The 72,089-nt window shown below is 40.7% G+C and overlaps 1 protein-coding gene and 1 long non-coding RNA gene across 7 annotated transcripts; one reads left to right on the top strand and one right to left on the bottom strand.

The window, feature by feature from the left end:
• Positions 1 to 26,952: 26,952 nt before the first annotated feature.
• TENT5D (terminal nucleotidyltransferase 5D) lies at positions 26,953 to 48,783 on the bottom strand. 5 transcript variants are annotated; one of them, XM_045029113.1, is made up of 4 exons: positions 44,552 to 44,841; positions 35,274 to 35,396; positions 32,088 to 32,128; positions 26,953 to 28,419 (listed from the first exon to the last, which is right to left on the bottom strand). In XM_045029113.1, exon 4 carries the CDS (start codon positions 28,398 to 28,400, stop codon positions 27,225 to 27,227), a length of 1,176 nt encoding a protein of 391 aa, XP_044885048.1. In that variant the 5' UTR covers positions 28,401 to 28,419; positions 32,088 to 32,128; positions 35,274 to 35,396; positions 44,552 to 44,841; the 3' UTR covers positions 26,953 to 27,224. The 5 variants fall into 5 exon arrangements, with proteins under 5 accessions (XP_044885048.1, XP_044885045.1, XP_044885044.1 ...); XM_045029110.1 differs by lacking the exons at positions 32,088 to 32,128; positions 44,552 to 44,841 and adding an exon at positions 48,598 to 48,783 and having other exon boundaries at positions 26,960 to 28,419; XM_045029109.1 differs by lacking the exon at positions 32,088 to 32,128 and having other exon boundaries at positions 26,960 to 28,419; positions 44,552 to 44,840.
• Positions 48,784 to 52,824: 4,041 nt separating this feature from the next.
• LOC123377739 lies at positions 52,825 to 63,645 on the top strand. 2 transcript variants are annotated; one of them, XR_006582304.1, is made up of 3 exons: positions 52,825 to 53,188; positions 61,641 to 61,792; positions 61,956 to 63,645. It is a non-coding gene; the product is annotated as an uncharacterized LOC123377739 (long non-coding RNA). The 2 variants fall into 2 exon arrangements; XR_006582303.1 differs by lacking the exon at positions 52,825 to 53,188 and adding an exon at positions 60,021 to 60,460 and having other exon boundaries at positions 61,956 to 63,643.
• The last annotated feature ends 8,444 nt before the right edge of the window (positions 63,646 to 72,089 follow it).

The following is a 72,089-nucleotide window of genomic DNA, read 5'->3' as shown; positions in this document are numbered from 1 at the left end:
TTTGTTACATAACTGCACTAAAAAAACAAAACAATGTAAAACTTTAAAACCTACAAGTCCATTCAGTCCTACTTCTTGTTCAGCCAATCACTAAGACAAATAGTTTGTTTACATATACGGGACATAATGCTGCCCACTTCTTATTTACGTCACCTGAAAGTGAGAACAGGCGTTTGCATGGTACTTTTATAGCCAGCATTGCAAGGTATTTATATGCCAGATATGCTAAACATTCGTATGCCCCTTCATGCTTCGGCCACTGTTCCATAGGACATGCTTCCATGCTGATGATGCTTGTTAAAAAAAATGTTAATTAAATTAGTGACTGAACTCCTTGAGGGAGAATTGTATGTCTCCTGCTCTGCCTTACCCGCATTCTGCCATATATTTCATGTTATAGCAGCCTTGGATGATGACCCAGCACACGTTGTTCATTTTAAGAACATTTTCGCTGCAGATTTGACAAAATGCAAAGAAGGTACGAATGTGAGATTTCTAAAGATAGCTGCAGTACTCAACCCAAGGTTTAAGAATCTGAAGTGCCTTCCAAAATCAGAGTGGGACAAGGTATGGAGCATGCTTTCAGAAGTCTTAAAAGAGCAACAATCTTATGCGGAAACTACAGAACTGAACCACCAAAAAATAAAATCAACCTTCTGCCGGTGGCATCTGACTCTCATGATGAAAATGAATATTCGTTGGTCCGTACTTCTTTGGATCGTTATTGAGCAGAGCCTGTCATCAGCATGGAGCATGTCCCCTGGAATAGTGGTTGAAGCATGAAGGGACATATGAATCTTTAGTGCATCTGGCACATAAATATTTTGCGACTCCGGCTACCACAGTGCCATGCAAACACCTGTTCTCACTTTCAGGTGACATTGTAAACAAGAAGTGGGGAGCATTATCTCCTACAAATGTAAACAAACTTGTTTGAGCGATTAGCTGAACAAGAAGTAGGACTGAATGGACATGTAGGCTTTAAAGTTTTACATTGTTTAATTTTTGAATGCAGGGGTTTTTTGTACGTAATACTACATTTGTAAGTTCAACTTTCATGATAAAGAGATTACATTACATTATTTGTATTAGATGAATTGAAAAATACTATTTCTTTTGTTTTTTACTGTGCAAATATTTGTAATAAAAAATATAAAGTGAGCACTGTACATTTTATATTCAGTGTTGTAACTGAGATCAATATATTTAAAAATGTAGAAAACATCCAAAAATATATAAATAAATGGTATTCTATTATTAACAGTGTGATTAGTCGCAATTCATTTTTTTAATCGCTTGACATCCCTAATTCAAGCATTAAAAACCAGATTGTGCCTGGCTTTTGGGTAACTGTGAGAAGAAGGGACGACAAAAGGCAACTTCTCTACTTCTTGTCCCCCTGTATAAAGGTCAGCTGCAACTGCAGTCCCTGTAATCTCCTGACCTTCAAAAGGAAGTTAGGATCCCAAGAAAGGACCTGGGAGAAGATGGGATCATGACCATGCTCTTCCTCCATGCTGGCCAGTTAAAGAAAGGGAAACATGAAGTGGTTTTCTCAGGGCTGCATGCTCTCCCTGCATGCCTGTGAGCCCTTCTCAGACTGTGGGACTAGCTACACTAAGTTCCCGTTGTTGCTACCACCAGTGCTCCACCAGCAGACTGGTCATGGGCATTTTTAGCACCCAGTAGGTGTGTCCAACATCCTGCTGTGGTGGCCACCCATGTCTAGTCTACACTCCCACTGTTGTCCCCACTGAGTGGAGCTGAACTAGGGGTAGCAATGGAGGGCATTTTGGGGACAAAAGAGCCTTTTGTAGGCAAGAGCAATGAGACAAAAACAACTGTCTCCCCCCTTGGTGCAGTGCGATTCCATATCACACCCAGCTCAGCAGGCCTGTGATGGATCAGCTAGCTAGCAAAAAAGCATCTTGGATTTCATTTTTTTTAAAAACATTTCCAGTTTATATTTTGTTGATATTTAGGCAGAAGTGTGAAATCTCTCCAAAACTGGCCTGTCATTGCTATTGACTGTTGTTGGCCTTTCTCAGGCATATATTTCCCTAGAATCTGCTAGTGTGGCCAACTGTCTTCTGTTAGGAAAGAAACAAGTACTGTGTGAAAGGCCTGAGAGCAGATGTGAAATAAAGGAGAGATCATCTTGTCTAGTAGAAAGGTAATGTTTTTATTCTTCACTGCAGTGCCCCAAATGTTACATGTACTATACAGATTTAGAAGACATTGTACAAGAGTTCACCGGGGCTCGACCCTCTCCGGGGCGGAGGGGAGCCACACCAGCTCACTACACACGGATGGGTCTGGGGAAATAGTCCGACCAGGGGGTCTCCCTCGGTAGCCTTTGTGGTAGTCGGTTGCAATGTGGTTACGTCTGGCCTCGGCTCCGGTGTGGCAACAATCACTGAGTCAGAAGGCTCAGGCCCTCAGGCACGGCTGAGCCGTAACAACAGTTATGAGCCCGGCCCTAGGTCAGGGCAGGGCAATAACCACTGAGTCAGAAGACTTAGGCATTTAGGCAGGGCTGAGCAGTAATGATAGTTTCAAGCCTGGCCCTAGGTCAGGTTGGGGCAACAAACGCCGAGTCAGGGGTGCTCAGGCCCTCAGGCAGGGCTGAGCAGGGATAATAGACTTCGGCCTCCTCAGGCCAGGGAGAGGGGGAGTCTGCCACCCAGGAGTTGGGTGGCAGGGGGGATGCAGGCCCTCCCACTCCACTGCGTCCCAGCCCGGGGCCCTAGCAGTGGCTGAAGATCCGCTGCTTAGTCAGTGGGGATCCTGGCCGCAACACACTGACATAGGCTCTGGTAATGCTGCAGCCAGACTGGGGTCGGCTGCCCCCGGGCCACTTCCACACTCCCCCTTGGGCCCTACCTGGGTCCTGGCATCAGCCTCTGCAGGGTCCAGGAGCATGGGTTCGTCGGGGCCAGGGTTGGTTGGCAGGTCCGGCAGCTCCTCTGGGTAGCGGGCGCGGGATAGCTCCGGCAGCTCCTCCGGGTAGCGGGCACAGGATATCTCCGGCCAGGCGGGGCAGCTGCCTTGGGCCGCAGGAGCTTCCCAGTCATGGGCTCCCCTAGGGACGTCTGCTCTCTCCAGCGGCTGGGCTCCTACTGAGCCCTGAGGGCCGGCCTTTATAGTTCCGGGTCGCCGCCTGACCCTTTGAGGGGCGGGCTCAGAGCTCCCTAGCTCCGCCCACTCTGGCCTCCGGCTGGGCTCTTCCTCCTCCCGGGCGGAGGGGAGCCACACCGGCTCACTACAGACATATTCTCTACACAGTATGGCTGGGCACTTCACTTCCTTCATGGGATTTTCAATGCTGTATATCCGGTTGTGACAGTCCCTTCAGTGTAGACAGCTTCTCCTTTTGAAAAAAAAAGGGAAATAATGGTTTTAAGGTAACTGAATGAAGATGTCAAGGTGACCACAGATCTACTCCGGCTATTGGTCATCCAGACAAGATACCTGATTGATCTATGCTGTGAAACTTGCTTATGAGGATTGCTGTGGCAGTCCTTCCTTTTATAATTCTATCTGACTGATATCCATATGGCAGGTGGCAATTTCCTGCAATATCCTGGACAAACCTTACTGAATCAAGTTTTAAATATGTTAAAAGTGCAAATATGTATCTACTAATGTAGAATTGTATGGAACTTCTTTAGGAGAAAGACCAGATTAATGCAATATCTGGGAGGTACTGTGAACTTCAAAAGACTATGTTCAACAATGTAATAGATACAACTGATCTTTTGGGACAATACATGTGGCGTGAAATTCCTAGTAAGTACTAGGGGAAGGGTATTGCAAACCCCCATCAATGGAATCCACTTTTGAAGTTTTGTTCGTGGTGAGGGTGTGGTGTCGGGGGGGCTTTTGTCTGCTGATCACTTGTTACATGACAGTTCAAAGACCCAAACTAGATTCTCCAGAGACCAACAGACAAAGAAAGAACTTTTGAATAAATAGCCTAAGCTGACTCAGGGCCTCCTTTCTGATCCAGAAAAGGGACAGGAACTCCAAGCTACAGAGGGTCGCAATCTTTAGGGGAGGATTAGAATGACTTTGTCCCACTGAGGCCCCATAAGACTGGTTTTCTGTTCTGAGCAAAGGGTCTGATGAACCTGAAAGCACAGGAAAAGCTGGGTGGTGGTTGAAGGACTGCTCCTGCAAGAGCACTTGTTGGAGTGAGGTGGGTGATCTCTGGAAAGCTTGTTAGCATGTGTGTAGGTTCTTTTATTGTTTGTAATATGTGTTCTTTGTAGTGCTTTTACCTTAAGAATAAAATATGCTTGCTTAGAAACATCTGGGTGATAACTTATAACTGCAGCAATTACACCATGTATCGTCTCTGAGAGGAGAAAAGCAAAGCAGATCTGTGTAGGGAGCCTGTCATTTGCTGGGAATCACACAGTGAAGGCTGGGAACTGGTCAGCCTGGAAATACTGATCAGAAAGGAGAGAGAGACAGGTTTCCATCCAAGAAAGGCAATGGCTGAGAAGCCGGAAGCCTTAGAGTGGATACCCTTGCTGGACCATTCAGGGGAAATACAGGCACAGCTACCCTGAACTGTAACAATGAGTCCACGTGCAAATTTTTAACAGGGGGCATCATATATCAGAAGTATATGTGCAAGCAAAATCTCCATCTTGCAAGAGCAAGACAGAGCAAGAACCAAGAGTCATTTTAAATTGACATGGCCAGTACGATTGTGAGGGCAATTCAATCACATTATGATTAGTGCTAATAAGCAGCCTTGCAAACTATTAAATTATCTCCCAGCAGCCAAATCTCACTAAGTTTTTTTTATTTAAATTCTCTCTGGCCTATGCAAATATCAAGTAAAATCTTTGAGTTTTATCCCTGCAACCAAAGCTGATGCATATTTTCAATTTAAGAGTCACAGATTTTCAATATAAATGCTTTTAGCATGCTAGATGATATAATGTTCATAAACAATAACTCAAAAGACAGGCAAGGTGTCAAGCTGCATCTAAGTTTTGGCAGAAAATAGGTGTAAAGGGAGTAGATTAGATTATTTTATATTATTAGTTTTCCCAAAATATATAAAGCAGAAGTTTCAGAGCTTTCTGCTGTGTCCATGTAATTCAAACAAGACTTTCTTGTTGAATTAACCCTTAAAAGACACTGCTTTCTGAGGCAGGCTCTTGCTTATGGGAAACTGGAAAAAAATGAAAACACCAATCTCTTACTTTCAAATGTTCTTGCTATGAGTGCTGCTGTCTCTTGAATTGTGCAGCCAGGCAGGGAAATAAGCCTCCCACTCAGCTCTGCATGGCCTCCCTCGACCTTGGGTCTGGGTTTGCAGAAGTGAGAAGATTCTGTGCACCTGTTACTCCTTCCCTGAGCAGATTGCCAGGGCTGGATGAACAATGGGTGGAGCCTGGGCGCCTGTGCTGGCTGAGACAGAGAGGGTAGTAATCTTCCATTTGTATGCTCCAGCAGCAAGTGACTCCCCACTATGGAACAAGAAGGGAGCAGGAGCGAACCAAGTGCCAGTGAGATAGGATTCCTTCCTAGTACTGCTGCTGGGGCAGTACACCTACACAATGTGCCTTATGCAGGGATAAAAGTCAAAGCTAGCCTAATGAGCACATGCTTTGTGTGCCTCAGGACGTTCCTGAGGATTTTTTCCCTAGTCTTAGTGTGAACATGGTTCAGATAAATTGATGGATCAAACCATAACAACTACAAAGGAGGCCTCAGCAGAATTAACATCTATTACCCACCATAGAAGAGGGATTGAAATGACTGACTTCAATAGTTCCATTACAGTCAAACTGGTTTTAATATGCATTTTTAAAGGTCTATAAATATCTACACTTGAATGGTTCTGTTTTCCTAACTACGCAGCTACATAAGCTATGTTGGTAAAAGATCACAGATACCTGTGTGCGGGCAGGCATCTTCTTCTTTTTGAGTTTGTTTGTTTGTTTTACCCAACCTAATTTTAAAAGCCCATTATGTCACTGGTTAAAAACACTACTAGGACTGGACATTTAAAACAGCAATAATAGTAATAATAAAGCCCCAATCCTGAAGGCTGAGTGCCGTGCCTGCATGCAGAACCATTGAAGTCAAGGGGCACTGTGTGGATGCAGTATTCTGTTTGCATTGATCACAGTGCAAGATTGGGGCCTATATTTGTGATTTAAAAATGCACACCATGTATGTATGACATTGGCTTTGGATGGCTTTGTTTTCATTGCACTTCCTAATTTTGCATGTTTGTTTTGATTTCTTGGGTGTGCCTGTTCACTCACACACAACACTCAGGAACAAGTTATTTCTGAATAACCTTTTTTTAAATTGACTTTTACTGGCAGAATTCTCAGGGACCTATCTCAGTAGTTTCTGTAAATGTGATTTTGTGGGTCCAAGAATTCATCTACCCAAAAGATTAGATATTATTATTATTTATTATTGAGGTAATGCCCAAAGACCCTGTTGTGCTAGGTGCTGCACATGCACACAACAAAAAAATCAGTCCTTGACCCAAAGAGCATATGATTTGCACAAGTAAGCAGCATTTGCATGCTCAGGACATTTGAGTATTACGCTATTTGTGCTCCCAAATCTAACCATTTGGCTGGGCAGATCTGACCATGTAACTGGCCAAATGGCTTTTAACAGTTTTGACCCTGAATGTCAACACTGGCCAAATCAAGCCTGGGTATGTTCAGAGAAAGGAGCCTTCCCCCTACTTTGCCCAGCCAGCCACAATAGCAGTCCCTGCATTCAGGGAAACACTGGGACTGTTCCCTCCCCATTCCCCCAGGATACCCCAAAGGGGACAGGGAAGGGCAGGGAATTCCATCCCCAGGCCCTGACTAGTGAGCTGGCCTGTCACACAGGGGGAGATAGCTGTGCCCCTGAAGGAATGCAGCAGCAGGTGCACTGCCTGCCTTTATTGTCCCAGGACGTCTATTGGACTGGTGTGACTCTACACTGTCCCTGTGGAGGGCTGTGCCTTATACACACACCTGAAGCCCGATTGTTGAAAGGATTTGACTCCCCCCCCCAAATTATCATTAAAATGTATTTTGGAGCTGAGTGAAAGCTTCACTCCAATGAGTATTTATAGGATTTAGAGTTTTATAATACTGCAAAGGCTGGCCAACCCCCGCCCCAAACATTCTTTAGAGTAAATTGGCACTGAGGAGAAATAGATTTTGATCAGGGGGGTTTGTTGTGCATGTTGCTCTTATACAGCTTAATCCTTTACAAAGTCTCTTTTTCTTCCTCACATTAATGGTAAAAGTTCATTGTACTGAACGAGCTTCGAAACGACAAGAAAATATGGAAATATATGTGCGCAGTAGCAAGCTGCTACAGAGAAGCAGACTTCGACTCCCTCAGGGATCTGATGGGCAAGGTCCCCTGGGAGAATAACATGACGGGGAAAGGAGTCGAGGAAAGCTGGCTGTATTTCAAAGAAACCTTATTGAGGTTGCAGGAACAAACCATCCGATGTGTAGGAAGAAAAGTAAATATGGCAGGCGACCAGCTTGGCTTAACAGTGAAATCCTTGCTCGTCTTAAACACAAAAGAACAGCTTACAAGAAGTGGAAGATTGGACAAATAACCAGGGAGGAGTATAAAAGTATTGTTCAGGCATGCAGGTGTGAAATCAGGAAGGCCAAATCACACTTGGAGTTGCAGCTAGCCGGAGATGTTAGGAGTAACAAGAAGGGTTTCTTTAGGTATGTTAGCAACAGGAAGAAAGTCAAGGAAAGTGTGGGCCCCTTGCTGAATGAGGGAGGGAACCTAGTGACAGAGGATGTGGAGAAAGCTAGTGTACTCAATGCTTTTTTTGCCTCTGTCTTCACAGACAAGGTCAGCTCCCAGACAGCTGCACTCTGCAGCACGGTATGGGGAGGAGGTGACCAGCTCTCTGTGGAGAAAGAAGTAGTTCGGGACTATTTAGAAAAGCTGGACGAGCACAAGTCCATGGGGCTGGATGCGCTGCATCCGAGGGTGCTAAAGGAGTTGGCCGATGAGATTGCAGAGCCATTGGCCATTATCTTTGAAAAATCATGGCGATGCGGGGAGGTCCCGGATGACTGGAAAAAAGCTAATGTAGTGCCCATCTTTAAAAAAGGGAAGAAGGAAGATCCAGGGAACTACAGGCAAGTCAGTCTCACCTCAGTCCCTGGAAAAATCATGGAACAGGTCCTCAAGGAATCAATCCTGAACCACTTAAAGGAGGGGAAAGTGATCAGGAACAGTCAGCATGGATTCACCAAGGGCAAGTCATGCCTGACTAACCTAATTGCCTTCTATGACGAGATAACCGGCTCTGTGGATGAGGGGAAAGCAGTGGATGTACTATTTCTGGACTTTAGCAAAGCTTTTGATACAGTCTCCCATAGTATTCTTGCCAGCAAGTTAAAGAAGTATGGGCTGGATGAATGGACGGTAAGGTGGATAGAAAACTGGCTAGATGGTCGGGCTCAACGGGTAGTGATCAATGGTTCCATGTCTAGTTGGCAGCCGGTATCAAGTGGAGTGCCCCAAGGGTCGGTGCTGGGGCCGGTTTTGTGCAATATCCTCATTAACGATCTGGAGAATGGTGTGGACTGCACCCTTAGCAAGTTTGCAGATGACACTAAACTGGGAGGAGTGGTTGATACGCTGGAGGGTAGGGCTAGGATACAGAGGGACCTAGACAAATTAGAGGATTGGGCCAAAAGAAATATGATGAGGTTCAACAAGGACAAGTGCAGAGTCCTGCACTTAGGACGGAAGAATCCCATGCACTGCTACAGACTAGGGACCGAATGGCTGGGCAGCAGTTCTGCAGAAAAGGACCTAGGGGTTACGGTGGACGAAAAGCTGAATATGAGTCAACAGTGTGCCCTTGTTGCCAAGAAGGCTAATGGCATTTTGGGTTGTATAAGTAGGGGCATTTCCAGCAGATCGAGGGATGTGATCATTCCCCTCTACTCAGCACTGGTGAGGCCTCATTTGGAGTACTGTGTCCAGTTTTGGGCCCCACATTACAAAAAGGATGTGGATAAATTGGAGAGAGTCCAGCGGAGGGCAACAAAAATGATTAGGGGGCTGGAGCACATGACTTATGAGGAGAGGCTGAGGGAACTGGGATTGTTTAGTCTGCAGAAGAGAAGAATGAGGGGGGATTTGATAGCTGCTTTCAACTACCTGAAAGGGGGTTCCAAAGAGGATGGATCTAGACTGTTCTCAGTGGTAGAAGATGACAGAACAAGGAGTAATGGTCTCAAGTTGCAGAGGGGGAGGTTTAGGCTGGATATTAGGAAAAACTATTTCACTAGTAGGGTGGTGAAGAACTGGAATGGGTTACCTAGGGAGGTAGTGGAATCTCCTTCCTTAGAGGTTTTTAAGGTCAGGCTTGACAAAGCCCTGGCTGGGATGATTTAGTTGGGTTTGGTCCTGCTTTGAGCAGGGGGTTGGACTAGATGACCTCCTGAGGTCCCTTCCAACCCTGAGATTCTATGATTCTATGATTCTATGAAGTGCCGGAGCTGGGTCCCCCTCATGTAGGGTGACCAGATGTCCGGATTTTATAGGGACAGTCCTGATATTTGGGGCTTTTTTTTATATGGGCTTCTATTACCCTCCACCCCCTGTGCCGATTTTTCACACTTGCTATCTGGTCAACCTACCCTCATGGTAAGAGGCAGGGGCTGCTGACAGGGCATTCTCTGTGTGGGCTCCAGGGGCGGCTCCAGGCCCCAGCACGCCAAGCGCGTGCTTGGAGCGGCAAGCCACTGAGGGCACTCTGTCGGTCGCCACGAGGGCGGCAGGCAGGCTGCCTTCGGCGGCTTGCCTGCAGAGGGTCCGCCGAAGCCGCGGGACCAGTGGACCCTCCGCAGCAAGCCGCCGAAGGCAGCCTGCCGTGCTTGGGGCGGCAAAATGCCTAGCCCCTAGTGGGCTCCTGGACTCTTGCTCCCAAACTTGGTCTGAAACAGCCCCAACTTGATGACCTCCTCCTGAGATGTTGAAAAAGCCACTTAATGGACATGGTCTGGGAGGAAGGTACGTTCCTGTGAGTTTTAAAGGGGTTGTCTTGCTACTTTAGTTTCCTGGCTGGGCATTCACCAAAGATCCCTTGTTATCAGAATATTCCACTAAGATATTTACTTTAGCCAAATAAAGGTGTAATACACAGAGAGCAAACACACAGGTAGCCCAAAGCAGGATCTAAGATATTAGTACCCATGTTTTACAAAGATATTACTGGCATCTCTGTCCAGGAGCATGTATAATACGGGTGGAGTCTGATTTTGGGGAAGCTATCACTAGAATACAATATGGAAAAGCTCAAATGTACAGGTGGGACATTGAGAAACATACTATAAAATGCTACAGTAATTCTGCTGTTATTTACAGAGGCTTGTTTCTGCAGTAATAGATGCTTATGGAACAGTGGGAGATTTTAGCTATATTTGATGAAAATGCCCAATCCTTAATTCTGGGTGAATAATTTTTAAATATATGATCTTTGAGAACAAGAAGATTTCACCTGAACTATGTACTTTGTTACAGGGACAGAATGTCTCCATGCAAGAGACATTCATAAAGGTCACTTATTGCTGACAGCTTGATTAACTATAGCTACAAATGCTAGACATCCCTCCTTACATACTACACAGCTGTGGGTTAACAAGGTTTGGCACATTCTAACTATGGAAAAAGCAAAGCACCTCTAAGTGAGACAAAACACTAATATTCTATCATCATCACTATCATCAAGGAGTATCCCGAAGGGATGTAGCGTCTTTGCAGATTGAGCACCACCCGTATCGATCTCTAGCTAGGTTCTTTGGATGGTCTGGCTAGATTTTCAGTTTATGTCCATCACTGGTAATCTCATGGCATCAACCAAGCTTTTGGCTCTCATGTGATCACCAGCCATGTAACAGCATCCTTTGATAAAAGCACTTTGTAATTCATTGGTCTTCCATCCTAATATGTCTGTACCAAGAAAGCTGACAAAACTGAACCAGAGATGACCAGTGCAGTTGGTGGGTTTAGCTATGAATATCCTCAGTACTTATCTTGTTCCATATGATGGTTCTCAGGGTGTCCAAGATGGAGAGTCACTTTGTTACTCTCTGCCTCCTGCATCAGAGAGACTTGCTTGTGTTTAGCTAGATGTCAGCTCCCTAACATCAACAGCCTGTTTACCACCCACACACTCTCCTTTGGGCTATGTCAGCCCTTACTTTGCCTTGCAGGTTAAAAAAAGATGCACCCCAATCCCCGGGACCTTTGAAGTTCTCCCTCATAGTGTCCAGCCCCTTCTCCACTGAACACTCACAGAAATACCAGGTCTGTTGTCCCCAAGGGCACAGTGTACACACCAGTTTGTGTGAATTAACTCAGGATCTGCTCCTTGCTTAACACCACAGCACTGAGATATATTTATAGTGAAAACCAAAATAAGTTTATTATCAAAGATTCAAGAGATATTGAATAAGGATAAAGAAAACAAAAGATTATGTATAAAATCATAACACATTATCTAGAGACTTAATAGGTTAACCTCCTGTCTAAAGAAGTTAATCTTACACCAATGTCCTCTTCAGTGTTTCAGCTGAGGCTGGTTGTGATACCATTTTCATGAGTATAAATGTACTGTCAGTTTACTTCCTAAGTGCAGAATGACTGGGTGTTTTCTTTGTTCCCCAAGTATAGTCCAGCAAACTTTTGAAGTGTATGCTGAGATAAGGGTCTCTTCCCCTGATGTGTGCTCTTCCTTGTAGACTTCATCTCTCTCTATTGACTTTGTATGTAAATGTGCCTCCACTGTGTTAGCTTACAATGCTTAAACTATTTGCCAACAGAGAGACAAGTCAATTAATGTCTTTTGTCTGACAGGAAACATGGTTCTCCATCTTGTTGTGATACAGAATCTAAGAACATATTTTCAGTGTACGTACATAGTATCTGTACATACATTTCACAATAGTGTTGATGACCAGTGTAACCCTGGTTTTCATTTAAGACCTCGCGTGACATTGTTTGGTGAACCAGAATGTACATAACAAAAACAGGATATCCTTGTAATCCACTTGCCAGTTAGCACTGAGGGGGTTTGGGGTTACGTTCTCTCACTTAATATGGAGCAGCTGACAAAGACAATGAAAAGCAGAAATGTCAATCCACCACTTTTCAGCCTTCCCCTGTGCCCACATTTCACTGCCATACAATAAAGGTGGTAAAATCATGATTCTATGGATCTGCAACTTTTGTAGCAAGCTTGATGTCTCTATGGCACCAATATTCTGTGGTGCCTGGCAAACCTTTTCTCTCTCCTACTGAGGCTATCCAAGGAGCCAAAAACAAAGCACAACCCAACTCTTTCTCCTGCTTTCTTCCATGATGGGATGGGGCATTTGCTTACCTTCTCCATCTGTTGAACCAACTCCTTTTAAAGCTGACACTCAGCTGCTCAGAACCTCATAGAGACCATGCAGTAATATAGGAATGGTGCTGGCAGCCAGTAGGGTTAGTCCCATAAGGGCCTAATATCTCCCCACCCCACAGGGACAGGTGGAACAGCACGGCATCCTTCCTAACCACCTCCCTCCCATCAGGGGAGCACTTTGTCTCAACTATCCCTGTCTCCTTTGACATAGCTCTGTGGGTGTTAGTTTCTGCAGCTCTGGTGCTAGAATATCGCAGGCCCTGCTCATGGAAGAGACCAGGGAAGGGTCCATAATGGAATGATTGAGATGTTAGGAGCAACTTCTTCCTTTAGCAGCTGCTTAGGTCCTGCCTGTGGCGCTGCCCCATGCTCCCTTCCACACCGGGATCAGTCAGGTGGATATAGAGCCAAGAGGTTTGTTATTCCTGTGTATCAGAAGGTCAAGGTATGGTCCATGATGTGGTCTCAACTCTGTCTTTCTCTCATGGAAGGAGAACTAATAAAAATTAAGTTCTGTTTTTTAAAGTACTGTAAAACCAGTGATCAATCAAAACGTGAATAAAAAGGATGAGGTCTCGGTAATAGCACTGCTGATTACAAACTTGACTTGTTTAATTTCAAATTTTACTCTGTGCCGTCTAAAAAAAATTTCATCTGAGCTAAAATTCTATTCAATGGTGACAGTAAATCAACATGCATTCAACCCCCAATCAGTAAAAATGTCAGAAGCGCTTTTGTGTCTCACTACATTATATCAGAGTGACAGAAGACTCTTTGGTGAAGTTAGTATATATTAATAATAATAATGTCAATAATGTCTTACATTACACTATATCCTTTTATCACAAAGAATCTCAATGTGCTTAGTGGACAGAAATCCCTAGTGTTAGAAGCAACAATTCAAAATATTCTCAGCATTTATTAAACTGGTTAGTTTTTATTTAGCAATGGGTGAAACTCAGTGTTGGAGTTGGCTTCCAGTCATGGGACTTAAGCAAATGCTACCCTGAATTGGGCCTAAACTTGCTGAATAAATTAATCATTGGAAATTATTCCTTCAGCTCTAATGTACTGCCTAGATCACAAATAAAACTGAACTTCCACATACAATTCTTATTCTTAGTTTATAAAATGTTCCATATCCCTACCCAGCCAGTGGAATGATTTACAGAAAAAGCTGAAGAGTAGCTGTGTTAATGTGACTGAAATCTGTAATCCACGGCTCACTCTGATACAAATGCATTACAACCCACCCATCAGCGTAAAAGTCTGTAAACTATTATGCAGTTGATTGCATTGAAATTAATGTATTCATTTATTTGACATGTCTTCAGAAATGCCACATAAAGGACACGAATAAAACAACAATAGTCCTGCTGCTTATTTATCATTGGTCTAAATGTAGCTTTGTTGTGATCACTGCCAAGTTCTTCATGCTGGTTATTAAAAATGTAATGGAAATAGTCCTGGAGGGAGACCTAAAATGTTTTGTTAAACTCTTACAAAGCACATCTGAGCTCTTTAATTTAACTTGCTTAGACTGTTTTGAATGTCAGCTGGTATCTGAGCAAGCCAGCTGATTTGACCACAAGCTGTATGTCACACTGAGTGAATTACCCATCCTTTCAATTCCTGCAAGGAAATTACTGCTGCTTAGAATTCTGCCCTCAGCTTTCATGTTCACTCCTAGTTTGACTTCAGTGGGAGTTGAGGGTACTCATCACCATGTAGGATATGGCCTCAAAAGCTCAATCAGATTAGCCTTCCATTGCATGCAATTAAGAGAGCATCATGGCTCAACAACCAGCAGCACCCTGTGTTGCTTGTCCTGGAAGCCCAGAGTTCTATCCTTGCTTGTCTTCAACTGGCCAATCAGGTTTGCTTAAATGTGTTATTTTGTCAGGGTTGTTGCTGCTCACCTCTAGTCATCTATCTGCACCAGGGTCCAGGATTTACACTTTATTTCCCCTAAAGGACCTTGTGTCCTATTGTGTCTTTCTGCACAAATGTACACCAAACCTCCACCTAGATGGGGGCGCAGAAACTGTGCCACATGCTTCTGCTGTATGAGATAGTAGCAGCGGGAGGCACAATGCAAGAGGGATGTCCTCTTGACAGTGTCAAGTCCTCTTGACAGTGCAGATTCAAGGATCAACAGGGAATCCCAGCCCCACATCCATGGATTTTGGTACAGTCACACAGAGGGCCTGCACTCCTGCAACCACCCTGTTTGCCCCTCCCAGAACTAATCTGGCTGTGGTAGCTGCGGAGATGTTGGCTTCTACAGACAATGGGTGTACATTACTGCCCACTCCAGAAGCAGAGAATGAAGAGAATAGAAGCCAGTCAAAGCACAGCACCAATTTTATAGCAATTTGCCTTATAAGGTAATAAATGTTGCTGAAGCATTATGCCTTGCTGATTGCTGATCTCTATCTGCCTTGTTTCTGGACATCAAGTCCCACACAAATCCACATAATGTCACGTAGACAATAATGCTGTGGACGGGATGATGCTGGCTCTGCCGAGCTTACTCCCTAGGAACATTGGAATTGCTATGGTCTATCTAGACCAGTAGCCAATTGTCCAATAATGCCAGATGGTTTGGAGGAAGGTATGAGAAACCCAACATGGACAATTATGGAATAACTGCCTTCTGATGACGGGTCACTGATTCAGAGCGATCTGGAATTCTTGGTAAACTGAGCTCAAGCAAACAATATGCATTTTAATATGACCGCATGGAAATGTATACATCTCAGAACAAAGAATGTCGGCCCTACTTACACGATGGGGGCTCTATTTTGGGAAGCAGTGACTATGAAAAAGATTTGGTGGTCATGGTGGATAATCAGCAGAACATGAGCTCCCAGTGTGACTCTGTGACCAAAAGAGCCAATGCAATCGTGGGATGCATAAACAGTGGAATCTTAAATAAGAGTAAAAAGATTATTTCACCTCTATATTTGCCACTGTTACAACTGTTACTGGAATACTGTGGCCGGTTCTGATGCCCACAATGTAAAAAGGATGCTGATTCTCTGAGGGTTCAGAGAAGAGCCATGGGAATGATTAAAAGAATAGAAAACGTGCCTTACGGTGACAGACTCAAAGAGTCCAGTCTATTTAGCTTAACAGAGAAGAGGTGAAGGGGTGACTTGATCATAGTCTATATGTATCTACACAGGGAACAAATATTTGATAACGGGCTCTTCAGTCTAGCAGAGAAATATATAACACGTTCCAAAGGACTGAAGTTAAAGCTTGACAAATTCAGACTGGCAATAAGGCATAATTTTTTAACAGTGAGAATAATTAACCCACTGGAACAATTTACCAAAGGTTGTGGTGGATTCTGACCATTTTAAAACCAAGACTGGATGTTTTTCTAAAAGATCTGTCTAGGGCCTGTGTTTACACAGGAGGTCAGACTAGATGATCACAGGCATTGGAATCTAGGAATGGAGTTGTGCCTTGAAGTTGAAGGTGAGGATCAGGAATTGGAACTAGACATGGAGGATGAAGAGCAGCCATCAAATTGATTGGTAAAAGGAAATGACATGGTCAGAGTCGCATGAGAGAAAGGTATGTACAGGGCCTGCAAATCCTTAGTCACATACATAGCTCTTACTCCTGGAATTAACTGAGGTGAATGAGTCTATTCATGTGAGTGGGAATGTACAGGTTGGTGCCAAGAGATTAGTGAGACCTATCAACTGTTAGCCAACTATGTATCCTCAGACTGAAAATGAATAAGAGACAATGCATGGAAGTCTCCAATTTACTGTTTAAAACAATAAGTCTCCTGACTCCTTTTGTTTTAGTCTGTTTTGCTCATCTTTGTGTGGTAGTATGTAGAGAGAAGATTTTTTTTATATGCACCCCCAGAGAGGCTGTGGTCTCATCTGCAGGTGCACTATCATTATTATTATATTTGTATTACCATAGTACTCATTTATTATTATTATTTATTTGTTTATGCACAATCACCGCAAAATGGACTGAAAAAAACAGCAACAGTGACAGCTGCAATGGAATCTGAAAAGTAAATAAATGAACATATGGGCAACATAATGTTCTTGTCTTCTCCAGAAAGCAAAACAAATCTAATGAGGAGTGGATCTGCATCAATACTGGATGTTCATTTACAGGAAAACAATTATATAAGACTGAAAGAGGATCCCACATTTGAAGGTTAGAAAAAAACATAGCTGCAGCCAGAACTCGCAAAATATTTTTTTTTCTTTACACCTTGTCTGCCCCTCATCAAACATTATCTATGAAGGCACCTGTAGTGTTGTACTTTGATTTTAATGATCAAAAATCCCAACTCAGTGTTATATTTTAGACTACCTCTCTGCCATCCATATAAAGTGTTAAAGCTTTCCTAGTTAATAGGGCCTCCTTGTGGAAGCCATTCCTGCAAACTCTTTTCAAGCAGAACATCAAGAGGAGTTCCATGCCTGGAGCTTAATAAAGAAGGCCTCAGATCTCATATTTATAGGAAGAAGTTCAGTAAGGTTTGGACTCAGGATGATCCTAAATAAAATACAGTTCAAGGGCCAAATTCTGAGATGGAAACAGCTTTCAGTGTAACCTAAAATAGCCTTAATTGCTTTGGGACCTGATTACCTGAGCGACATTTCTCTCTGTGCCGTGTTACTGCAGTTGAGATTATGTGAGTTGCAGGAGTTTGTTATAAATGGAAGGGAGCAGCTGGCAGGGCATTCTCTGTGTAGGCATCTTGGCTTTGAAATTCTCTGCCTGCAAATTGGCCCACCAGAGCCTGGATTTGTAAACCTCTGAGGTTGGAGCTTTGCCTCCCCAGGCATGTGGGGAATGGATGGATTAAAGAATTGGTTTATATAATGAGAAAGCGGATAATTACCTGAGGACTGAGTGGCAAGCTTGTAGTAAAGCAGTGATGGTAGTTCACTAATTATTGTCTTGAATATTGTCACTTTAATGTATCAGTATATATGTGAATGATGTGGACCCAGTTCCGCTGAGTTTCTTTATAATACATAGTTGAATGTCCAGCTTCAAAATCTATTATGATGGTGCACTGCTGTCCCTGGCAACTAGTTGTGATTTCATAAGCACGGCTTCTGTAATGATACAAGATGTAATGGAACTGAATATGAAAGCAAGTGATAAGGTGATGAAGAATGATGGAAATGAAAAAAATCAGCCCAAACCCCTCTCTTAGTCATCTTTCTTCTAATACCATTTGCTGAGATTCTATATGTTGGATTCATTGGGAATTTATTTGGTGGGATTTTAAAGGAAAACCTCCCCACTTCCCTGGGTTGCTTTTCATTTCCCCCACTTCTGCTCCAAATACTGTTTATCTGAGGTATAGGGTAGGAAACTAAACACTAATGGCTGCTGTAATTATACTTGTTGGACCTGTTGGTTAATGTAGTATAAACAAAACTGGCTTAATAACTGGGGAGAAATGTTCATTATGTTTCCCTATATTTGGTTGAAATATTTTACAGTCACTTGGTCAGAAAATGAGAGGGGAAGAATTTGCACAAGTTTTCCAATTTCTCATTGAAAAATATGTTGAATTTTTTTTACCATCTCTGATTATAAATGTAAAAATGATTTATTCTGACTCTGAGAGACATTCTTCCCTCATTTCACACATACAGATGATTAAAGAGGCCACTAGATGATCTGGTGGTCCCTTCTGGTCTTAAACTCTATGACTATGACTCTATGAAAGTCATTGGAGTTTTGTGCAAAAATTAGGGGTAGAGTATGACCCATTTGTTTGGAAGTATTTTCTCTCTATTACAACCAGGCATTCAGTAGTGGAAATTGCATGAACTCAGTTATGTGGCTGGCACGTATCTGTATAGTTCCCAGTAATTTTATTTGAAAATTCCTTCCATCCAACAAAGTAATAGTTATAGCACTTGTTCAATACAGTGCACAAAATGCTTGAAATAAGTCTAATAAAAAAGATTGTGGGTGGGTGACTCTGCAAGAGGTAATGAGTACCTACGTCATGTTTAAAATAAATTGTTATCACAAAATGGACCCTTCAACTGTTTGTATGATGGTTACACATTATCTGCTAACCGTAAAATTGAACTTTCCAAAAATTATACGCAGGTCTGAGCTATCTAGGACTAATCAAAATGAGCAGTGAGCATCAATAACAAAATGTTAAGGAGCATTTTGATTCAAAACTTAGAAGCAACATTAAAGCAGAGAGGAGAATTACCTAATTTCCCAAATGGAGGAATTTCATTTCACTTTTCATCTGTTCCATCTCCAGTTTGCTCAAGGTTCATTTAATCTCATTACACATTTGGTAGTAGAGGGGGCTTTCTTAGAATTATTCAAAATTTCTATAGCAAAGGTAACATGGTGTCTGTGTATTCTCAGATTAGAAAGAAACATGAAAATGCATCTGCTCTACACTTGACACCTGTTTCCAAAAAGAGCATTGTCTGGGATGTAACATGGGCCACAATCATGGGCTAGGCCACAAAATAAACAAAGACACGTGACAGACCACATCTTTTATTAAATAGCCAGTTGAACTGGATCAACCAGACCTAAAGTAGGCAGGAAGCCCCTGCAGTATGTGAATGAGTTCAGTGTGTGTTGTAGTAGACAGCAAACAATGCAAAAATCAAATAAAATAATCCACCCTGGAGTTTCTGAGCTCTGACACTAGGGCTATCACTTCATGTCATGTTAATTCCATTTTACTGTGAGCCCACAGGAAGCAGAGGAAAAGTAAACAGTGTGTTGCCCGTCTGTTGATCCAGAGCTCCTGCAAGCTCAGGGAGGCTTCTTTTCTAAAACCAGATGGTTTATAAAATTACCCATACGGAGTTCCTGCTCATTACTCCAGCCCTGCTTTAGTCCTCTGCAGGAAGGTGGGCTAAGTAGACAAAATAGCTGGGAAGCACCTCTACCCCTCTCTGCGCTGTGGTGCGGTCCAGTGTTGACCCAATGAGAGCAGCTGTGGAGAGGTGTTTGAGGTATCCCAGGGAAGGGCCTATTTGATCTGCACTTAAAGCATCTAGTGGTCACACAACTCATTGCTGAGGATGTAGAGATTATTCCAGCCACAGGCCGAGATAACTGTTATAGAAGGGCTTTCAGGTTGGGAGTATGACTTTCATCTCTGCTCCTACAAAATTCCCCATAAAAAGCCTAATTTCTCAGTTGAATTTCAACCTATATCAGATCATTTAAGGTTAGATTGTGCAAGTTTTATGTAACAATATCCCTGATAGGGTAGTGAGTGGGGCCTGAACCCAGGACCTCTGGATCTAAAAGCATCAGCTTCTACTACTGGAATGAAAATAATCAGGCCTGGTAGCTTGAAGGCAGTAAAACTCTTTACATGGTTTAGCCAGTAGATGGAGACAAAGTCACACTTGGGTAGTGTGTTTCATGCTGTCACACCGATGAGTGCTCTGTCAGAGCAGCCCCACTGTTTGCACACGTGAGTAAGTGCTTACCAACATAAGAGTTGTGCAGTTGGACTCTTGATACTCAGAAATATCTGGCATTATTCTTAGTGCAACATTCGTCCTGTCTGAGGGCTCTGAGCATAATTTCTGAACACCATCATCTGACAAAATACCCAAGTTTGCCTGATCCTGGCATGAGAATGAAACACAGCAATGCTTCTTGAATGTGCTGACAGTAGAAACTGGCTTTTCAAGTGTTGTTCTGGAAAGCTATGTTGTGCAATATGAATCTGGATCAATTTATTTAAATGAATAAGCCAATAATACTAAAGATATTAGAGTTGGCAGAAATCAGTATTGTATAATCATTTTTAATTGAGTATTGTAATACATATAATCTTCTTTTCAGTTGACAGATCAAAACCAACCAGAGATCTTAAGTACTATTCCATGTGCTTTCTATAATTTGATTTATTATTTTGATTATTTCTAATAATTCTTGGTGACTAAAAATCTAAGTTTCTGCTTTGTAGCTTTAGAGGTTTCATGTATATCAGGTGGCAATTTCAAACAGTGTTCAGTATTGGCTTAACTTTTCCCCCAGTGAAATCAATGGGACTTTTTTCTATTAGCCTTGATAGGAACAGAGTTAGGCCACTGCTAAATGTCTTTGAAAATTACAATAGCCATGTACAATATATACAATATATACAATATAAATCTGTGTCCTGAAACAATTTCTTATTATAGTGCTTTTGGCCAATTCTTGCAAGGAAAATAATAGTGCAACTGTATACTAGAGTAACTAACAAGACTAGAGGAAGCATTTAAACCACTTGCTTCCTCAGATAAATCCGGTTTAAATAGCATCCCCCAAATTAATCCCTGCTTGTCTTGTACTCCCTATTTAACTTCACAGAGGATCGCAGCTTCTCTTTATTTAAAAAGTGATATGAAGTACATGGGCAAGATTCCACACTGGTGAATATCAGTGTATCTCCGTTGACCCCTCCAGGCTACCCCTCTCAAACTGATTATTTTATTGATGTACATTTTTAAATGATTTCCTGTGCTCTAGGCACAAGTACAAATATTATAAAATGAAAACAAATCAGCCCAAGATTTAAAAAAAAATAAACCCTTTGCCAAACCCTACTGGATCTCCCACAGAGTTCTCCCACTGCCTTCTTAGAACCATATGGCCACTAAGTCTCCTCCCCTTCTGCCTAGAAAAAGCCTCGGATATTTGATAAACCTTGCAACATGACTTCAAGAGGAAGTGAAGATAAAATTCTCCCTCTCAAGTAGTGATGTTCACTGGAATGCCTCAGTGATCTAAGCTGCCATGGTATCACAAAGGGAGAGATGAGGACCCTGCTAGCAATTGTATTGTCCTTCTATACTACTCAGGGAGATGACCTTGAAAAATCTGGGAGGGGAAACTAAATTCATCACTAAAACATGGAGGACAGGAAGGTACCCATCTACACTAAATTAGAACAGGAGCGAAGGACAGTATGCCTGTATTTCATACATTCATTTATATTGATGGCGTTTGTATGACCAGATGGCCTATTGACCCAAAAGAATGTATGTTTATTATTGCCCAGGTTTGTTATAAGGTACGATCAGAATGAATTAATTTTATTCATAGTAAATAATGAATAATGGTCCAAAATCCTGCTCACCTATCAAATCTTAATGGTGTAATTTTGCTAAGAGTCCTACATCTGTTGTAGGCTGCTCAAAACTGGACAGTGGGAGACAGAGAGCATAGGTGCTGGAACTCCTGCACCCCCTGGCTTGAAGTGGTTTACAATTTGGTTCAATGGCTCTCAGCACCCCACTATACAAATTGTTCCAGCACTCCTGAGATACAGGCCCAATCCTGCAGGCCTTGCTCAGGTAAAACTACCATCTAAGTCTCTCCCTTGACCTCAAAAAGGAGTTTTACTTGAGTAAGGAATGCAGGCTGAGGACAGAGGAGGAATAATTAAATGCAATACAAATTAAATTCAGTAAAATGTGTTTGCTTTTTGGAAAGTGCAGGATTTACACAAGTAACTTAGGGCCTGATCCAAAGTCAGTAGGTGTTAGATAAGGCCCTTAGTTCCTTCAGAGCCATTCTAGTGTCTTGGATAAATATGTACTTAGGCTTACATTAATATGTATTCACACTAGGTTAAAATATGTATTTAAGCATATGTAATGTCAAATTGCCCAGTGAAATATGTATTTTGATGCATATATTATTTGCCCCCTAGACAATCATGGCTTTTTTATGTATTTAGGCACTTAAAAATGTGAATTTGTGACATAAAATGCTTTAATGACGGCTATAAAGCTGTTATAATTTATGAAAAATATTGTACTTGAGGGGCTGTTAGTCTGTACATGCAACTCATTTAAATCAATGGTAATTTTGAGTGTGGATCAATGGCAAAATTGGGTTTGTGGGTTTATTGACTTAAGTAACCATAATGACATTTTTAGTTGTAACATGTCAATCTCGCTACCATGCATCCACTCCACACTGAGGTGTCTTCATGCTAAAAGTGGTATTTTTGTACAAAATAATGAATCACTATTTACAAGCAAACCATGCATCTAGAATAAACAGAAGGTTGTTTTTAATGCTCTTTCCCCTGATACCCAAAGGCACTCATCAACACTGTGGACTCATCACCTACAAATTTGTGTGATTAGTACCAATTTTTAGTATTACAATATTTTTTCAACAACTTCAGATGGCACATTACATGAAATACATCCTCACTGTCATAGTTTTGTTTCTGGATACTAATCTATTAGTAGAAAAACACACTGACCAAACAAGAAATCATCTGTAGGAATTCTGGTTGCATTGAACTGCCTAAACTGTTTTTGCTGTTCTTTTCCCAGGAATATTTCTAAATACAAACATGCCTGATTCACCAGTGTGCTACTCCAGTTATGTGTTGGTGTAACTCCATTCAGCGGGAGCAGGAGCTTCCTATAAATGGAGGGGGTGTGTGGGGAGGTACTGAGGATGGTGGGGGAGGGAAGATTGGACCAGGCTGGGAATGACAATCCCATTCCAGCCCCTCTGGGTCCGATTCCCTGCTCCCTAGCACAATTGCAGGCACAGTGGCAGCTGCTCCAGCCCCTCTGGGGTGCTGCTGTGTCGCCTCTGCTCACCACCTCCCCGGGTAGGTATGAGTTTATGTGGGAGCTAGTCCCCTTTCCCCCTGGTTCTGCCACCCCATCTCCATTGATGTCAGTAGAATTACACAGGTGTGAACCTGGAATAATTCAGTGGCAAATCAGGCCTATTAGTTTTACTTTTTACACATCTGTAGGATCAGTGTAACACAACAGACAACATAACATAGAACAATTTCACACCTTTTTATCCATCACAAAAAACCTTGTAATGTGTTGAGTATAAAGCTCACAAATTACAATTTAAACAAAATACCAGAACATATATGCTTCAAATGGACCTTTTACAATTTAACACAAAATTCAAATGACATATTTTTTAAGAAAGCACTTAAAACCTTTACACTTATGTGCTGACATTAGGTTACTTTAAGCTGTAAACTTTGAGAAGTTTTTAGTATGATTAAATAAAATCAGCATTACAATTTCCAGTCATTATTAAAATTATTAAACAGATTGCAACATTGTAACAAGAAATAATGTAAACATGTAGCTCAGGATACTGGAACTGAAAAAAGTCTCTTAGAATTAACTCTGTAGAGATTTTTATGTGCACACTGTAAAATAGATAAGAACTGAAGAAGAGGTTACAGAATAGTATCTTTCAGGCTGATGTCAATGTTTTGCAAGCAGCAGTCTAAAAATATCACATCCCTGCTTTAATATTAATTTACAGAATCAGTACTACCTTTACAAAAATCTCCAGGTTCATACTGCTGCTAAATATCAATGTAATTTATTCAACGAAATGTTAAAAAAGTTACATTTCGTAATTGTGTGCATGTGTGTATATCAAATTTTTACCCTCCAATAACCTCCAAAATTGAAAGACTACCTCTAGGTAAGAAATACAAGACCTTTTCAATAAATTTAAAGGGTTTAATTATACCTGAGACATTTTTGCATATTGGTGTCTTTGTACATTTACCTGTATGTACTATAGTATGTCCTTTATGTTCTCTTGGAGCCTGAAACAAAGCCCACTGAAGTCAATTGAACTAATTCCATTAACTTCAATAGGCTTTGGTTCAGGAACTCACTGTATAATCTGGATGAATTTATAAACAGAAATGTGTCAGAATTAAAAAAAAATCAATCTGAGCCATTGTTATATGATTGCTTTATGCATACCCTCAGCTATTTCATTATAGGCTGTACTTTTCACAATGAGATCTTCACTACTCAAATAAGTATCATAATCCTACTAGACATAGACATCACATTTAAGATGTGTCTGCTTGTTAGTAAAAACTGCTAACATTCTGAAATGTCTCTCCAGTTAATGGTGGTTGGGTATGCACAGGCTGTAAGAAACCTCTCCTTCTTGGCAGACCTGTTTTTTGGTTCTTCAGAAGGTCATAACATTTCTCCACAAAATTCTAGTAACAGTCAATGAGGTTTGGGGGTTTCTTGGTAAATTAGTGTAACATTATCATGTTAAGACCCCCAGTCCTGCAAACACCTATGCGTGTGGACCGATATTTTCAGAAGAACCCAAGGAAAGGAGTCCAACTCCCATTTAAACTCCATGTGATTTACATGGCTAACTCCTTTAGACTTCTTTGAAAATCCCAGCTGTGCCTAACTTTACCCTTGTGAGTAGTGACATTGAAGTCAATGATACTATACATATGCTGAAAGTTAAAGCATGAGCATATGTATGATCAGGGTCATGTCTAAATGAGTTTACATGGGGTTATAGGGTGCTGTTTATTTTTGTGAAAAGCAGAATAAAATTACAGATTCAATTTTTTATCTAGAGGAATCAATAAAAATTTACTACACCAGGTATGTGGATTATCTGGTGTTTTACTAAGGAAAATTTTCTGGAAATGCTTAAGTGCCATATAGCCTTACCAAATACAATAAGATAGAAATTTAAGTTGCCAGTTTTATTAAGTACAATTTACACAAGTGACAGGGTAAGAAATCCATGAGCATAGTGGGGGAAGTGAAATGAAATGTGTCCTGAGACAAGCAATTGGGTATATTTGATAAATCAAGAAAAGAAACAGATAATAAATAATGTATTCATAATGGACATCACATGATTCATTTGCCGCTAAGTGGATTATTGCACCCTTCTTCCTTTGCACAATCATTTCACATGCATCATTCCATATTATTGAGTAGTTTTTATATTGCTCTACATTATACAGAAAAGGGATAGCCCAAGTGCTGAGATTCAACATAATCTTCTTTAAAAACCAGCTGTTTATGTTCTACTCTACAGACACTTTAGTGTCGGTACGCAGAGTTACATTTCATTGGCAAGCAAATGATCATAGATCTTAGAAAATATAAACTTGGAAATGTTTGAGTTAACATACCAATATGTAGCATATTTCTATGTAAAATAAATCAAACATTTTGCACACAGGTGATATTTTTCTAAGACCTGGGAGTCTGTATACAGGTAAAATATAGTCAACACTTCATAATATAATGGTCAGCTAACGTGGCATGATGTGAAATGATGCTACATCCTGTAACATCATGAGCTCTTTATACGGCAGAGTGACACATGAAGCATCAGAAATTAAAAAAAAACAACAGATGTTGACTAACAGCTTTAACTTTGTAACAGTATCCACTCTAAATGTTTTTGTCATTAGTGATTTTTTTTTCAATCCCTGCTCCTGCTTCTACTTGAGTCATTGGTAAAACTCAGTCGGTTTCACTGGGAACAGGATCAGGTTAGTTGGCCCCAATCCTGCACACAATGAAGTGAATGGCAAAACTCCCATTTACCTCACTGGTGCAGGATCAGACCCATTGTAAGTACAGGATACATTAGATAATCCACGAGTGGAATTCCAACAGCATATATTTCAGCTTTCCATATATCCAGCATGACCAATTCTAGAATGCATTACAGCTTTCATGGAACAATTGGCACTAGGAGGCACTTAAGTGACATGTTTAAAAACTTATCTTTGGTAAACACACACAAAAAAACTTGCAACTAATGTTCTATTTCCTGATCATGAGCGAGATTTTAATTTGCTACTAGTATATGTGCACACACATCTAAATGTATACAGGACATTTCTAGTATAAAATGTCATATCAAATGCAACTAAGAACATTTTTTTAAAATCACTTCAAAATGACACAGTACTGTTCTGGTGGGGTTTTGTTTCTTTGTTTTCATTATTACCATATGCTCTACCTTTAAGCTTACTTTTTTTCCCCTGGTCAGTATCAAATATGTATAGGAAAAAAGTTTCCACATGCTGAATGTTCACTTTCTCCCTCATACTTTTAATATACTTTTCATAAATAATTGTGCAGAATAATTAAATCACCTGCTTATACAATCTTCAGTATCAGTAATTCAGACTCAGGGCCCAATGCTGCATTCCATGCACACTCAAATTTCCTACTGAAATCAATGGGTGCACAAGAAATATAGGATAGGGCTTCAGTACAGATTGATCCTGCAAGATGATGAGCATCTTCGTGAATGACCTCAACTGCTAATGTCCTTAATGAGAGGTGAGAAATGTTTGACATCTTGCAGGATGAAGTCCATAGAGAAACACTTAACCTATGAGGGTATTTCATAATTTCAGTCAATCAATGCAAATTCCAAAAATGATTTTACAGTCTGCATTGCAAAATGAACTTTAGCAGAGTTATATGAGTGAAACTGAGGAACAAATTTGGCCTCGTAGATTCAATCTATCCACAATATCAATGTTTTCTAAATCTATCATCTTTAAATCAGGTGTTTCTACTGAACAACTTTAAGTATCTTAGTGGCATATATTTTCCAGATGCACTATTTAAGTTATGTTAATGAATGGTTTAGAACCTAGAACAATTGTGTATGGCACTTTGTACAATTAGAATTGTTAATATCTTTCTCTTTTTGGCCAAAAAGGATGGACAGTTCAGTCACAGAGTATGTCTGCTTTAAGAACATATGACAGTCATCGTGAACTTGTTAAATAATGGCCAGTGATTTTACATAAACAAAATTTCATGATATGCTTACTGATGTTTTCAGCCCTGACTGATCAAAGGCCATTGGCAATCTGCACAAAAAATGAAATTGAGTGATGTAACACTTGCTGTAATGAGGCCTTTATTTTGGACAACTAGGGTAGCGGGGTGGGCAGTGAGGAGGCTAACTTTTACTAAACCATTCCACTTTGCATTTGTATATGAAATGGATATGGCTGGTAGATGACAGGTGGCTGTCCATGAGCAACATAGTAATTGCTGAAGTTCCTGTCACTGATATATGGAGCGGGCTGATAGTAGCATGTTACGTTGGCTGCATTTGGGATGATGTTTTGTTCTCCAAGTACTTTTAAAGCAAGAATTGTAATCATGTTCAGTGTTTGTCGTCGTTCATGTCCCATAAGACACACTGTGCTCTCATTCACAACTCCGCGCAGAGTCATCAGGTAGTCATACTTGCTCTTTTCTTCCCCAATGAAATGGTTGCGCAAATATGACTCAACTTTCCTTTGCTGCTCAGCCACATCAGGAAAATCAATGAAGAATCTGGAACACATATAACGTTCTAAAGATTTAATTTCAGCCTCATCTGCTGGCTTAAAGTCACGAACCAGAAGGTTGCTGTATTTCAGAAGGCCTCCACCTCTGATTTCTTCAGGGTTCCTTGTGGAAATAAGTTTGTATTTTAAATGGTCCATTGCCTCATTGAAGTCTCCATACATGCTCTCTGCAATAATGGTGGGATGTAAGTCTTCTGTCAATTCACATTCTGTATCACTGTAAACATTTAACATGGAGTCCAGTATTATTTGAAAGGAGTCAACGCTAAATTCAAACTGTCGTCTGAGTGAGTTTACAAATTTTAGTTCTACATTCTTCCCACTGTTGTTTGACAATGAGATGAGGCTCCAGCGGTCGTGATCAGTGGAGACTTTGACCATCTTTTGCACATATGCATCTTTCATAGTCTGAGCAGTGATCTTTTCTTTATTGACACATTTTGGTAAAAAGTCCAGTAGGCAATTCAGCACTGCCTCCTTAACAACCTGAAATTCTTGTTCACTTGGTAGTTCAACACCAAAAATGATGTCCAGGTCTTTGTAGCTAGTTCCATTCTGTTTCACAAGGATGTGACTAGCTGTTGAACCATTCAGGCGGATGTCTCTAACAGTGATTTGCTTCTCAATAAGCTGCTCCTTTACAACATGAATGATATCCTTTGGCTTTACCTCGAGTGTTGGAAAATTTCCTCTTCCATGAATAGGTATTACCTCAGTTAATACTTGATCCAGTATTTTTATCTGATCCCAAGTGAGACAACTGAATCTGTGATCTAAATCCTCAGTCATTGTGAAGTCAGTTGGTTAACTAGGAAAAACAACACAAATATTAAGAGGAAAATATTAGGATCCACCCAAACATACAAAAGCCTGTCATATGCCATGACAAACACACATCTTACCTGTTAGGCACAATAAGAAAGTAATACATTTTGCATTGAGCTATATCATGAGTTGGATGTCTGACTAAACCATTGCATTTTCATTGGCCATAGTTGAATTTGGATTTTCTCGAGGTTTAACTCTATCAAATAACATTACATTATTGTTTAGTCCAGTGACTAAAATACTCTGAAGTAAATTTAGGAAACAGTATATGATTCAGTGCAAAACCACTCACAGATTAACAATCTGAGCTTCCTGGTTGTTACAATTAAATTCAGTATAGTTTTCAACCTCCAGAATTAAATGGGCAAGTTCAGTTCAGTTCTGAATGAAAAGCATCCATTGTTTTCAATGGTTGTTACATACATGGAACTGCTGAAATGAATTATTTAACAAAAATAGAAATAATGAAAAATATTGATCTTCATGTATCTACCTCAGTATTTCTAATGCATTTGTTGCTGGAGTCTGCTAAATGTAGAGGTGCACAGCATCTCATATTTTTTCTTTTCTTTCATTATGGTTTAAGAGCTGGATGCTGAGGAACCTGTAAAATTGTTCTCATAGAATCTCTGGGCAAGTCTATCTGACCTATCCAATTAACTGCCTGGCAGTACTGTGCAGACCTTGCAAGTTCTGGTTCGCAGATAATGAACCCACCTCTTGTTTGCATTGAGGTTTGGGTTCCATTAAGTAGAACCTTTCTGGAAGCCTCTCACCTCACTCTCCAATATTTGTGACTGGAAATCAGTACAAAAGACACTGGGTGAAATCATGGCTTTAGCAAACTTAATTATTTTATTTTTTGCTTTTATATCATTATATTAAGATAAGCAGGCAGCTAGACCAGTCTGTGGATTAATTGGTTTAGGATTATAATTAGAAAAAGTTGAAAAAAACAAAACAAAATATTGTGCTTAAGATATTGCTAACTGAACATGTCCAAAACATTATTTTCATGAAGTTTCATAATGGGTTTTATGTAATTTAATACTCTCATTTTGAGATTATAAGTATGTACACTACAAACGTAATTAAACACAATTATACAATTAGATAATTAGGTGTAATTATAGTAATTATATAAGTAGTGAAGAACTGCATTCAAAAAACAACACAGTGAAGAAAATTCACAGTTGAGTGTTAGACCTCCAATATGTAAGGAGAGAAGCACTATCTTAACATTACCAATTACTAACCTAAATATTATTATTATTGAGTGGAAAATACTCTCCACATTTCTAACCTTTCCCCCAGAATCTATTACTCCATTACTAAATAAATAACTAATGCCATTTTGTTATGATTCCCCCGTTGACTGCCTAAGCCTCCTCAACTCCTCTGCAGCAGTTAACCACCAAATACGTACTTAGTGAAGGAGTTTTATTGCTGAAATGCTATCAAGCTTCTCCCTTAAAGGTCATACAATTTTTCATCACACTTCCATAAGTCCCATCATAACTCATGGATTGATACTGTGATTTGTTGATAACTTTTCAATTAAACTCAATGTTTGGTTGCTCTGACTCAGAGTGTTGAGTTTGAAGCTGCCTTGTGAGGCAGTGTTTGCTCTGACTCACTGGGTGATGGAAAGAGTGATTTATGAAAATGGTTGGACCCTCCTGCCCAGCCCAAGAGAGGGTGCAATCTTTAGTTAATATGCTCACTCCTGAGACTATCCAAATACTCAGGAGTGAGCACTAGAAATTCCCCACCATATGAGAGCTTGTTGCTCAGACATCTTATGGACATAGGTTTAGATAAGTGCTAAAAATTGGCTTTGGTTAATGGGAGCTATTGTATTTTCCTGTACATGCAATATAATTTTTACTCCTATATTGCACAAGTAGTTGAAGTGTTGTTTTTAGAATACACTGCCCTTGGTTTTGATTGATTAGCTTGTAGAGGTTTGTGTTAAACTGAAGATATTCATATTTTGAAATTTGTTCCTTAAATTGTGTCAGCTGTTTATAATTATAAACAGTAATAAATGAGTTTAATGTGACTACTTTCAAAACACATTACTATAACACAATAGAAAGATAAGGAAGACAACCCTTACAATATACCTGAGCACTGTATATAAACAAAATGGGTGTTTCTTGGCGCCAGTGTAATTAATTGAATTTCTTCTAAAAGTAAAATATCAAATTCCTTCATTACAATGACTTTTGGATTAGTAGGAGTCAGGGGCGGCTCTAGGTATTTTGCCGCCCCAAGCACGGCAGGCAGGCTGCCTTCGGCGGCTTGCCTGTGGGAGGTCCCCGATCCCGTGGATTCGGCAGCAGCCTGCGGGAGGTCCGCCGAAGCCATGAGACCAGCGGACCCTCCACAGGCATGCCGCCGAAGGCAGCCTGCCTGCCGGCCTCGCGGCAACCGGCAGAGCACCCCCCGTGGCTTACCGCCCCAGGCACGCACTTAGCGTGCTGGTGCCTGGAGCCACCCCTGGTAGGAGTTCCTTGTAACATGGATATTTTATTAAGTTGATACATTAAATTGTTGGAGACTTAGAACCAAAAGGTCACTATTAAATAACAGACAGAAAGGCTTTAAAGTGTAACTATAAAGTTTTTGTAAAAGAAAAAGAATGTTTTACCATTATACTGGTCAGAACAACATATTAATTTTTTTTAACATACAGTATTCCAGCTCATCCAGGTATAACAGCCGCCAATGTTCTGTGGGTAACAATTAACCTCCAAACCTTCCCCAAAAGAGGAAAACTTAACTTACATGAAAGCAGTGAGTAATCCTATTGACTTCAGTGGAGCTACGCACATATTGGAAGTTAAGCATGTGTGTAAATGTTTGCTGGATTAGGTCCTTATAGAAGAAAGCACATAGCGCTTTTGCTTAGAGAACTTTGTTTCTTAAATTCCATTTAAGGTGAGGTAAAGGACTTGACTGACTTTAAAAAATGGACTGGTTATTTGAAGCTCATCATGTGGGTGCATATGAAATCTGAGCTGTTTGACTAGCTGGGAAGCAGTAGTTTTATTGAGGATGTCTGATAATTGAATAAGCACACCACTGATGGATCAAGCGATAAGCCCCTCAAGTGATAAGGAAAATCCTCCCATTTTCTTTTGGCAAAACAAAGTATCAGCAAATTGTAATGATGTTATTGTAACATTTCCGGCCTTCATTTTATTTTATAATCCACAGTGACAACACATGTATACTGATGTGTATTTTCTTCCCTTCTCTCTTCAGTTATATACACTCTATATATTTGAAAAATTTCAGGTAACTTGTGAACTTAGGAACAGTTTTGGGTGGTTGCTAAACCATTTTATATTTATTTTTAATATTGCTTGTAAGGGGCCCCAATTCAGCAAGCTATTTAAGCACATACATAACTTTAAGTGTGTGATCAGTCCTACTTAAATCAATGGAACTAGTCATATGTTTGATGTTTTAAGCATTTGCTTAAATACCTTGCTGAATCAGGGCCTAAATAGGTTAGTATTTAGTTTGTTTTCTTAAACTGCTGCTGAAAAGACTTTTTCATGTGTTAGACTCAATCCCATAGCCCTCACACAGCACGAACTTCCCCTTATTTTAGTGTGACATATATAGATTCATAGATACCAAGGCCAGAAGGGATCATTCTGATCATCTTGTCTGAACTCCTGTGTAGATAAACATTGTAGACCTGTATGAGTTTAGGGTAGACAGTATTCAACATGAAAACTAAAGCAATTGCCTGTTCATTCCCTATGCAGCTATCATTGCACATTTATAATATTTACTAAAATCTGTTATAATGAAAACTGTGATCCTCCCTCCACAATCCTTTTCAAATCCCAGTACCCTGGGCTGGATTTCAATTGGATGACACCATAATTTCTTACATTCCCATGGGAAATATTTTAGATAGAAAATCTTATTCCAGGAATATAAAAGGTCTTGTGAAATACTGTCATGGATGATAATTTCCAATTCTAATATTTTTTACCCAGTTTGTAACTTTGAGGGAAGAGAAATACTTAGCCATCAGATTTCCACAGCCCTACATCTCTAGCTATGCTTCCTGCACCATGACAAAGAATTTAACTTTGCAAAATTTTTCTGAATGTGAAAGTATCTCATATGTTTTACATTCAATACATTCCCCTCTTAAAAACCTCTAGGTAAACAATGGAGGGCTACATGCTGACTAGAAGCATTACAGTGAAAGAATAGAGTAGTCTTTGAATATTTGTTTTGGAGAGGTTTAATTTTTCTCCCAAGTAACTGATACTACAACTTGTTAAACATAATTTCCTAGTGAGATTTCTTAGAGTTCATTTGTGCCTTTTCTTGTAACTCCTACATTTTTATGGGATTTAGGATGTTATAATATCATAGAAATTTATATAATAGAAAGGGACCTAGAGAGGGTATCATATCCAGCCTTATGTGCTGAGGCAGAATTCCCTCAGGAATAACCCAGCAGGTTATTAGACATTGCTGTGGACACAGATTCCTGAACTTAGCATTATCAGATAAATGAGGGAAGAACTGGTTTTCAGGGTTTTCTTTTAAATGTACTTGCTAGAGCAGCAAAGCATAGGTTGGACAGGATATGTTAAAGTTTATACCACATATTGAACTTCTTACAATGTAACAAATTACCTCCCTGATTATTCATGTTCTGGGCTATCTTTGAGTAGACAGCATAAATCATGCCAAGTGATGTGGAAAAATATTTACAGGTGTGAGTATGAGACCTTCAAACACATTTCCGCTAAGTGTATATTAAAGGCCTGATCTAAAGTCATTGACTTAAATGGATAAACTTCCATTGATTTCAATGAGCTTTGAATCAGGCTCCTGTTACAGAATTTGAATATAGTTCTACAGTGGCAAATGGTTAGTTCACCAACTCTGTGCACTACGTAGTCCTCAGGTACAGGCAAGTTCCACCAAAAAAATAGGTATGGGATTTTATATCTGGAAAAGAAAACCTTACTGACAAGCGGTGTCTACTTCATAAACTTCCAAAGAAATCTTGCATCTGACGAAGTGGATATTCACCCATGAAAGCTCATGCTCCAATATGTTTATTAGTCTATAAGGTGCCACAGAACTTTTTGCCGCTTTTACAGATCCAGACTAACATGGCTACCCCTCTGATACAAAGAAATCTAGATAGTTAAGATCTGGAGGACATTCTCTTCCAATTTTGGCCATGTTTTGACTATAAACTTTTTAACATCCTCTTTTTATATGCTCTATCTTACTGTTTCAAAGCATTTTCAGGGGGTTTATAATATGCTAACATTTTCAAACAGAACACATTTTTGTAAAGATATGCTTGCTCTATTCTGATCTGCTAGCTTTTATCAACGCTAAGTATACAAACAAGCACACTGAATATTTTGATGCTCCATTTATCTTTACTTTTTGTCTGTACTTGACACAAGTCACTGTGAGACCTGTCAGAGATTACATTAAAATGTCTCATCAGCTACATTAATTAGCCTTGCTCTATTCTATAATATTGTGATTTTTTTTCTAGTTCTGTGTTTTGGTTCACTATACATTGGTTATCTGTATAGCTAATTAAAAAACACATTTCTCCATTAGGTAGGACCCTTTCTTGAAGCAATCTGCATTGACTTCAGGAACTACAGCCAGCATTGATTGGCAAGTATGCATTTCTATTCACAGCACAAGTGTGCATGAGCGAAGTTTAAACAGTAGTGGAGATGAGGCACTCCAAGTAGGGAAATCTTCTGACCAGCCCCAATTTAATCTTGGTTTTCAAGATCTTTTCCAGGAAACTAATGTTAATGGATACAGTGAGGAGATTTTTTGCCCTGCTATTCTGAGATTATGCACAAGTTGCAATAAAGCAGTACAGTTACCATCTAGTTACTCTGAAATAACAAATGTAACTCCAGGCCACTTGCTCTTCTCCTGTGAGAAAAGGTTGCATGGCACTGCAAGTAAACCTTAACAGGAACCAAGCACTTCAGGCTGTACTGCAGCATATCACCTTCAAGGACAGAATAAGTGAGTATTCAAAAGAGGAACAGGAGCATAACTAAATAAAATGTGCCTCATCTTTCTCCCAACCAGATCAAAGCTATTGGAAAAGCAGCACTGTCATGCACACGTGCACCTGCCCAAGTACATCAGTTTGCAGAACTGTGAATCATAGGAGCAGTGATAATATATCCTGGCACAAAGCTGTGGATTTGGGAAAGGGAATCCCACAGCATAAGGTGAACAAAATCGTACAAAACGCAGTCCAAAGGGCTGAACTGGTGGTTGGCAGGCAGGGTTAACAAATGAGTAATGAGGAGCTTGCTTTGTGCATGCAGCACTAACTTGTAATTCATGTTGCTGGTTTCACACAGATTATTTCTTTTTCCCCCTGAATCTTTCTATCATGTCTCAGAACACCCTTTTTTAGCTGCATGTGGATCCACTTTCAGGTTAGATATTGTATGCCATTATACCTAAGTAATATGTATATAATGTAATATAGTCGTTTTTTCATTTATCTTCTTCCCTACACAGCATGCAAGGTACACCAACATATATGACTCCTGATAAATAATGTGGCCTGTAGCACAACTTTCTCTTGTAATGTAACATCTACTGCTAAGTTAAAAACTAAGGTAGAATGCACAACATTAGATCTACTTTTGGCTATGATCATTTCTATTAACTTATAATGACACTATATTATGTAAAGAAAAATACTTTTACTCTTCAATGCATACTACAGTCTCACTAAATTATGGAACCACGTTTCCAGGAGAATGGAAACAAATAGAGACTTACTGTGGTAGGAATATTGCTAATCATGTACTTCAGTAGAGTTAATAAGATGACTCACTGGGTCCTTTGGTAAAAATATGAATCGTCATCTTGTCACCAATAAAATCATGAACCACCCAGGGAAAGCTGCAGGAAAAAACAAACAATAACAGTCTTTTTGAGATTAAATGTTAACTACCAGTCACCTGCTGTACATAATAAATCATGCATTATAGCTTGACAGTGCTGCAATTATGACAATAGCCTTTTAAGTCATAAATGATAAGGTAAGAGCTATGAATGGGAAAACAGAGCAGCACTTAGAAAGAATATGAGCTTCAGGACATTCTTAATCCTCTGCCAGTGTATTTACTCAGGCAGTAACTTGCAAGGCATTAATATTTTACTATTTCTCCAAGGGATTAAAGAATTATTACTTATAAGCAAATTAACAGAGACACTGTGGAATTATACAAGCAAAGAATTAGAACCAATAACGACCCCAGCAAAATTAAATATTTTTCTTTCACAAATGCAGATCAGGTCTTGCACATTTTCCAAAGATGTCTGTGAATCACAGAGGGCTCTCATTCCCTTGGCAAGCCAGGCAGCAACCAATTCATTTAAGACAAGCATAAATGGCACAAGTGGGAACTCCATGCAACTGAGTGTGTTGCATGGATTTATGACCAGCTCTGCATAAATTATAAAGAATTTTTATTAACACTAGATATGTGTGATCACAAAAATCCTTTTTATATACAATATTCACTTATTATTTAACATTTGTATTACTGCACTACTTAGAAGCCCCAGTCACAGACCAAGACCTCAGTGTCCTAGGTGGTGTATGTACACAGAACAAAACGATAGTGTATGTACACAGAACAAAAGAGCTTATTTCAAGAAACACTGACAATCTGATCATTTTTTATCTTTCCTCCAACACTTGGTTATTCCAGCTATATATGCCCCAATGTGTATAAACTCTAAGAAACAGCCAGGACCCACAATCCATCACAAGGGCTCTAGGGAGTTTGTGATCCTTCAACCACAAAATGTATTCCTTGCCACCGAAGTATGCGCCACAATCTCCGCTTTTATTTTAAAAAATATTTGTTTCTTATCTTTATGATTGCAGAGAGAATCTTGAAAACATGAACTGAGTGTAAACTGAGGCAGCGACGTCTACCTGAGTTTGCAAAGAGCCCAAAATAATTGCTCTGAGGTGTGAGCTGCCTTATTAATTTCAATCAGATGCCAAATTTCAAAAAGATGCCACAGAATTCAGATTTTGGCTGCAGAATATGCCAGTTAGCTGCAGTCAGGAGCCTGACATTTTGTTTTCTGTCTCCTTTCCCTGGATCTGTCCACAGCTACCTTTTGCTCTCCAGCTCTTCACAATGGTCAGCTAATTAAAGTGCACGCTCCCTGCATTATTCCATGGAGCCTGGCAGCACAGAAAAGGAGCCAGAGCAGGAATCCAGTTTGCAGGCAGATAGTGAAAGGAGGCAGAAGTATAGGCTGGCAGCTGCAGAACAACACAGCAGCTGAGGCCCAGGGAGCCTAGGAGATGAACTGCTGGTTACAAGATCTCGCTATCCCTGGGAAACATTGTCCAGGAGTCCTGCTCAGAACGTCCTTTCCCTGCCAACTTTGAGAGAGCAGAGTCGGTCAGGTCAACTGGAGAGCATAGCAAAATACCCATCCTCAAAAATAATCACTATACAAAATAAATGGAGGAATTTCACATCAATGAGTATTTTCAACAGTTAGGTATGGATGTGTGTTTGTGCGGGGATGAGAGATGATGGATATTTCATGATGATAGAACTGATATTGCACTAGAATTTAGAGGTTGTTATTGTGGCATTTAGGGAATATTCACAAGGAAGGACAGAGTTTTGCTATGAAACATACAAAATTTCTTATTCTGTAGTATGCTCATAAAGGAAACATTTGCGGCTAAATGTGTAAGCTGTTCTTTGCATATTAATCTCAGTAGTGGTCTATTGCTGATTCATATGCTGCAGAGAAAGATAGTGTATCCCTTAACTATTCTACACTCAGATTGTTCCCAATATTTTTCAAAATGAATAAATATTCAAAAGCTGTCATAGACAAAGTTCGGTTTTGTTATCTCAAAAAGAATACTTTTGATTCTTGAATACAAAATTTGGGCTGTGATTATGATGAAGTAGAGACAGATGCATTTTAGACCTAATTCCGAACTCATGTATACATAATGATTGATAGAACATAGTGACAATGAGAATGGCCCAGTAGGTAAAACATGGGATTGGGTTTCTACTGTTCTGTTCCCTGATCTACAATGTGGCAGGTCACATGCAGGCAGTTTGTTAAAATGCTTATTCTCCATGCCTGGATATCCACTTTGAGACACTGTGGCACTGATTTTTAGAACTGTTAAGCACCTGCAGCTCCTATTAACTTCAGCTGGAGTCATGGCTGCTCATTCCTTCTGTCTCAAACTGAGTACCCAGAAATTGAGGCATTCAAAATCAGTGGCTTGTTTCAAAAAGTCTGGCCTTTATCTTTCTGCGTTCCGGTTTCTAAGTGCAACGATTGTATTTATTTCTTTAGATTAATAAAAAGTAAAACCTATTCTTTCTCTCTAGCACCATGACTCAACTTAAAATTCACATATCAAAAATGCCTGTCAATATGACTAACCTCCAGCAAAAGCAGGCAAGTTACAGACTGAAACAATCCTCCTTTTCCATCTATTAACCATCCTCATAATTCTCTCTCCTTTTCAAGTGATTGGGGGTGGGGGGAACGTAAGCTTTGCAGTGTGCCCTGAATGTTATCAAATTTGGACTATTGAAGACAAAGGAGGGAGGAGGGTACAAAGCCAAGGGGCTTTGGATGAGATGTAAAACTAAGGACACAGCCACTTGGGGTCCATAAAGATCTCCTAATTCTAATTTAGGCAGGTGCATTCTGCCTATCTAATTTCTCTTCACTTCCTATTCTAAAATCCACCCCAGAATTAGCTGCACTTCATGACAGAAAAAATAATCCCTATGTGTATAGTCTATGTATCAGTTTATTAAGCATTCTGGGATCCTTTGTGATGAAAGATGTAGTTTTTTTAAAAGTTAGTTCATTATCATTATTGCAGCAACAAAACCACTGCTGTATAAAAGCATAACAACAACTGTTGTGTCTAATAATCAGAAATTTATTTTATTCACCTTTAAAATATCTGTTCACATTGTGATGATTTCTCCTAGTGATAAAAAATATTTTATAAAATGTCGATGCTATTTAAATATATAAGAAAAGCATATGAATGCTAAAGTAAAACCACTTCATACCACAGTGGGACATTAACATATCTTTATTAAACAGAGATTTTTTAATTTGGCCATTACTGCTGTAACAAGCTTTTAATTTAAGTATTTTTGAAGATAATTTCAGAGCCCTAGAATAATGTAGTCCTGGTACCTATAACAGGGTACATCTTGCATAACTGATTACACATAAAATTAGTTTCCTGTTCATGGGTGAATTTGCCTTCAATTGTTTTGGATTTTTATAGATTATAATTACATACATACATATATATATTTATATATAAATTATATATAATTAGTAGAGCTATTAATAAATTATGAATTCATGTTTATATTTTCCGAAGTACAAAAACTATTCCATGACTACAAAATGTAATATTGGACTTTCCTTTTAATGCTACATTTACTTTATAAGCTACATCATTAAGAGGAGCTAATACATGAAATATTTTACTAATTTAAGTACCTGCTGTACAAGAGTTTATTCTTAATTTTGCATCAGTAAGACTTGGGGTTCCCCTACAGCACTTCACATAACATAGCTCTTTTATTATTAAAGAAGTCTCATTCAGAAATAGAACAAGGTTTTTTTTACAATTCTATAATAAAGTAAACTGCATCATTTCGCTCAAATCACATCAGGAAGAAGGAACAATGCTGCAACCACAAGATCATAGTAATGCTATTTTTCCATGCTGAAAGAAGGATGAAATGTCACTGATGACGTTATTGCCACAATGCTGAAAGACAGTAAAACTGATGAACCAAGGAAAAGTGTGAAGCCTAGCACAGATGTGTGTGTTCATCAGTTTCATGCTGCCATCAACAATGGATGTTGAATGCCAGGCAGTTGATGACATCAACTTCTAAGATAGAAAGCTTGAATACCACTATCACCCAAATTTGTAAAAAGAGGAATCACCATGGCATTTGGATGTCCAAAAGCCAGGCCCTGTATGCCAGATGCAGATGTAGAGAAAGAGAACAACGTAGAAAAAGAGTGACAATGTTAGCTGATAACACACACCTTTTCTGGGGCTCTGTAGTATTATATAGAAAAAACACATCCTTTTGTTGATATTCAAAAGAAGAAACCGTGTCTGCTGCCAGATAAATACTTTGAATAAAAACAACAATAATACTACTAAATTCTATTTTATCAGTGGAATTCTATTTATTGATATTCAATATTTATAAATGCTACTTTTACAAATATTTTATATGCTACATTCTAGTTTTGTAAATCAGTGGCCTGTAAGTAAACTGCTGATATCCTGTGAGAACTGATGTAAATAAACCTGTTTTTTCTTGAAAGGTCCCTGAATTTTTGTCTCCTACCCCCTGCACTGATGCTTGCAATAGACTTTTGTGTAGTTACAAACCCATTCTGGCTAATGGAAAGGAGTCAGATTAAATACTGAGTAAAATATATGAAACATGAGAAAAAACAATAGACACAGCAAGAGGGGGGACAAACTCTGTTCTAACACCCATGCTGCTCCTTGGAAATCAGTGGGATTACATGGGTCCTAAGAGCAGAATTTGGCCCAAATGTGTTCATACCAAACATTTTCCCATAATGCGACAAATTCTGCTGTCCCCTAGATCCTGTTCAACACCACCGAACCATGCATACATTTAGTTTGCCCATGGTGTAAGAGCCAAATTTGGCCCAATATTTGGTTCCAAATTCTATAAAGTCTCCACGGGCTTGATCCTGCACCATTAATCCAATGGAAGGAATATCATTGACTTCAATGGGAGCAGCAGCAAATCCCATATGCAGAACTCTTACTGAAGTCAATGGGAGTTCCACACACAGAAAGATAAAGCAAATCAAATGAGAGAGTGTTTTATTTTTGTTTTCCTTATATACTGCCTTTCATTTACCATTAGTCAAATTGTACAGTCCTAATACAGGCAACACTTGTACAGGAGTTTTATTCTGAGTAAGAACTAGAAAACAGATCCTCTTTCTTTTTTGTTTTCTTTATCATGTATTGTGATAACATGCTTGAAATGCATGTTTTCCATAGAAGTTGTAGATGATGAACTGTTTGGTTTCCATATACTGTACAATATATTTAAATGGCAAATTCTTAATCAACACTGGACATACAATAGATCATGTCACCTTTACACATGCTGACTATTGCTTCTCTCCACAAGTAGTCCCAATGGATTCAATGGGATCCACAGAATAAAGTAGTACTCAGCATGAGTGAGGGTGGCAGGGTATTACACAAAGTGTCTATTGATAACTTTCACTGTACATCAGCCCATTATGCCCAAGGACTGAAAAACCTGTGGGCTCAAGTTCATTCTATTGGTACATCCAGGCAACTTCATTTATTTCAAAGGAGTTCCATGAGTATAGCTGAGAGCAGAATATGACCATCTTTCTGCCCTACTGAAAATCTGAAGTAATGTCTTTGAAACCAACAGAGCTATTCTGGATTTACACCAGTGTAACTGAGGGCAGAATTTGCCCCCAGAACACAGATGATGGAGGAAATAAGCACAAAGAATACTGAATGTCACTGTTGTGTGTAGGAACTAGAATTTTAATATCTTTTGAATATATTGGTACAAATCCTGCTTGCCTTACAAACAAATAAGTCAACTTTAATGTAACTTTAATATAATTAATCATGTGATTTGCTCCATTTTTGAAATCTGTAACACTACTTGGTATGTTACTTGTCCCACTCTAACGGTTGGTCAATAGTAGACCTGAGTCTACTCTAGATACTAGCTATAGGAGTTCCTTCTTAACTGAAGTAGTAGTCTTACTTTTAGCTTTGGAAGTTCTAGGTTCATTCCTCTACCCATGAGGACAGTCATTACATTACTTTCATTTGTGTCATTTGAATAATTGCTCTCCATACAATATATAACACTGTATAATTTATGCCACTATGAGGCAACAATGCCCAGGAAAAAATTGCCTTTAGGCACAGACCAGAGCAAGGATGGTGTGTAAGCTGCACCTGTGAGGCTTCATGCCTCAGAGACACCCCTCTGAGGCACAATTCCGTCTCTGTGTCAAGGGATAGTAATCTGATGCTGATATAGACCAACAGGAAATTAGAGAACTCCCCCACCATCATTCATGCTGTTTCAGATGTGCTGGCCAGAAAATTGTGGGAAAGTGTTGCCCAGGCTCCACCCATTAACCCCTCCATACTGCTCAGCATCCACTTAAGGCTTGGCTTGGTTTAGTTCAAAATGCCCTGAATTCAATGGAAAGACTCCCAGTGACTTCAATGGGCTTTGTATCAGGCCCTAACTTCTGTGTGCTAGCTCGGTGCAGAGTTTGGACAGCAACGCAAGAGTGTAAGAGGTGGGGTTCTTACCCATCTGTGTGGCATGTAGCCCAAATCACAATATGGCTCTAAAGTTCAAGAACACATAGTTTAAATCTTAATCAGGGAGTCTGCACCATCAATTCACTTTGATTTCTCATTCATTTTCTGAGTTAACAGTGATCCATGTCACTACTGACAACTACATTGTGTTTTTTTTAAATCAGTCCTGAAAAACCTGTTCTTTGGAATAAAGCACAGAATACAAAGCATATACCTGTTTAATAAACCATCTTCCTTATGATGGAATAATAAGCATGTTTAGTTTTAAGAGTTACAAATGTACCATAAAGAGATGTATTGGCAGGGCTAGGCAGAAGGAGATAAGGAGTCCCAGTTCATTTTTTTTTAGAAGAAGAAATTATGTAACAAATCTATAGCCCCCCCCCTTTTTTTTTTCATCACAGGTTGTTTGTGAGCCAATCTTGATTTCTGCAAATGCATTCCTTATTTGGAAGTCATCACCAAATAGTTTCTGTAAACAAATTGCAACCCATTGTCTGTCTGTCCAACGACAGACCCTGAGCATCTTGGGGTAGGGACTGTCCCTTTCTGAAATGGCTTAACACATCATGAATGCTAAATAATTAATAACAACATTGGTTGCTATTTAAACTATCTGCAATTTCTTTGTGCTGTGTAATTTATCACAAGTCACATGATATGATTTCTACTTCCTATTTGGATGGATAATGAATAGTAAACAGCACATGTCCAGTATGATTTTTTGGGGAAATTATCATTTGTGCCAAAATTCATAAAACTTTTGGGATTCATCCAACTGTCCAGAAATAAGCCACTACTACTGTGCAGTGAATGATAAATCCCAACAAATTATAGCAGAGCAAATCTGCCACATTCATTCACAAAAATATTCATAATTCACTTTTTGTATTATTTAATCTGCTCTAGTGACAAACACTAGACCCCAAAGTCATGTAGTTATTCTGGATTTTACACCAGTGTAACTGAGATCTGAATCTGGTTCATAGTTTATAAACTAGTTTATCAGTTAAATTCACATCTACTACAGGATTATTTTTAAATCTGAGTTCTTAAATGTTACTATAAACTCAACTAGTATTCTATTCCTATTTAGAGGCACTGAGATAATAAAAGGTGGGTGAGGTAATATCTTTGATTACACCAACTTCTCTTGGTAGAACAGACAAGCTTTGGAGCTCCACAGAGCTCTTCACAAGTAGCTTTTGTCTCTTAAACTAACTGAAGTTGTTCCAATCAAAGATATTACCTCACCCACCTTGTCTCTCTCCTATCCTGGGACCAACACTAGATTACAGATGAATGAGTTCTGGGAAAGTGATAATTCCTCTGGGCAAACTGATGGATCTAGTTTTCAGTTAAAAACCAAAACCAGGAGACTGTACACACTATCCTCCGGTAAGATCTAAATATAGTGTAAATATCTGGGAGGGTGTTTGCACCCTCCTATCCAAAGGGGGGTATCATTTCCTATTGTTTATGCCAGGTGCCAGCTTCAACTGGTTATGATTAAAAATAAAACCGGATCAACAGATCCCTTGCTTTCCGGTGAGGAAAATAATTTTAACCAGTGATTTATTTGTGAAATTCTTAATACAGGAGGGGTAGGAGAGAAGTTATACAATGTTCTTGAAAGTAGAGACCAAAGCGAATAGCCTGTTGTAATATTTAAGCAAATGATAATATACATCACTACAATACAGAGCACGGAGGAAACATACTTCCTTGGGGCAGCGAAGTTATCGAACAATTAGAGCTACAGAACAGTTTATATTGAGCGGAGTGGGGGAGGGGGAGAAATTTCACTTGCTGCTTCACTCCAAATAAACCAGTGGGCTCCCCATCGAGCCCTATTTCTAACCCCCCCTCCCCCCCAAAATGGAGAGTAAAGAGCAATGAACCCAAACCAGCGGTGCAGACTATGTCTCCAGCTTGTGCAGGCAGGGGCTGGGGTGAGCAGCAGCCGCCACGAAGAACCGCTCTGCTTTTCCTGCGTGCGATCGGCCCACAACCCCGCCCACTCTTGCGAGAGAAGTAACAGCCCAAGGGTCCCTACGACCCCAGAAGGCGCCTGTAGCACAAAGTACGACTCGGGAATGCCGGCATTACATCAAAGGTAAAGGGACCCTACAACAGCCAGGGAGCCTAGTGCACCCAGAGACCCTATAGCGCCAGAGAGAGCCTATAGCGCTCAGGATCCCGTAGCACCCAGAGACCCTATAGCGCCAGAGAGAGCCTATAGAGCTCAGGATCCCGTAGCACCCAGAGACCCTATAGCGCCAGAGAGAGCCTATAGAGCTCAGGATCCCTCAGCACCCAAGGACCCTATAGCGCCAGAGAGAGCCTATAGAGCTCAGGATCCCTCAGCACCCAAGGACCCTGTAGCACCAGACAGAGCCTATAGAGCTCAGGATCCCTCAGCACTCACGGACCCTATAGCGCCAGAGCCTATAGAGCTCAGGATCCCTTAGCACTCACGGACCCTATAGCGCCAGACAGAGCCTATAGAGCTCAGCATCCCTTAGCACCCAGAGACCCCACGAGCACGCCGGGACCCTGTGAGATCAGGGGCCCTACGGCACCGACACGCACGCGGCGTGCAGCCGGGACTCACCGGGCTGGAAGCTGCGCCCCCTTCTCGCTCCGTCCTCTCTCCCCCTTCCGCCCCACAGACAGTCTCCGGGCGAGGGAGGCGCGCCCCTCACCGCCCCGTCCGCGCCGCTCGGGGCTGGCTCAGCCTGCGCCGCGGAGGGCGCCCGGGGGGGAGAGACACGCACAGGGGCAGGGACCCGCCGGCCCCCCAGCGCCGAAGCGGAGCCCGCAGGGGGAGAAGCGGAGAGTCGCCGAGCCTGAGCCGCCGCCGCCGCCGCTGCTGTCCGCGGCCAGCCTGGTGCTGAAATGAGCCGCCGCCCCCTCCCCCGGATCAGCCCTTGTAGCGTAAACCCGTGGCCATGGCAACCCGGCGTCACACAATTTAAGGTGGCGGGGCCCTGCGCGTGCCAGGGCAGCCCCCGCTCGGCTGCCGCGCCCCGTCCCGCCCAGCGCGAGCCCTCCCCCCCCGCCCGCCCGGCTCGGGGAGTCCCGCGCGCCCGGCTCTCGCGCGCCAGGGCGGGGGCTGAGCTCCTGCGGGCTGCAGCGCTGAGCCCCTCCCGGCCAGGGGCCGCAGGGACCCGGCAGCCCCTTCTCCCCAGCGCTGCCGTGACTAGCTCCGCGGCGGGCGGGCGGGCGGCTATCGCGGGCATACTACGGGGCTGTTACTCCTGCAGGAGCCTGAGTTCCCGCCGGCTGGGGGGGGGGTTGTCTCCTACCCAGAATAAACAGCAGCAGAACCGCCCCCCCCCCCCCCAAGTTCTCTTCCCCATAGTTATTCTCGCTCTCCTGCCTCTATTACCAGCATTGGCTTTCGTGTGCAAAGGCTCCCGTGTGCCGTATGCATTCACATTGCCCGAGCCAGGATCTGGCCCAGGGGAAAACCGAGCAAGGCTTAAGGCGGAAGCAGCTTGGAAAATAATGAATGAAAAACACAAATCGCGCAGTCCTGCCTCAGCCCACATTTCCTTGTCAGGCAACGTGAGTAAAGGAGGACTGCCCGAGTTACTGTGCTTTGTGACCCTCAGCGGGACACGGGTGTTTACCAGTTCATGGTAATACATTTCTTAATCGGGAATGATTTGTAATTATTTAGCTTCTGTCCTGGTCCAGAAAGGGTGCTTGGAGAAAGCTGTGAACAACAAAGACAAGTCTGCTTGGTGTGCTTGCTCCTTTTACCTAAAACCAGGACTCAGCACCGCTTCCAAAAAAAGATCAATAGAGAGATGAGAAAGGAACTTCAGACTGGGCAAGTTGCCATTGACAGATCTTGCTGCATTGATAACCACAAAACTTTCTTAAGCCCCAATCTACTCTATCTTTAGCTAATGTATCTCTTTCAAACTTAATTTTAAAATGTAAACATTTTTTCCCTTGGCTGCTGAGGGTGAAATTCCTCACAGGGGGCCGAGGGCCTTTTCATAGAATCATAGATGTGTAGGACTGGAAGAGACCTCAATAGTCCTCTAGCCCACTGCACTAGTCATTGTACACATAAGAGACAATCCCTGTCCCAAAGAATTTACAATCTAAATAGACAAGACCGAGAGAGAGCAGGAGAAAGGCAATATCATTATCCCAATTTTACAGAAGGCGGATTAAGGCCTAGAGAGACCCAGTGACTTGACCAAACTCACACAAGAAATCTGTGTCATAGCCAGGAGCTGAACACAAGTATCCCAAGTCCCTTGCACCCTATGTCCTAGTGGATCTTGCCCCACATTGGCTTTGATGTAAGAGGGCCCCTCTATACGTGAAGGATATGCCCCCTTTTGGTGTAATATGAAATTTGACTTGTTGGTTTCAGTTGCAAATGGCAGATTATAAAAATCAGTCTTCCAGCAGTGAGCTTTTATATTTTATTATCTTTGATCAATTACTTAATTGACTGGAATAAAATCTACACTGAATAAGGTTACAGTGTTTGTGATTTTTTTAATCATCTGTATCTTATTGTAATATTAAATGTCTTAATTTTGTTCTTGTACATCTCCTTAGTTGAACCACAGGCAACTAAAATGGCTAAGACTTATGTCGTGACTGATTTTGAAAAAAAGACAGATTTAGTACTGCAATGACTCATACCAATGGACATACTTGGGGAAAAGGTTTCAGCAATATATTAAACCATATTTTATTATAACTACTTAAATAATATATAGGAGTACTACTCATTGGTAGACACTTTACTCTTTGGCTGGCTCTTGGGCATAGTACAGACTCATCATTTTCATCTTATATCTCAGGAGCTGTACAGTCCTTTGCAATGAAATCTGGCACATTTAAATATAAAACCTCCAGATCAGCTGCTACTTTTTAGGGCCCTTAACAAACAAAATCAGTATCTCCTTCCCTTTCAAAAACAGTTTTGCTCATCCAGTGATAAGTGCTGTTACAGTAAAACTCCATAATTGTACAGGAATTTTAAAATATTTCTTGGGAATGGCCTTCTTTAAATCTTTAAGCTGTTGCAAATAAACAATATGTACCTCTCATTACTTTATGTTTGGAGTTTTTCCCATGAAAATAAATTAAAATTAGATGTTTTATTGCTTCCAGGTGCTCTTAAAACTGAAATTTAAAGCAATTCTTGGTTTTAACAGCTCTGTTTTCCAGCAAATTGGCTCTGTTGCTGGCCTGTTGAAACCTGGCTAAAAGCTAAGTAGCCCTAAATAAACAAAACATTGTCACAGCAGTTATTCTACATGCCCCCTCAAACCAACCCCCTCATCAGAAAGAAGCCTGTAGCTCTGCAAAACCCAATAATCTTCCATAGCAATCAAGGGATTAATCAGTCAGATTAATTAGTTAGTGGTTTTTCTGCACTTTGAAAATAAGAAAGTGTTAAATAAGGAGTAAATATTATTCACTTATGTATTTATTTATTATTTAAATATCATTAGGCAGTTGCCAGAAATGTCAGGTGGCTGGAAGGGAGGACTCCACTAAAGATACAGAGCTGGGCTTTCTCTGGATGACTGACAGGTCTAATTATGATGTCAGCCAGGCAGAGCTGTATATCTTGGCAATGTGCCTTTACCTCCTTAAGCATTGTAGAGGAGGTAAATATACAGCCCCACAGCTCATCCTTGATGTCACCATGAACAGACCTGTCAGGCAGGCCCGGAGGTATTCAAAGGAATAGCAGCTAGCCACATGTTTTTGAAACAATACAAACATTAGGCATTAAATCACGGGGAAATATATCCACAGGATGAAATCTTGGCTCTACTGAAGTCACTGGAGTTTTGCCATTCACTTCACCGGAGCCAGGATTTCACCCATAATTGCTTTATGTTTGTTTTGGAAATGAAAATTCTGAGGACAAGCCCCCAAGCTTGAGTTCTCCACTGCAACAGTGTTTAGCACACCACCGCAGAATGTAAAAGAAATGTCACTTTAAAATCTGGGTTTCTGTCCTCTCCCTTCACTCTGGCTCTGATTCAGGAAAGCACATGCTTAAATCTATCCCAAAATAGCAAAACATTTAAGCTTAGTTTTAAGCATGTGCTTAACTTCCATTGATTTAGTGGAACTACTTATGGAGTAAGTTACTCCTCACTGTGACTTAGAATGCAAGAATATAGCTCTGAATCTTTATTGTTTATATCAATTATTATAACCTCAGCTTAGTCGTCGTTTGGCAAAGTGACACAGGATCATTGATTTCTTGCTGAATAAACTTTTGGATGTGCAGCCAGTTTCCCACAAAAGCCTGAATTATATTTTCAGACTGTTTTTATGAATACACAGCTCAAAGCCCATAATAGTGTACCTGCACTGAGGATAACTTAATGTAGAGTAATATCTTTGTTGACATAAAAACACTTACATGGTGTTAAACGTCCTCCCTAGTTGCAAAGCTTTGGACCCAGTCCAAGTTTCAAATTTCCCCAAATTTCTTGAGGATTTAGATGTGGGGATTTTGTATTGTAGAGAGAGGGCCAAAATATAAACATCAGATCCTGATCTGAATTTCCATAGTGCTCAAGTGTGTTTAGATCTTGGTTATATAACAGGACCCCATCTCTATATCACACATAACTATAGTGGAAGAAAATATCTTGTTACCTTTTAAAATTCCACCACCAAAGTATATTTTACTTCAAAAGCTCCAAGATTCTATGTAATATGATGTATTCTCTGTTCCAAAAGTTTTTGTAAGAAGAAATAAACCTATGACCTGACTGCTAAGTTAATACAAGAAAAAAGAAATGCAGCTTCCTTACTGCAACTTTAGACATTCACTTTGCTGCTCCACAAAATGCTTCCAAACACAAATCAAAGAGCCGGTCCTTTCCAGACCACCACAATGATGTCACCAGATTCCACACAGTGCTGTCATCCCATTCTATGCATTCTCTGTTGCTATAGAAGACCCTCTCTTGCTGAGGGCCCTAAACTCAAATTCCAAAGGACAATTTTCACTTTTCTTTCCTATTCAGTATCTGGGTTTATATATATATGAGGCACTGTGTGATAATCAGCTCTCACTGAGTCAGAGTGAGTAGCAGGGGACCATTTAATGTGCACATCTCTCTTAATGAGAGTGAAACAAGTGCTGTCCCCTAGGTTTAGAGTTTCTACAAATCCTATTGCCTGATTGGACTTATGTACAATTTTGCTTTTCAGGGTGAAGAGAAAAGGATGGGTTTTCCACCTTCCCTTTTATGTTTGTTTATTTTTTGTATAGACTTCAGGTGCGAATAGGGAAGGGCTACCTTTCAGTTCATTTTAAATGTATGTGCTTTTAAAATTCAGGTTGCTTTTTCAGCTACTGCTGCTTAGAGCAATAGCAAGAATGAGAGTGGCATGACAAGAGATTAAAAAGACTGAGACTATTCAGCTTGGAAAGAGCTGAATGAAGGGGGATATGATAGAAGTCTATACAATCATGAATGGAGTAGAGAAAGTGAATAAGGAAGAGTTAGTTGCCCCTTCACATATCATAAGAACCAGGGGTTACCCAATGAAATGAATAGGCATATGGTTGAAAACAAACAAAAGGAAGTACTCCACACAATGCACAGTCAACCTCTGGAACTCGTTGCCAGGGGATATTGTGAAGGCCAAAACTATAACTGGATTTAAAAAAAGAATTAGATAAAGTCATGGAGGATAGATTGATCACTGGTCAGGGACACAATCCCATGCTCGGGTGTCCCTAAGCTTCTGACTGCCAGCTGCAGCAATTGGACGACAGGGGATGGATAATTGCCCTGTTCTGTTTGTTCCCTCTGAAGCATTTGGCATTGGCCACTCTCAGAAGACAGTATATTAGGCTAGATGGACCATTGGTCTGACCAATATGGCCATTCATATGTTCTCATGGTAACAGGCCTTTTGTCTCAAGTCTTTTCCTGCCCAGAGTCTCAGCTTTGCATTGTAAGGAGCTAGAGAGTTTTGTCACTGTGCTGAAGGGAAAAACTTCGAAACTCCCAAATTTAAAAAGCAATATTTTAAACTTTTGTCAGAAAATTGTGTGTGTGTGTGTGTTCTGAAGCAATTTTCTATCGTAATTATTTTAGTTTGAAATAGCTTCTAAATTGTAAGAAAGGGGAAAAGACACATTCAGAGCCCTATACAAGAGCAGGTTTTGCAGATGTAATAGGCAACCCACTATAAGGCAGTTTAAATGGGCCATATGTGTAAGGTTTAGTTTTAAAGGGAATTTAAATTGGTAGGTTCTGCGTGAAAAATATGAATACAATAGATGTCTATTCAAAGATGTGCTGTCTTCAGTCTAGTCCAGTTTGAACAGAATTGAGTTTGGGATGAATAAAGGAAACCCAAAATAGTGCTGTTTGAAAGGGAGTGGGGGAATCCCCTGACTGTAACTAGACGAGATATCTTATTATTCAGAAAGGGGATGAACGATGTGACATAAGATATGGTTCCCTGTACTGTGATTCAAGTGAGGAGCCCAAGATGGAGGAATGGCTCTGGGACATTTACCTCTCTCTGATCCATCTCTTGGATTTCACAGAGGCACACAAAATTACAATTTTTAAACTTAACTTTAACAATACTCCTTGATGTTGGGCTATATGCTGTTGAGAATGAGCTGGGTATCATGACCGAGTAGACTTTAGTAAAGTGGGAAAGAAGCTGATAATTCAAAGAACAAAGCACAGTGAGTTCAGTTCTGCTTCATTTGCTCTGGGATGTCTTGAGAAACAGGAAAGAATCTGGGGTCATAAACCTGATTATCCTTCTAAATACAGCTCGTAGCAACATTAGACAGTATTGGAAACACACATAGTCCAGTGCAATGTGCACAACACAGCATATAAACTTAATTACATGGTTACATGAAAGAAGCAGATCCTGCGTCATGTTTTGATTTAAATAGTAGAGTATTATGATGAATCAGCAAAGTGCTATTGCTTACCTCCTCAAATGTCGACAATGCTGAAGTCTGGAGCAATTTAAACTAATTTAATTGCATATGTAAATAGAATACGTCCTCACCAGTTGAATTTGAGTTCAGTGGAAACTATTATCCACCTGTGATGAGACAATTGGAGAGTCGTTCTATCAGAGGCAAAGTATAGAATTGCTTGGACCTCTAACCTCCTCGTGACTTCAAAATGTTATTTCCAGAGAAAAACATTCACACTCAAGAAATCCGAGCGAGAGATTTCCATATATTTTTTGCTAAAACATTCCCAGTCAAATTTTGGTCTGATTTAGAACTGTGCAGCCACATGGCAGGAAATGGGACTCCAGAGACATAACTGTTTTGCCCTGGTGTTTTAGCTATTAGGGGTCAACTCGTCTTCCTTGTGCAAAGCTCAAGGAATTTGGTTTTGTGCAAAGGAGGTCCTGTAAGAGCTGGGGGAAGAGATGAAATCCTGCCCTGCATGCTGTGGCTTGACTGAGGTGTCACTCTGATGTCACTGCTATTTCCCTGCGTAGCTATTGGAACTACAGAGTTAGGTTTCCATTGGTCACTCCTAAACCCAAATACAATCCCACACCTTTCCAATATTCCCTCTGAAGTTATCATGGATGGAGCTTTCTTGGAGCATCGCTCTGTGGCACAGAGGGGATGTGGAGCTTTCTGTTGGTTGTCCTTGTCTGCTTCAAACAATATTTCTGCACTCTGGACCACACAAAGCCACTGACAGGAAGCATAAATGTTTGTTCATGAGTAAACTGCTTGTTGCAGACTCTGGGCTAGATTTACTAGTATGCACTAGTTGTTTTTGTGCTGCTATATCAATGTCAAGCAGCTATAAACTCAGATTAACCTGCCACTGGATGATTTCCCCTTGCACAGGAGAATCCTTGGACAGCACAGAGTTGTCTTGCCTTCTCTCGGCCCCTGGCACAGGAGGCAGACCTGAGGAAGTAAGAGTCGTGTGTGGGATATTCCTGCACCCACCTGATCCCTAGCTGCTATAGCTGCCTCTGTGGGGCTATTGGCAGATGCTGCAAGGCAGAGTAGCCTACAGGCTGCTCTAACATGCTAGGAAGTGGATTGGAAGTAGGATGGCCACAGGATTAGATTCTCCTGCCCTCTAATCACGTACTGATTATAGCTCAGCCAAACTGGAGGATCTGGCCCAGTGTTTGTACAGTAATTATGTGAATACCTCTATCTTTTGCCATATTAAGTAGCTCCAACTCAATCAAACATACTACATGTCATCTTTAAAATAATAATAAAATATGAAGGGAAAACAACTCTGTTATTTCTAATGGGCACAGATAATAAAGTATCCCTTATTTTTGGAGGACAGACTTCACTTATGATGGAATGTTTATTAATGACTTTGATTTGCTTTTACTGATTACCTTTGCCATATATATTTTAAGTAGATATTGACTTCTGTAGAAGAGAGCATCAATATTTATTGATCTGAGGTGTAAATATTGACCAAGGTGAAACTGAAGTCAGTGTTTACCTTGAGAAACAATAAATCTGGAAGTTCACTGATACACAAAGTCAGTACACGGTATGTATTAGCATGTGTATGTGTGCATATTCTGAGGGCCTAATCTTCCTCTTAGTTATCCACACGAAAACTTGTAAAAACCCAGTGAAGTCAATCAAGTTGGCTGGGTGTTAATGAGGCAAAATTTGGCCACAAAACTCTAATTCTGCATTCATCCTATTTGCCAAAAAGTATCAGAGCCTTGTGGCGAGGTGTCAAATGGTGGCTGGCCCCTTTAAGAGGAGTTGGGCCCAGCCCCACCTGTCATATAACCAACTTTCCTCCCCAAGTAGGGAGAATGAGGAGGGTCAGGTGGCCAAATCAGGTCTAGCATAGATAAAGAATGGGCTTTGAGAGAGAAGGTGCCTGCTGTCCTCTCTCAGTTTGGAAAGGAATAAAACAATGAGGAAGGTAATCAGTGGAGGGCTGCAGCTGATTGGAATTAAAACAGCCTTGAGAAGACTGTGGGACTCCTTTGTGAGGAAGAGAAGACAGCAGAGAACCAGAGAGGACAGTTCTGCATGTAGGAGGAACCAGGCCTTGCTGGGGACTGGGCAAAAGAGACTTTCCTTTGGACTTAAAGTAGACCCCAAGAAAGGGAACTTTCTTATACTTCTGAATTCTCTATAGTCTTATTAAGGTGCCAGGAGAGAGGAGGTGACCCTGTTTACAAGGGGTTTGAAAAGTTTCTTAAGAAAACTACTGAACACCTGGCAGAGCAGGTAATGACAATTCCTGCTTTTTGAATTCACCTTTTTCAGCTGAAGGTACTGTATTAACATCCAAAATTATAGTCAGCATGAAGCCTGGTATGTATGCTAAGTAACTTAGATTTACTCACCTAAGGCCTAAATCCTTAAATGCCTCTTGCAGTCAGCCAAGATCAAAATGCAGTTGAAAATAAACAATTCTTGGGAAATGGTGGTGGGGGAACCTCCCATCTGTAGGGAATCTGTGAAGGAGAATTCCCCTGCCCTCTGTATGCTAAATAAATGATTTTTATGTAGAGGTGTGTACAAGGAAACATGAGGGGGACGAAAAGTGGATGTGTTTCCTGCACATTAGAAAGCAAGCAGTGGTTCCAAGTATAGTGCAAATCTTCACAGCACAAACTACACACAGTAAGAAGCAGCAGATGTTTCCAATACCCTGGCCCCAGTGCTTAATTTGTAATGAAAGAGGTGCCTGGGTTCAAGCAATTTTTACTTTTTTTTAAACTTCTGTAACTGACACAGCAAGCCCAAAGGTGCTGGGGCTGTGAAGTGTCAAGCCTAGAGGTGCCAGGGCTCAGCCCTGGCAAGCCCTGCAACAAATTAAGCACTGTCTGGCCCCCATATCCAGCAAGATCTGTCTGCAAGCCAAGTACTTGAGTATTCTAGATCAGCATCACATGTAGGGTCTGAAGATTCTTTTTCCTGAGCTCCAACATGCTGCAGCAGAATTTCAAGTAGACAAAGCTTTTCTGTTTAGGACTGGGTCCCCATTGAATAAGTATAACTAGACTGTCAGTATGACTTCATTCCTCCAAGATAATACGAGTTAAATATGAAATGGCTGCAATGTGTTTACTGTAAAACAATTTATATACTCTGAATCCAGTTTCATTGCAAAGTGACTAAGTGCACCTGTAACTATGATTTGACTTAAGCATGCACTAAGTTAAACACAGATGCAGAATATTTTATACAAGTAAAATGTTTAAAAGAATATTGATCTGTATGAACATTATATATAATGGTATTTGTTGGTTAAATCACATACATTTTGTCATATCAATGTAGAAATTAGAACTGGTAATAATACTGCTCAGCACTTCTATAGTACTTTTCATTGATAGTCCTCAAAGCATGTTATAGAGGTGGGTAAGTATCACTCTCCCCATTTTAGAGGGGGAAATTGAGCCCCGAGAGTCTTTGCTTTGCTTATAGTCACACAACAAACTAATGATTCCCAATTCCTAATCTCTTGTCCTATTCACTGAGATCAATTAGGTAGTCTAATCCATGCTCTTGTTTCTAGTGTTATGTCTGACCTACTCTTAACCACGCATTGAAATAAAAATAAGTTTTACTTAGAACTTGTCTAAACACAAAAGTTGTTCAGCTTTAGCTATACTGGATAGTTAGTGTGATGGGTTGAGCGCCCTCCCCCCCCCATGTGGGATGCCACCTGATGTGCTGTTCCACTGAGCCTGTCTGTTCCACCAGTCTGTCCTTGCTGGGCCAGGTCCTCAAGCCTGCTCTAGCCCACACACAGGTAAGGCCACACCCAGCTGCAGACATAAACTGAAATCATCTTTGTGAGGGAGGATTCAGCTTGGGAATTTACCCAGAACTCATGTGCACACCTCCCTTGGGGTGTAAACCCAAAATAATACTGTCTTGCGCTGTATAGCAAGGTCTGCACAGCGCAAGCTCATAAACAAATTGCCCCCTCCCTCAATGTGGAGAGCTTCCCCTCCTTTCCCCCACCCCACCCCAGATATGAATTATACAAACTGGGTTTTTAAATAAACAAGAAATAAGTTTAACTACAAATGGTAATTTTAAGTGATTATAAGGGATAGCAAACAGAACAAAGGAGATTACTAAGCAAATAAAACAAAACATGCAAATTTAGCGTAACACACTCACGAAATGGGTAAGAAATTATATTTTGTAACCTTAAATGTTTTAGGGAGATTGCAGAGTTTCAGCCTGGACTCAACCCCTGCCTTTCCCTTCAGGTGTTTTTAGCAATCTTCCTTCTTGGACAGGGAGGCAATGGAGAAAAGTCCTGGTTGCCTTACTCCCCAGTCTTAAATAGAATTTACATAAGGCGGAAACCCTTTGTTTCCAGTGGAAAAATGCCAGCAGTGTCCAAGGTTGTACTCTGTGCCAGGTGACATCATCAGATGACCCTGCAGTGTCAAAGCAACATCCCAGGAAGCTCCTCAGGATGGTGGGAGATTAGTGTCTTCAAAGTTCTATTGTCCTTAAATGGCTCATTCAGGCTGATTGCCTACTGTCTGGTGGGCGTTCCCCCAAAAACACACAGTTGTAATTGTTACAAAGTCAATATTCCTAACCTCAGGTACAGAAATGATACATGCATACAAATTGGATAAACACATTCAGTAGATCATAACCTTTTCAGTGATACCTCACATGACCCATCTTGCATGAAACCTATCTTAGTATTGCCATATATCAGAGCAATGTTTCTGTGAAGAATATGGGGTGTAATGTCACAGTTAGCACAATACAACATCCAGTACACTGGGAGTACTCATAAAATCAAGGAATTGCAAAACCTCATTTAAAGTCAGGCTAAATCTTCATCATTACTGACCGTTTCCAAATCTTCCTCTAAATCAAATGATTTTGGGCCAGATTTTGGTTCCCCAGCATGGGTATGTGAAGATGCCACACAGTGACGTTACCCATTAATCTTGTTGCTCTGGGCTCAAGGTATAGGAATTGTTGTTGTGGCCAGATGTGTTACTGCCCTGAAAGGGTAGGTTAAATTGGAGTGTTGCCAGGGTCTGAGCTGACTGAGGAAGAGGTAAGAGTCACTTCTAGCATCACTGCCTCCAACATCCTCAGAAACATTGTGCCTGCCACAGCACCCCACAGGCAGAATGGCTCTGGCCACTCTGTCTCTGGTGCGGTGTATCTTTGTATCTGCACTGCTAGCATTGCTCCTTGTTTGCAAGGAGCAATCTAGCACTTAGCAAGGTCTTCAAGATTAATTTGAATTTGTTCCTGGCATAGGGTGTTTCAATAACTGTTCTCATGTTTAGTATTAGAAATATATGTAAACATTTATTTGGTCAGGTAGGATATCATGATCAGACCTGAGCAAATAATACATATAAATTGATTTGACCAGCTTAGTTTCTTTTTCTCCTTTCTGTTTCTCCACAAGTAGCTTACAATGTTCTTGATGATATTTGCTGAAAAAAGTCTGCAAACAACTTTCAGCATGTTGGTTATTTGCAAGCAATTAATTGATTGATTAATTGAAGATATCCCATAGTTGCTTCCAGCTAGAGTTGTGCAACGTTTTTGTTATGAAACCCAACTACATGAAACTCTCAATGTCTGATTTAGGTAAAAATTCAAAACTCAGTCCAGGTTAGTTGAAAGGTTTGGTAAGTTTCTTGAACATCCATGTGAAGCTTACAGTGATATTAATTTCACACTAAAACTAGAAGAATGTTGGTATTTCAGCTGAGTTTTACTTTGTGTTTGGGGGTTTGTTTGAATCTGAAACTCAAAGTAAAACTCAATATTATGACTAATTGTGTGCAGATGAGAACTCAATAAAAGATCACACAAGCCCCAATAAGCCAAAATAACTCCATTTTGAATGTTCACCTTATTTCCATATAATTGACAAAGTATCTGATCTTGTGGCTCTAACAATCAATGATACTTGCTCTGGTTCTGAGTCAGATGATGTTGCTTCTTACAGAAGCAAAGCAATCATTTTTCCTAAAACTTCAAAATATGGTCTTACCAATTTTTTTAAAAGAAAATTAAAGAGTAACGCCTAATGCAGTTTATCACTTGATGTTTGGTGGCATATGTATGCCACATGATGTAAATACTGACAGAGCACTGCACTGTTCTCTCCTTTCTTATGAGAGTAGATAAGGCTATTTTTGTCAACAGGTAGAAATGTTTCACAATACAGAACTTGAATACCTTATTAGCGCTGAGTGTTTGGCAGTCTCAAATAGGCAGAGTGAGAAAATCAGGTGTTCATTGTATAATCTGTCATGTTCATCAGAGGCTTGTCTGGATTTTCATGAACAGATTCTCTTCTATTGTATGTGTGTCTATCAACCCCTTCTTCTCACCCCAACCAAAATCCTCAAACCCCATGTTCAAAGAACTTCAAGGTCGCAAAGTCTCACACTCAGAAGTTTGGAAATGCCAGTATTAAGGCTGCGTATGGAACCTTAATTTGGCCTGCTTCTATAAGTGCATGTAACTAAAGAGGGTATCCTAATGCAAATGCTTAAGGGGGCTGAATGAACATTGTACAGGCAGCTTGTCATTGCCAAACTTTTGAGTGCTTGACTTTGCAACCTCAGTGTTCTTTTAACATTGTTTTTTAAATGTAATTTCCTATTAAAAATTAATGTTTAAATTTTGCATCGTGAAACAGTATTGACCCCCACATGGGTAATCCACAGGGTTGGGTTCTTAATGTTCACAGCCTTCTCCTGTACCACTTGGGCTAACGGTAGCTGGTAGCAGGAGAAGGCTCTTGTCTTCTATGTGGAGCTGTCACTAGAAGGGTATGGAAACACAGCACTGGTAGTCACATCTATTTGCTAGACAGCAAAGGAACGTTGAGTCTCATAAATAATTGGTTTAGCTCCAGGTTTGGGAGTGAAGCACGCTGTAGTGTACAGACCCTTCTGCCCATGTTCCCCCAATCTCTCCCTGTCCCCTGCTTCTATTCCCAACTCCCCTGTCCACATCACCCACTCAACTCCTGACTCTGACTGTCCCCCTGCTCCTATCCTTCTGCCCCATGACTTCTGCCTTCCCCTCCACTCTATACTGCCCTCATGTTTCTATGTTCTCCTGTATCTGTCCTCACCTCTCAGCCCCCACTCACAACCCTCTTTGCCCTGGTTCTTATCCTCCTCCTTTACCCTCATTCTTCACCCATTGACATTCAAATCAAGCTGCTTCCACAGTGTCTGTCTGAGCACCAGCAGGGGGAGCATGGAGAGCACAAGAAAGTCTCCCTGCTCTCAGTCCCGGTGCCCAATACCACAGTGGCACCCTGGCAGCCCACGGATGACAAGTCATGTCCATGACATGAGGGCAAACCCCTCTGCCAAATTTCAAGTCTCTGCTCCAGAGTTTTGAGGCACTAAAGCTTCTCACTGAAACAGTAAGTTTTATTGGGCAAAACATGTTGTTCTCTAATCACCCTGTTGGAAACAACTAAATCATTTTAGCTGAAACTTTTCAAAAGAATTTGGCCTGAGGCAGACTCCCAGCCTAGGAAACTTTATCCCAAACAGTATAGGTTTGGCAAAGTTATAAGCAACAGAAAACAGGATTTTTATAATAAATGTCAGGAAACCTTAACTGTAAACTGTGCTGTGTGGGACTTTCAAATGCCCTGGGGTGGGATTTTTAGAACTGCCAATCTGTGTAACTTCACAACTACCAGAGGAACATTCTGTCAGAAGTAGAATAACCAAAATATATCCATTGCTGATGGGCATTCTTTAATATGTATCCATATTTGTCTTAATAGGGTAGTATCTCTAGAATCTTCTGCTACAGCAATATGAATAGTCCCACTTGAATTCTTTCAAACTTTGTCCTACTTGAACAATCTTTGACTGGTGATATAAGCCCCTCTTTAAAGATCTCCAAAATATTTTCACAGTACAAGGCACTGTTGGTGTCACTAGGCATGACTCTAGGTAACTCAGGAGGGTGGAAAACCATAAGTGTCAATAAAGCCTTCTGTAGTAGGCCTGAATGAACTAAAGTCACTCCATGTCTGACCAAAGCGCTTCCATGTTTATGTTTGAACTTTAATCAACCTAGCAGGCCAGTAACCGAGAATGGAATGTACAACAGCTAGCACAACCGTGGTACTGCCAGGAGATAATGATGAGGCCTGCTTACACCTGGCTAAGGGGGGGGGGCAGAATAACAGATCAAAGAAATAAAACAAGATAACTGTTCACAGAAGAGTTACTAACGAGCTAAAGTGGTTTTTGCCAAGTATGACTTAACTGCTTAATGTAATTGCTGTTGCAAAGTGTATTTGCTGCATGGGAATGAAAGGTGGGGGGAGAGGAGGAGTGTGGGGGTGATGGGAATGCTTAGCTGAAGTTATGTATAAAGAGAGAAAAACCGCATGTATCTGTGTGCAGGATTTGAGAATACTTTTTCTCCCTGGCACCTTTTTGGGCTCAAATAAACCTGGTTTGCTTCTCCACCCTGGTGTGTTAATTAGTGTGGCGCACACCGGGCAACGAACCCCCACTGTTGCTGTCCTTGGCCCTCTGTGCCGGCAACAGCACCATTTTCATCGGCACCATGCCAATTTCCTGCTATTGTTCAAAGTAAACATTGTGGTGGTTTAATGCATGAACCAATAGCAATTGTGCATACACAGTGCTTTCTTAAGTGCCGGATGGTCACATACATTCATTGGATATCAGAATTAAATGACAAAGGAAGAAAGACACATTTAAAAACTGTTCTAAAAGGCTGTGGAGAGCAGATTGGTGGCTATAATGAAGTCATGTGAGAGAAGGCTCATGCCCCTCCCCTTAATGATCAAAGTTCTAATGTGTGTAACAAGATTCTGTTATATCCTTGGGGCAGCCGGTGTAGGAAGCAATCACTTGAGGCCAGAGAGCAGACAGCTAACCAAAACCTCCATTTTATTTACAGACACAGAGAGCTCACTCAGCCGGTTGAAACCGGCTGAGCTATCCCTTAATAGTCTAACTCAGTTGCCATAGTAACAAAACCCATGACAACCAAATACACAACAGATTCTAATTGCGGAACACTATAAAAAACACTGCAGGGAGTATAACCTTTGGAACACAATGAATGACTACACCTATCCATTGCTTGATTCCTGTCAATCCTCCTCCTTCCTCTTTCCTTCAGAAGGAAAAGGAATGAGATAAATTGATATTGGTAGGGAGAGGTAACAGTCAAAGAAGAGGAGGGGTATAAGAAGAAAGTAGGAAGAGTAGAGGAAAAGATATTTGAAGGACTGACTAACTGTTGACGCTCAGTGTTTATTTGGAACAAGTACCTATGATAAAAACTTCAGCGTTTCCTATCTGAATAATCCACGTGCCAGCCACTATTTTGTAAGAAGAAAAGAATTAAGACAGTCCTTTACAAAGCTCTCCATATGAGCAGCATATGTGCTAGTAGCTGGGGGACAGACTCTGCTCTGAGTCACATCCAGTGTAGCCCTACGAGAGTCACTGAGTTCCATCAGATGTAAGTAAGGGTGGCCCTGGGTGACTCCATTTGTAATCAAATGGAAAATCAATATGACTTGACAGGTATGCAGCTGTGATGCTCACACTGACTTCAGAGCCCATTTCCCTCTCCTATGCATGACATCAGCAACTCATGAGTCATTCTGAGTAGACAGGAACATTAGTGGTTTCCACATTTACAAATTGGAAAATCTTGGACCAGATTATATAATATCTCTAATAGAGAAATGGCCCAGAAAAACAGCAAAGCATATACAGTAGGTTGTCTCTTCAGGGCTATCCATGTATTTAAAAACATTTTCATGCATCTTGTGACAATTTACTGTGTTATATGAACTACTGTAGCAATCACAACTGAAAAGAATAGTCAAGGGTGACAAACAGAGTACAAGACAATCTTTTACTGAAGAAACCACCCTGACAAACTCTGATGTACTTTGATCAGTTTTGAGATAGCCTTTAAAATATGGAAAACATGTTAAGTGAATTAACTTGTGAAAGGTATTGGATTGAAAGCCCTGATGATGCACATCCTCTGTTGATTCACCAAGCTGGCAGAGCGTGAATAACAGTACTGCAAGCTTCCCTGCACTGCTGTCAGGTGTTTAAAAAAAAAAAAAAAAAAAGTGCCAACCAATGATAACTGTGATGGTAACTTTGAGAGGTTGAAACCACCAGCTCATGTCTAGAGCTGAGCAAAACTCAGTTGTGATTTGCAGAGGTTCCTGCTCAGAGCTCTCAACTGTAAGGCATCTTACATTGCTGTTTTTCTCTGATGCACAGCATTCTCTCCTGTGTTCCCCTCGAAGGGATGCTGGCTGGCTGCGGGGTGGGGGAAAATGTTCCTGTTGTTGCAGGTCTCCAAGGCTTCCTATCTCTATCTTCCCCATCTCTCCACCAGACAAGAGAGCTGCCCAGGAACTGATATTATATTTTTAGGTAGGAGAAAGATTGACTCCCTATTCATGAGAGGGCAGGGAGGAATGAGAAGATCTGTCTCTGAGCTGGTGGTAGGGTGACCAGATGTCCCGATTTTTATAGGGACAGTCCTGATATTTGGGGCTTTTTCTTATATAGGCTCTTATTACTCCCCCCCTCCCCCACAACCCATCCTGATTTTTCACACTTGCTATCTGGTCAGCCTAGCTGGTGGGCTCTTTCTATTTCCTCCTATTCAGGCTTCTGTGTCTCAGGAGGAGAGCTGAGCAAGGAGCCCAGAAAAACTGCAGCAATAGCAGGACCAACTTCTCCACCGTTTTCCTGGAGAGGAGCAGCAGAATGAAGGTCCACAGGCGACAGTGTGCAATGCAACAGTTGCACCAGCCCTAAAGTAAGGGTTGGGGCTGTTTTAGTTTTGGGGGTGGGAGAAGGGCAGTCAGCAATAATGTGGGATGAGGCAGATGGAATTAACTGCATGTCACTGGGTTGAATGGGTTGGCTGTACTAATTGACTTTGGAGACAGTTACAGCAGGTCCTTACTTTCCCCCTCCAGACTGTCTTCCTCTGATGCCCCATGAGACACCCGCAGAACAAGAACCTCTCCTCTGGCAGGACCTCCCAAATGACCCAAAGTGAAACCAGTGTATTTCTTTGCATCACACCATAAACAGTATTTTTTTGTCTGAAATATGTTTTAAGACTGCTTTCTCACCTTGAATCAACTTAACCAGCTCTGCAATCTGTAAACAGCTGTCCCTACAACCTGTTGCAATTAACTTGGTACAGATTGCAAAACTGCCTTAAGGCTGTTTTCTCACTGTGCAAATCAAGTTTTAATGTAATCTTTCAATTATGGTGCAACATGAAATGCATGCCCACATTTTGGTCACTTTTTACACATTTCAATGCATGTGTCTCACACTGGCAGTTCTAAGGACTGAGAAGCATCGTTTATACCAAGCTTTCAGTTTTGGTTTCAGTTCAATGGATTCACACTTGGAGTTTCACCTTGACTTTCAGTTTTAATCAATCCCACAGATTGAAAACTAAACAGGCCTAGTTTCATGTGAAAACCCATGCAAACTAAGCTTCAAACAAAAGCATAAACTAGGTCTGTGTTCATGCAATTTTTAGCAAGCTGGGCTCAGATTTGTAATGCAACCAGGCCAGATGGACATGAGTTTAAATGAAAAGTTTGTACAACTCTGTTCATCTCATATCTTCCACCAATGAGAATAACTTTTAATTCATTTCTGAATGGGGCTGGATTTGAACTGGTAACATAGATGAAAGCCTCATTCTCCCATTCATTGACCCATCTGCATATTCTCTGTCACATAATTTAATGGCCCAGATCTCTTTTTCACTTCTCAAGCAATGCAAAGTGGCCAGATTCTGGCTGGAAATGGCCAGTGAAGAATTTCCCTTTCAGAGGCAAGCTCCCTTCTGCAATAATGCTGGTGGAGCCTGCCCAACCAGCAGGCTCGCCACCCCAACCCTGGTGTAGGGAGCATGGTGTGGGAGACAGATGCAGCAGTGCTCTGTTACACTGATTCTCCACTAGCCTTAGCTTCTCTAATTAATACTGGGACAGGCCTGGCACTGAATCAGTGAGAACTGAACCCAATATGTAACTAACCCTAAGGATGCAAAGGAGAGCTGAGCTGTGCTGTGCAGCTGTCTTCTGTGACACATTGTCAATACAAAAATAAATACTGAATTGAAAGAGTACAACCCAAATGCTCCCTTATTTCACTGAAAGCGGTCCTAAAGCTTTTCAGGTATTGTTCATGTGGTGATTATTTTATGGAGAGCTAAGAGATTGTTTGACTGAGTCATAAAAATTCTCACTTGTCAAAAATCCCAGCAACTGATTGTATGTATTGTACATCATCACAAATCTGTAGTTTCCTTTAGTAGAAACATTTAATTGCCAAAATAGATCTTTAGGAGTGAGTGTGTGTGTCATTCTTTTGTTGTTTTTTAAATGCAAAGGATTAACTCATTTGAAGTAGTAAGTAATAAGATTATAAACATTCATCCTAAGTGTCAACATGTCAATTTTAGTACACCGTACCAGAGAGAGGCAATAGTGTGCATGCGCAGAAGCAGGAATATAGGTGCCTTTTACTGCAAAAACATAAGAGCTGAATGAGTTTAGGTGCCTAAAGAGTTAGGCAGTAGCCAAGAGGGAGTTTTGTGGATCGCAGTAGTGGTGCCTAAAAATGGGATTTAGGTGTCTAAGTGCCTTTGTGGATCTTATCCCTAGGGCTTGGTTTTCCAGAGGCTCTGAGTACTCACCACTCCTAACTGAAGTCAACAGGAGCTGAGGGAACCCAGCATTTCTGGAAATCAGGCCCTGAGAATTCTGGGAATAGAGCACAGATCATTTGACTCTGTCCTGCACCTTAACTACAGGAATATTCCATTTCTGTGAAGAAACCAGTTTAAATTGTCTTAAAATGTATTTTAGAAATACACACCACTTTTTTTTAAAGAAATGTTAAATAAATGATTAGAAATTAACATTTACTGACACTTTAAAATTGGCTAATTTTAGTCAGCCTAGATTTACAGTGTCTTTCACTTGACATTAACAGAGGAGACAGCAGGCTGGGAAATTATAACAGTAGCTCTGAAGAAGGGAGACAAAAGTAACTGCTGCACCTGGTTCATTAGCACTGTAACTACTTCTCAACTCTTCAGCTGTTAACTGGCCATCAATAATTAATTTGTATAATAAAAGACATGAAACAATAGCTTTTTCCTGTTTAAAATATTGACTTATTAATCACTTGACCAACTGATAGCTAATGGATAATTTGCATTTTACTGACATCATTATAGTTATTAGCAGGACTCTCTACATACAGGGCCAAACCCTTTGCCCAGCACTCAGTTCAAGTCACTGGTCTGGCCACTGTGGAGAAATCCTTCCTGAAGTAGCAATGAAGTTGTTCCATGGAGGCTAGTGCTAGCTCAGCCTAATGGATGAAGTAACTTTTTTTTTTTTTGGAAGGCCATTACATGATCCCCTGAATGGAGAAAATATGGTGGGAGCAGATCTGCCAACCTTGCCTATCCCCCTAACCTACCCAAACCCCAGCCCCTCCTGCTCCATGCGTCCAGCCCCACTCCGGCACTGCAGTAGTGTACCAGTTCCACTGCCCTGGGAGCTTCTGCACTCAAGGAGGATGGAGCTGGATTTGTCTCAGTTTTGCTCTGGTTATGGCTGGATTAAGCTTGCCTTGGTTTCCAACAGTGAGATCTGCGGAAGTAATATGATGAACACAGAGGAGTCGCTATTGGGGAAGTTCTGGGGAGCACTATGTTCATCCAGGTGCAATGCCTTAGAGTGCAGCCTGTGTGGCCACCCTTTGGAAAAGGTCATCACCCCTTCTCTGCTGTACAGGGCCAGCACTATTGACTATTATGGAGGGGATTGAGGCCAAAGTCCTCCTTCCTCTAATTCAAGAGATAGCCAGCAAGTGGAGATTAGACTTCTGAAGTGGTTGCACAGCAGTCTCTGAGGGCAAGGACTAGGATTTAGGATGCAGACCTTGCATGGGGTATGTGGAGGTGATGGGAGAGGTTCCTTGTGCCTTCTTGGCCTTGCCAAGCCAGGCACAGTGGGGCTCAGAGTTTAACATTCATGGGCATTTTAGTCCATCCATTTTACACACACACAGACACACAATTGTACTTGACTACAATTATGTAACCTCTTACATATGTTCATTCCTGGTCCTACAAGTCACCTGCTAGTCTGTTTGAGGGGGGAATAAATCTCTAGACAGCATATTTTCTTTTTTAAAAGAATTATTTTGCACTTTTTTCCATGTTGGTCTTTCTGACGAGCCACATCAACTCTGGTCTTTCTTTTAATGTAATATAACTATGTAGAAAAATCATTTCCCCTCTCAATTAATGAAGTTTTATATTGTTATTTGTCATAAGCGTTAAAGTTGTTCAGTTGTCCAGAGTCTTCTAAGGTTCTGCAGTACTAATGTTTTTTAAAAAAGCCTTAAATATTTTTGAGGAAAGAGTCTTTCAGTCACCCCCTTCCAAAAAAGAAAAAATATATTTTTCCCCCACTCCTTTTGAAGTCACCTCTGAGTCAGGGAACTACGTGATTGTTTTATTCCCAGACTGGTGCTCTAGCTCATAGTTTCATTTTAAACTGTCTATACACGCCTAGTTGTAATGTGGGATAATAAATGAGCTATAGTTTTACTGGGAGTGATTCTATTTTTGACATAGTAGGCTTGGAATGATGATTGGTAGGCTTGCACTAATAAATCTAAGGTAAATTTTTCAAACATCCCTAAGTGACTTAAGAGCCTAAGGGCCATTGACTTTCAACAGCTTTTGAAAATGTTACACATAAGTGATTGATTTTGTAAACCCCAAATTTATTTCATTGTCCTTAATATTTAAAATCAAATACAGAACTCCATTGGACTCAGTGGGGGAGGATCAGACCTTTAATCTTTAAGGGACCAATCCTTTAAAGTGCTCAGAGTTCACCACTTCATTAACTTTATATTTTAACAACTTAAAAAAATAAAGTAACTTATTTTTTTAAATGAAAAGATGTTTTGACCTGAAAAAATGGAACGTTTTCATTTTGAAAATGTCAGAGTGGATGTTTTGACAATTTTCAATTTTTTTTCCCGGGAACAGTTTCGGTTTTGATGAATCAGCATTTTCTAATGAAAAAACTCTTAAATTGGTAAATAAGTCAAATTGTCCTGTAGACACTTTTGCCTGTGAGTGACTTCACTCATGTGAGAAGCCCTATTGCTCTCAATTAGTCATGTTGGTAAGTGTTTGCAGGACTGACCCTTAACACTGTGCGATTATCCCATTAGCAAGAACTGTCAGGGTAATTTGGCCCCACAGGTGCATTAGGACTGGTACAGGGATGGGGGGGGGCGGACGTATTTCCCCCTATTCTGAGACTGCTGTGAATTGGGTACCAGTTTGGGAACTGTCTTGGGCTTGGGAAGTTCTGAAGGTTGCTCTAACTTGTATCCCTACTGCAGTGGCCCTTAAGAGTGGTTGCTGTGGCACAGAATTGCTAAGAAATGTTACCCTGTGCACTCGCTTTTTGCCCTCTCCAGATCACCCTGGAATGCTCTCTGCACTGGGTCCTTGAGTGAGAAGAGGGCTGAGGGGGTGCAGAGCTGGCTCTGTTCCCTTCATAGAGGGCATCTTGTGATGAGTGTGTTCTCTGGGGGAAAGTGCCACAGGATAACCTTGAATCAAGCCCTCTCTCTAGTAGTATTTGCAGGATTGGGTTCTAAGGATCAAGTTCTGCCCTCAGTTACACCCATTAGGTTATATTAAAGTCAATGGAGTCCCGTGGCTGTCAACTGTTGGGCAACAAAGTGATTCATGTTTGTGTTAGGATTATGGATCAGAATGTAAAGGTATTTATAGTACTTCACTTATAAGAAAAGCTATTCATTGTCAAGAGGGCTGTCATCAGTGTTCTGGCTGGCTACATGAACTGTTAAATGGAAATCTATAGGACTGGGTTTTTTCTCCCTTTTTTTTTTAAAGGAACACAGTTTAGTGCTGGTGGTAAGCACTTTGGGATTTTTAATAATTATGATGCTTGTTAATAAATTACTACCATCTGTGCCAAAATACACCTCACCTGCATGATCAATTTGCCTCAAAGCACATGATCAGATTTTCCTGTTCCCTAATTTATTTTCCCAGTTCTGCATCTTTGTTCTCACAGTTGCTTTTTCCAAGACTTAACAAACATTAGCAAGCAACAATGTGAAACTCCAACATGTCCTCTTCCCAGTATCATCCCTTGCAGATCCATGCAAAGAAGAGGCCCTAAGGTGGGCCTACATAGTTAGGCCTCGACCTAGTTAAGACAGTCAATTTATCTGAGTACAAAAAGTGGATTGCTATCACCTCCCCGCTATCAGCCTGGACCAGTTGCACTTAGCTACTAACTTTATTAAACAGAACTGCATGCTCTGTGGCCTGTAGCCATTTTCGGTATATATCTGGGGTGTCCTCATTGTTTCCTACCATAAGCAATTTTCAGGTATAACTGCATTTGTTTCAGAGACCATCTGTTGTAATGAATATTGCAGCAAGTGGGAAGTGGGCAAAGACTAAAATTTCTCGTGCCAGTGTTCCCTATTAGAGAAGGCTGAGGAGGCCAAACTGTCTGACTAACTTAAATATCCAAAATAATTCAGCTTTATGTAGCCAATTCTTTGCCTCTGAGAAGCTATAATGCGCTGATTAAAAAAAAAAACATTATTCCAAATGTTTGTATTATTTAAATTTCTTGTTATTTATGGATGTTCAATACAACTTGACATGAAGCCTTATATTACTTTTATTCAGCCACTGGCAGGAAAATGGTATGTCTGAATCATCACAATGATTTCCACAATGTTCCCTGTGAGTTTTCAGGGGTATCTATATTATATGTATGCTTATTCTATCTAGTCTGTTGGCTTGAATCCATCCAGTTTTCTTTTTCCACATTCACTTTCTTTAGTTCTTCATGCATGACTGATATGAACGACAATTTAATTGTACTGATTAATTATGCATCTGAAGAAGTGAGCTGTAGCCCACGAAAGCTTATGCTGAAATAAATTTGTTAGTCTCTAAGGTGCCACAAGTACTCCTGTTCTTTTTTTGATTAATTATTGTAATTCAAATCAGTCCTCTCCTCTTTGCAATCCGCTGTTCGAGTCACAGTAGACAAAACAATGCATGTGTGTACTCGTCCTGATAATGCAACCTTATGCATTAAGGAAAACACATTTAATACAGTGGAACTTTTGCTGGAGTAGAAACTGCAAAATTGGACCTGTCAATAGGAAACAGTGCACATGTATGATTTGTTTGCTGTGAGTCTAACAAACTGCATATCTGTTTCTAAATCCCAGTACTCTGGGATTTTATTCCCAGTTCTTTCTCTTGCTTAGTGTGTGACCTCCGCCAACTTGTTTAACAGATCTGCGCCTCAGTTTCTCTTTATATAAAATGAGGATAACAACACCTATGCAGCATGGTGAGACCACTGATTGCATCCTCTCATCATCCCCAAGGGTGCCTCTGCAGTTACCCAGTCCTGTCTTCTCCTTCACAGGGCTCCTTAAACTCCGCACAATCCAAAGGAAGATTAAAACATTTCAGGTTATGCAGTCCACACTGGCACTCCAGGCCCTAATCCCATTTCAGTGTCTCTTCCCTTAGTGTGTGTGTGGGGGGGTGTCCCAGTCCTCTTTCCCAGAGCTGGGTCACTGCTCAATCTCTTTGCAGGAGCCAGTCTTGCTTCCTGCAACAACTTCTTCAGCCAACTACAACATCTCTGGCTTCTGAGCATTCCCTTCTTGCCTCTGGCAGTGTCAACAACCCTTTTTCAACCACACCTTTTCTATGCAGCTTCCTGTTGCCTTTTATACTTGAATTACCTGATTCCCCTCAGGTGAGACTCATCTTGTAATCAGAGCTAGCTTAGCCCCAGGCTCTCCCACCCAAAGGTAAACTCCTTGTTACAACCCATCTATATAGTGTGCTTTGAAATCCTCAAATGAAAGGCACCAGGTAAACACTAATTATTTTTCATACTCTGCTTTGTATGGTTCAGCTTGCCAAAAAACAAGCAACAATGAACATTATTATATTATGAATTTATATCCGGTTGGAGCCTGTGGGGTTACAAGAAGGGATGAGGGAGGATGGTAAAAGGGTAGAGAATACAGATGAAGAAAGGAAAGAAGAGTGTCAAAGAGAAAGTATGAGATGAGACATTAGGGAGAAAGTAGGGGAGGGAGAGCAAACAAAGGTTGAGAAAACCATCTTGGCAGATACTGTTGTCGTTATAAGAAAACAAAAACATGATAGTTGAGGTCTAGGTCAGCTTATCTAAACAATAATACTTATTTTATGTAAAGAGCAAGAAGAAAAGGGAAGCATGTTTCACATCTGTTTTTCAGATACCTTACCGGTAAGGATTCGTAGACCTCCTGCCAAGTATATGATTCAAATCCAACTCCTTGCCTTCACATCTTTTGTATTAATAGCATTCTTGAGAGTTGAATGATAGCTTAAAAGCATTGTGGTTACTTTCCTAGAACATAATATGGACAGCTAGTTGCTCTCTGGGAGTTTTTAAAAGCTGTCACTTTTATAACTGAATTAAAGCTGGAGTTTTCATACCTGAAGTTTAATATTTTGGTTGCTTTATTTTCATACCTCAGCACTTTAAATAAAACTAGTTGTGTTTATTCTAGGAACATTTTAACTCTTGCTACCTTAGTTTATAGCCTGAAAACCACCACCATTTCAGAGCACGTGGGGTAAAATGACAGGCCTGGCTAAGTATCAGAGGGGTAGCCGTGTTAGTCTGGTTCTGTAAAAGCAGCAAAGAATCCTGTGGCACCTTATAGACTAACAGACGTTTTGCAGCATGAGCTTTCGTGGGTGAATACCCACTTCTTCGGATGTGGGTATTCTTCTACCCACTTCTTCGGCCTGGCTAAGCCTTTATCACTTTAGGAAACTGAATTCTTCTACTCTAGTTGTCCAACCAGGGGCGGCTCTAGCCATTTCGCTGCCCCAAGCACGGCGGCACGCCGCGGGGGGCGCTCTGCCGGTCGCCGGTCCCGTGGCTCCGGTGGACCTCCCGCAGACGTGCCTGCGGAGGGTCCGCTGGTCCAGCGGCTCCGGTGGACCTCCCGTAGGCGTGCCTGTGGATGCTCCACCGAAGCCACAGGACCAGCGGATCCTCCGCAGGCACGCCTGCGTGAGGTCCACCGGAGCCGCCTGCCGCCCTCCCGGCGACCAGCAGAGCGCCCCCCGCAGCATGCCACCCCAAGCAGATGCTTGGCGTGCTGGGGCCTAGAGCCGCCCCTGTGTCCAACGTGGTTGTTCAGGAATTCTTTAATTTAATTCTTTATTCTAATTCATCCTCTAATGCAGCCTAGTTTGTCAATTTTGTTTCTCAAAATTACCAAGCAGATGACATCCAAATTGTAGTATTATTGTATTTATTTATTTATTGTTCTTTTGTGTCATTATGGGTGCTATGAAGTCACAATTCATATGTACACAAAATAAATTGTATTGTCAATCAAAACTGAGAGAAGGGATGGAGGAATATCAGAATTACTTCAATTTTTTTTAAGTTTCCAAAATAGAAAGCACTGTATAGGCTAAAATGGCCATAGCACTTACTTAAACATATAAGTAAACATGTAACTTCAGAAGACCCTGAATCATCCTAATATGTTGAAATTCTGAAAGACAACTCAAGAAAATAACTCCATTTTGTCATAATTTACCAAAATAGTTTTTCATGATTTTACAAACTAGTGCCTGCAATAACTAGTGAGTGAGCATAAGAACTCCCAATGGTTCTTTCCATTTCAAGCAACCCAATAAAATGTTTACATGTGTTCGCAATATATTTTTGATTAGCTATACTTCTGAAGAAACAATCAAACCTGCAAAACTTGAATTAACTTTTTGACTAACCTGATAGATATACAGTTTTTGCATCAGATGCCATTATAGCGATACCATTTGACTCATGGCCCTGCTCCTCCTCCACTAGAGTCAATAGCTTTTCCATTTACTTTAGTGAGTGTCAGATCAAGCCCCATGTATGGAAAAGTTAATCATGTGGTGTGCCTGTTCATGCGAAGCATAGCCCCTTGATTTCCCTCTTCTTGGTGCAGTAAAATCCTGAAACTATTATCTAACTTAAGAGAACGTAACATTTTAAACTAAAGGTCTTTCATACAAGTCTGGTGCCAGATATGACAATTTAGATAAATTGAGTAGCTCAACTGACATCAATGAAGCTATGACAATTTGTGCCAGCTGAGCATTAGATAAAATCCTGACTCCACTGAAGTCAGTAAAGCCAGAACACCCCGCATTGTCTCATGTCTATTAAAAATACACATTTTCTTCTGTAGTATATTTACAGAATCCATTCACGATTACTTGCCTGCCATCTGTGCTAGTTTCCATTTTTAAACCAACCCAATGGTTTCATCAGGATAGTTTGACGGGGTGACCATGAGCAGAAATGGTGAACATTGAAAATAGTATATAGATACTGGCAGCAATTTTAAAGGCTAGGAAGATATTCTAAGTAGCTTCTGTTCTGGGAGTTTTGCAGGTATGTGGTTTTGGGATCTCTGGATGGTCACTTACCTATTAAGAATGAGAAAGTAATGTGCAATGAATGTGTTCAGTGAATGTTTCTTTTGTTGTCGAGAGAAACTGATTTATTTATTTATTTATTTATTTAGGCAAATAAAGGACTTGATCCTACAACTTGCTCCATGAGAATGACTTCAACTGGGCTCTGCGTATGTGTCTTCACAGAGCAGTTTACGGGATTGGAGTCTTATTCTTTATTCATATTTATTCACTGAATAATTTCAACTGACAATTCTTGATTTGTAGATATGAACATGTGATAATCAAATTCAGTGTTGGCTAGTTATATTGGACCTATACAGGTCACATAGTATTGTTTCTGGTCCCTGTATAGATGACCATAACTCTCATAATAATAAGCTTTCTGGTGCAAATATTCACATTTTGTACATAAACTTCACTTTCCAGGAATATTCATTGATATTCAGCTAAAATTCATTGAATCAGGTGCTCTGCTGGGGTAAAT

This window comes from Mauremys mutica, chromosome 9, assembly GCF_020497125.1.
Source record: "Mauremys mutica isolate MM-2020 ecotype Southern chromosome 9, ASM2049712v1, whole genome shotgun sequence".
Taxonomy (NCBI): Eukaryota; Metazoa; Chordata; order Testudines; family Geoemydidae; genus Mauremys; species Mauremys mutica.
This window is presented reverse-complemented; position numbering and strand designations above follow the sequence as displayed.

Excerpts from the sequence above, each read along its gene's own strand:
- TENT5D (XM_045029110.1), bottom strand. The coding sequence starts at position 28,400 with ATGACTGAGGATTTAGATCACAGATTCAGTTGTCTCACTTGGGATCAG.